The sequence below is a fragment of the Patella vulgata genome, chromosome 4 (assembly GCF_932274485.2).
Source record: "Patella vulgata chromosome 4, xgPatVulg1.2, whole genome shotgun sequence".
Classification (NCBI taxonomy): domain Eukaryota; kingdom Metazoa; phylum Mollusca; class Gastropoda; family Patellidae; genus Patella; species Patella vulgata.
Window position 1 is genome coordinate 28,704,522 of NC_065882.2, and position 72,089 is coordinate 28,776,610.

General features: G+C 36.2%; 1 protein-coding gene across 1 annotated transcript; it reads right to left on the bottom strand.

Moving 5' to 3' along the window:
* Nucleotides 1-8,152: 8,152 nt before the first annotated feature.
* LOC130012381 (zinc finger MYM-type protein 2-like) lies at nt 8,153-49,866 on the bottom strand. The gene is made up of 3 exons (XM_056100212.1): nt 48,725-49,866; nt 47,706-48,128; nt 8,153-8,160 (listed from the first exon to the last, which is right to left on the bottom strand). Exons 1-3 carry the CDS (start codon nt 49,755-49,757, stop codon nt 8,153-8,155), a joined length of 1,464 nt encoding a protein of 487 aa, XP_055956187.1. The 5' UTR covers nt 49,758-49,866.
* Between the last annotated feature and the right edge of the window lie 22,223 nt (nt 49,867-72,089).

Below are 72,089 nucleotides of genomic sequence, written 5' to 3' on the forward strand. Positions count from 1 at the left end.
CCCTAAAACTTTTAAGGTATTAAAAACGGCGAAAGTATTGTTCGTCTCCAAACAGTATTGTTTACATTGTAGCTGTTTTGATAGCCTGGTTTGTCACGGAATTAGTTTTTCTGCAATATTCTGCTATGCACTGGTCAATGGGCGTAATAAATTTCGTGAATCATGACGTAACGTTATGTAAACATATTTGGAGCTCTGTTTAAACCCGAATGATATTGTTACGCAGTTAGGTATTGTTTGTTAATCGGACTATTGACCAGTCATAATTTTGAATAGAAATTTGCTGCGGGGAGTATGCTACAACAGTGACCTTACGCTCATATACTATTTGTTTTTATCTTTTTGAAATATCGCTTGATGATTCGTTTGTCAAGTATAGACAGATGTACATGACTACTACACTATTTAGTTTTTACGATTTGCTGTTCAAAAATCCATAATCCCTCTACTAGATCATGAGATTATATTGACGAATTAATAAAATGTTGAAAAATAGTCTAGAGAGATTATTTGTATTTACCAAAAACAGCTCTTTTGACATTTACAGTAAATTTAGCTTTTCCAAATTTTAACGGTGTAATTGTGAGCTCAGTTTTCGTGATTAGATACTTATTAGACAGATATATAGATAGATAGATAGATAGATAATGGATAGATAGATAGATAGATGATTAGATAGATAGTAGATAATAAAGTATAGCGATATTTTTTAATTTGAAGTACTTATTGATAATAAGTATTTGTAGTTTTGATAATGGAACATTTTATAAACGTAAATTGTTTGATGAAAGTATATAATGCGTTTATATACTCAGCCAAATTAAAAACTTGACACTGATGAATTTCAACAAATTTTTTTTCCTGGTAAGTCAAATAAATTTTAAAGTGTTTCTAACGATAGTAAGTAGTAAGAAGCCTTTAATTTCATAAAATTGTAAAGTCACGTGGATCACGTGACTTTTCCACGTGACTTTTGAGCATATAAAGATGAAAAACCTGAAAAACACGTGCAAACACAAACTCGTGAGGTCAATCGATGTAAGTTTGCTTAAACTGAACATGCACACGTAACTTGAACTGGAAAAACAAATTAAAATTGTTATTTTCATCTTTGTTAGAAAATGCCGCGCCTTTCAAATGTAGAACGTCTACGTGCTATAGGTAGGCTCTATGCTGGTCAGTCTGTGGTCACTGTTGCAAGAGCCTTTAATTGTTCACGCCAGACAATAATTAATCTTAGAATGAGAGTGCTTCAAACTGGAACTATTGCCGACCGCCCAAGGGCGGGAGCGCCTTGTGTGACGTCACTCCAGGAAGGTCAAGCAATACGATTACGTCATCTTAGAAACAGATTTGTCACTGCAACCTCCACAAGTAGAGAGATGTTTGGTGGAAGGGTAACTGCACAAACTATTCGAAATCGCTTACAAGCTGCTGGTCTTCGAGCTCGGAGGCCCTATAATGGACCAATATTGACACCTCTTCATCGCCGTAACCGACTTGTGTGGGCCACAAGAAACATAAGATTTACTCAAAGACAGTGGAATTCGGTTGTCTTTAGTGACGAATCTCGATTCACTTTGAGATTTGCCGATGGCAGGACCCGAGTGTACCGCAGACGAGGTCAACGTTACGCTCAAGTATGCGTCAGAGAAGTTGACGATTTGGTGGCGGCAGCGTCATGGTTTGGGGTTCTTTTTGTGCACATGGACGTTCTCCTCTTGTTGTTGTCCAAGGGAACTTAAATGCTGTCCAGTGCAGAGATCAGATTTTGCAACCTGTTCTTCTTCCGTTTATGCAGAGAGATGGGCCTGGACTAACGTTTCAACAAGACAATGCTCGACCCCATACAGCAATTGCTACCCAGAATTTTTTAAGAAATGCCGGTGTCCAAGTCCTGGATTGGCCGTCGCTTAGCCCCGACCTTAATCCTATTGAACACATCTGGGACGAACTGGGTCGACGTGTTCGTCAGCAAGTGAATCCAAAACTGACGTTGCAGGACCTTCAACATGCTCTTGCTGAGCAGTGGCGACGTCTTCCTCGGGTAGTGTTTACTAATGTTCTGAGATCCATGAGAAGACGTTGTGTGGCAGTACGAGACGCTAGAGGAGGCCACAACCGTTACTAAACACTTTATTCCGATTGTTCTCCAAGTCTGTGAATTTCATTTTGGGGGGTACTGTGACATCACGAACGTTATCAATGTCAAGGACTTTCGGCGAGACGTATTCTTGCTTTCTGTTGATGTCAAGGTCGTCTGTGCACAACATAACACTAAAATAGTTGCCTTAAACCAAATATTAAAAATCTAGTCCCAAAAATCCCGAGTGTCAAGTTTTTAATTTGGCTGAGTATATTTATTTGTTTATTTCTATTTCTATTATGGCTCGTCTTAATGGAACTGGAAGCCACGTTACACTTTTCAGTGTGTAAAAAAAGCGGTTTATCTTTCGTCATTTTTGTTGAAAATCGTTATTTTGGGACAAAAATGGAAATTATTTACTACTTAACGGATTGAGTGCCACCCAATTTTTTTCTTGATCTTAATACTATAGATCATTGCTTTTCAGTCAGCATTCCAAAAACATACTTAAACCCGCAGTGGGTGAGATATAGATAGAATAAAATGACATACCTAAATTGAGCTATTTTGCATACCAAAAACCACTCAATGAAAGTCCATCAAACTTTCAGAATGTATATTCACTAACCATATCTGCTACCCTATAAAGTTTCATTAATCTACTCGCCGTAGTTTAGTTGTACGCCATAATTGAAAAGTGGCCTTAAAATGATGGGGTTTTTTTTTGGCTTTTTTCGGTCTTAAAATTTCAAACTTTTTTCTACACTCTAAAAATAGTTGGATTGATCTAAAATTGCGGCAGTGGGGTTTGGAAGGGTTACCCATCATGCATAAAAAAAATAAATGGTGAAAATCAGTCACCCACCATGTGCCGGTCCCTGCATGGTTCTCTCGCAAACGCATTCTTAATATGTAGTTTATCACCCTAAATAACAAAAAAATGTCATATCTTATCAACAAAAATTACAGTGCTAACTTAAAATAGTGTATTTTGGACTGACCAACGCCTTTAAGTCTGGCAAGTTGTAAGTCATGGTATTTCTATTACTTAGTAATAAGACAATGTTATCCCTATACTTCTTTATTCCGGCCAATAAAACGCCTTGTCTCATCAGTGCTGTTTTTAAAACTGACTAGATGAGGTGACTTGGTTATTAATGAAGAGAAAAAGGTTGAGCGATGAGACATTATCTACTGAAGTGTAATTTCGTTAAATGTAGACGAGACAGTCAATTCTACAAATTGCATTATTGGGATTTGCATTCTGACAGTAGGGTTGTGTGCTTGATTTGAGTGTTCTGCTTAAAAATAGAGAAATTAGCGTTTGTACCCGAAAGGGCAAACCAACAAGTAGATGAACTTGTTGAATATATAATAAGAGCAATGCTATGGCGGGTTTGTGCTTGCCGTTTACTGCAATCAGTTTTCAAGACAAAAAAGAGTCAATTTCTGTCCTCTAATAAAATCAAATCAGCTTCTCTAAAATAACATTACCAGTCACGCATTAAGCCTCCCACTCAACTGTTTAACCTTTTAATGCAGGAAATTAAATTACTAACCTTGCCTGTTGGGCAATGGCCCTGCCTAAAACATTTACGGAGCTGACCTTTTTAAGTGTTCTTCAGTCATTTCAGCTCGGATGTCAAACTTCTGGATTTATTTCAGTTTGTGTTTGGGATAAAGAATCGAAATCGTATTCATCTCTGTTCGTTAATCAAAGAATAAGGCGTTCGTTTTTAGATTAAGCTTGTTACAAACTTAGAACTAGATCATTTGTGTTTCTGTAAAAAGACACGTTCGCGCATAGGTAAAGCCGCATTACCACATCAGAAACTAGAAATCACATCAATTATAACGGAATGTAAATTTACTAAATCTATTTTATTAGCGAGCTAAATAGTGGACATAATGAAGCTAAAATAGGCCTATGAGTTCGTAAAAAAAGACATCTCAAAAAGGGCATATTACAGATAAACAACTTTCGGAGAAAATAAGTTATTACATTAAGACGAATGTCCTGCTATCGGTAAAGTCTAGTTCACAACCCGCCGTACAGGCTACTACGGGAAGTCTACGGGGGAATTTTTTTACTACACCCGTGCGTGAGATGGGAGTAAATAGAAACTTTTGGCAAGCGTAAATTCCTGGTCCGTATCGCGTATCCGTATCGATTTTGCGTGTGACGTCAGCAGTGTGTGGGTATTTCCCATATGTGATACGGCACACGGATACGGTAACACGTATCGAACAGTTTTCATACGGAAAAGGTCCGTATAACATCGTTGTCTTTTTACAGTCTTTTTTACTACTTTTAGACGCTGAAATTTTGTACCACAGAGTTTTTATGAATCTATGTATAACATAGAACACGAAGGTGTATATTTGATGTGATTTTTAACCATGATCATTAGCTGAAGTTTATGAATTATTTTTGATGAGTTTTTCTCGGAATTTTCATATTTTTCATGTCTGTCTGTCTGCATGCTCGTTGATCACGTACTAAATTTAGCGAGGTAAAGGGTATAAACTTTCTAAAATGATAATAAATGAAACCAAAAAATGCTGTCGAGGTCGAAGATTCTTAATAAGATTCGACATTATTTTTTTTAATAGCTCAGCGACTGTCGAGCTAATTTGTAGCCTAGGCACTTGACTAGTACTGATGGTGATCTTGGTAGATAACTGCCATCACGCTGTAATAGAACAAAGCACAGCTCAGCTACTCATGCGTACGCGGCGCGAAAATCTGCATTAAGATTTTGAATAACCCATTTCTCTAAAACTGTCTAAGCTGACGGACATAACAGTAAATATTTCGGACAAAATTGAGGGGGAATAACCGATTTGAACACTATTTGACAGCAAGTTTACAATTTGTTGTAAAAATACTATTTCAAATGGCATTTCTGTTAATATACAACTCACATAATGTAAACTGACAAATGGTTGTATTTCTACATTACGTTTAATGTAATCTTACATGTGGCAAAACAGGGAATAACCGATGTGGCCAATATTTGACAGTTAATTTACAATTTGCTGTAAAAATAATAATTCAAATGGCATTTCTGTTAATATACAGTAGCCCACATAATGTAAACTGACATATAGTTGTATTTCTACATTAAGTTTGATGTAATCGTACATAAGCTTTGTAAACATATGCATTTACATCGTTTTAAATGTAAGTTAACAAATGATGTGATATTTTAAGTATACGTATAACTGTGAATATACTGAATATACATATAATTTTAACAGTTTAATAGGGATCTTTTACGTGCAAACCAACATATACACGAGACCTCCGAACGACTAGACAGCTATCCTTGTCAGGCCCTCTTACCCACTAAAACACCGTGACCCCCTCAAAAGTGGACTATAGTATAGATGAAAAGTAATGAAGCCTTAAAAGGTCTATTAATGTTAAAATTCTAAATAGATGTACAATGTACAATTAATTATACGTGTCCTGTAAATTGTACAGAAATCCCGTATTTAAACATGTTTGAATAGTAGAATTACCTATAAAAACAGTTAAAGATTGGTTGCCAGGCAACGAAACATACGCCCACAGCAGCTATATCGTCCGGGCAGTCAACAAGAGTTGTCGCATATTTTTACTTTTTTCGGTAATGAAACATTTATAATACATTAAAATCTGATTAAGAGTAACAGCTCATTAAGTAATTATCAGAGAACCATTTAAATTTGTTTGGTTTTTATAAAGTTCTGCCCCATGCTAACGTTTAGTATACGAAACTTTTAACATCATGGATTTAGCTGTTCAAGTCATAATGATTCATTGAAAATCAATATACTTGTTCGTCTCAAGACCTTAAACTCTGTGTATATATCTGAAGTCAATCGGATATTAACTTTAGCCTCTAGAGCGTCACAAGATTTTTTTTAAGTGATCAAGGGCCATAACTCTGGTAGTAATTATCGGAAATCGCTGAAAATCAATAGGATTCTTCGTCTCATGACCTTAAACACTGTGTATTAACTCTGGCAGTAATTATCGGAAATCGCTGAAAATCAATAGACTTCTTCGTCTCATGACCTGAACACTGTGTATAAATTTAAAGTCAATTGGATATTAACTTTAGCCTCTAGAGCGTCCACAAGATTTTTCAAAGTGATCAAGGGTCATAACTCTGGCAAAATTTTTCGGAAATCGCTGAAAATCAATAGGATTCTTCGTCTTATGAACTTAAACACTGTGTATAAATTTAAGGTCAATCGAATATTAACTTTGACTTGTAGAGCGTCCACAAGATTTTTTGAAGTTATCAAGGACCATAACTCTGGCAGTAATTATCGAAAATCGCTGAAAATCAATAGGATTCTTCGTCTCATGATCTTAAACACTGTGTATAAATTTAAAGTCAATCGGATATTAACTTTAGCCTATAAAGCGTCCACAAGCAATTGTAAACGCCGGACGGACGGACGGACGGGGGAGACAACAATATACGACCACATTTCAATGTGGGCGTATAAAAATAGAACATACATGTACTTTTAACCAACATAGTTGTATCAATATAGATTACATGTAATAACCAGCGGCTGCCAGGCAGGATACGCCACATTTTCGAGAGATGGATAGAGAACAAGCTAAAAAGAAAGTGACTTTTACTACAATCAAGGGTCATAATTCAGGAAATTACAATTCGATATGCGCAAATATCGAAAGGAACTGAGATCTTTGTGTTATAAACTTCAATTCAAGTTTCAACAAAATTGGATAAAAATTGTGACCTCTATAGGGTCCACAACCTTTGATATATCATATTTTTAGGCTATTTGAGAACGAAGGGTGGCCATTTTGTCTGTCAGTTTTGGGCCGATTTTCACGAACTTCGAACTCAGCCGTCCTTAGGGTGTAACGGTGATATAATAATACGTTTTTTTTTTAAATCGGATAAAAATCATGACCTCTATAAAGTCAACAAGCTAAAAACGCGATTTTTCATAAAATCAGGGGCCATAATTCAGGAAGTTACGGTACCGAGATCTTTGGGTTATAAACTTACATTTTAAGTTTCAACAAAATCGGATAAAAATTGTGACCTCTATTGGGTCCACAACCTTGATATACCATATTTGTTACGCCATTTGAGAACGAACGGCGGAAATATTGTCTGTCAATTTTGGGCCGATTTTCACGAAATTCTAACTCAGTCGTCCTTAGGGTGTAACGGTGATATAATTATACGTTTTTTTTTAAATCGGATAAAAATTATGACCTCTATAGGGTCGACAAGCTAAAAACGCCATAATTCAGGATGTTACGCGAATATCGAAAGGAACCGAGATCTTTGGGTTATAAACTTCCATTTCAAGTTTCAACAAAATCGGATAAAAATTGTGACCTCTATAGGGTCCACAAGCTAAAACGTGATTTTTCGTACAAACAGGGGCAATAATCCATGAAGTTTCGATCCGATACATGCCAATATCGAAAGCAGCCGAGATCTTTTGGAGATAAACCTATATTTCAAGTTTCGTCAAAATCGGGTAAGAATTGTGACCTGTAGAGTGTCCACAAACAAATTGTGGACGGACGGACGGACGGGGGCGACAACAATATACGACCACATTTCAATGTGGGCGTATATTAATAGAACATACATGTACTTTTAACCAACATAGTTGTATCAATATAGATTACATGTAATAAAAATACAGTTCTAACTTGTAAAACTTCACTTTTATTGTTAGTTTACCAACTTTTTACCATGTTACCTCACTAATGCAGTAAATTTATAGTATAAAAACATACAGTGGTAATTTTACAGCGTTATGTTAAAGAAATTACATATTTTTCACTGTAATTTTACATTTACTTTTAACATTGTATTGTTTTTATAGCTAGCACGAACTGCTGCTGCTGTTGTGCAAATAAGACGGCCTAAAATGTATTTAATATAACGTAATTGGTCTTTGGCAATTCAATTGTTTCAGCACAGCTCTAAATGAAAAACGAAAGGCGGTACTACTGGGATAATTCCCATACGTCATGTTATAAAGAGTAAAATATGTCATTTTCTCTCACAACTGCTAGGGTGCTAATCATATAAATAAAATGTATAGTTTAATGTTTATTTCTTTTCTACGGGACCAACAGAAATATTGTCTGGGTTAGGTGTCATGCGATATAGGCATGGTGGAAGCGGACGTTAAATAAAATTATATCCAAACCGGACGTGCCAGTATCTTGTTGTCAAATCCATGATATGGGATTGGGTGATAAATAAAATCTTCTACTCGTCTTTTTTGATATAAAAAAATATCAACTTGTGTTTTGTGTTGATACTTACAATTGCTTAATACTAATTTAATTTAATTCTCGTTTATTTCTCGTACATCCTCACGTTTATTACAAAAAAGTAAAATCTATAGTTTACCAAGACTTCCTGTGTTTTTATATCGCCATATAAGCTGTATTATCACCCAATAATACATTCTACAGTAGATATCGCTTGTGTGATATATTTCATAATCTACTGCGATATCTCCTTAGGACTGGTCAGTTGAAAAGGAACTAACTTTTTTTTAATTAAAAATGAACTATTGTTATTCAATTGACCTTGATGGAAACACTGGGTCAATATAAAGGACTTTGCAATGGTTAAATTGCTGTCAAAAAATGATGTATCACTACGCCGTAATGTTCAGTAAAAGTGAAATCTACAGCAAAGAATTATATTTATCTATTTGTGCATGTAAGAAGGGATTGGGTGATAAATAAAATCTCCTACTCGTCTTTTTTGATATAAAAAAATATCAACTTGTGTTGCTATTTTTTGATATCAAAAAAGACTGGTAGGAGATTCTCTATTTCTCGCTATTCGTGTGTGAGTACTTCACACTATAGCTCAATATTTTCTAGGAGTTCAGTTCAAATATCTCATAGGTGTATAGACTACTTTTCATCCAAAGTAACAATAGAAATATATTCTTGGTTTTAAGCGACCAAGTGGATATAAGCTAAAAAGAATATTTAAAGAAGCAAGTGTATTGATTTCTTCAGGCTCAAGTATATCGGCACTGTCTCTAACGTAAATGACTTTATAGTTGTCAAATGCTTATCATTAGTACTTAAAGAGGTATTGTCCGATTTGAATATCTGCACATATTACACTTTTAATTTCAGGATGTATTGTACAATGAAAATAACAATACCTCTTTTCATTGTTAATACTATAATTCAAAAGAAATATGTATTGCCATAACAAATGCCTGTATCTTAAACATGCATTATGCAAGAGCTAAATCTGATTATTGCAAGTCTTAATTTAGGCTTCAGGTGTTATAGAAATTATAAATTAGATCTTTATTTAAACAACAAGCCCAAAATCAACTCTGTAGACCCACGGATGGCTCGACTACAGCTCGGATTTAAATAGGATTTCACTAATTGATTAAATCAAGTATGGGGCAACCTGATGAAAATATGTCAGTTAGATGGAGGCTAAATGATAGAGTGTACTTAGCGAGGCCGCTGTAAAGCGTTTCCGTATGCCATTGAAAACTTTACTTGGTAATCGAGATATGTAGGTGGAGTTAACGCCTGTCAATCAAACGGTCGGCCAAGGTGAAGACGCATTTCGCTACCATTTCTAGGCAAATATTACAACGATGATAACTATGTTCAGAATAAAGTAATTTGACTGAAATTTTCAATATATTCTTCTTTCATCATATACTTTTGAACTGTTATAGCAAGAATGGCCAACTCTCTATAAAAATCTCCCATAATGTATCTTTAAGCCTGCCATGATTTCCTGCATGCCACGAATAGTATGTAAGTTACCTCGATTATCTAGACAACTGGGTCCGTATTCAAAGTTAAGTAAAAATACTTAATTTTTCCACTTAACTGAGTGTGTTACCCTAAAACGGTATTTAAGGGCTGTATTTAACATATCCTTGCTATGTCAAAAACTTAACTGCACTCTTAAATTATGGAATACCCACATTCGCCATAAAGCATGAATTTTAATTTATGGATTAACCTCCACTGCCAAAAATCACGAATGTCTAACATCGCATGTAAGTTATGTCCCCTTAAGAGCACCACGATACATTAAAATCTTAGATGTCATTACTCGGAAAATGTTTGTTGAAATATTGTAACGCATGAAAACAAAATGACTATAATTCATGACAAATCCTTTGCGGAACAGCTGTTTTCGTAGATTGTTTTAAAAAATTCAATTTCAATAGATTTCAATTGCAGTTATGGTAGTATAATGATGGATATTATAGACTTTATTATTTTACCAATGTATAACGAATAGAAAACAACATATTAGCAATACGCAAGGCCCTTTGGCTTTTAAGTTAGACTGAACAAATCGTTCAGTGTTGTTTCTCAATCTGTCAGTTGAGAAATTCACAGAAATTGTGTCAGTGCCTACACTGTAGAAGCCTAAAGGCCTGGCGTTGAAGGTACGTGACGCCATTTTCTACCTGAAATAATACTATCGATTCCCACGATGGTATTTATTAGGTGGATATTTCGAATAAAAGTATGGCAAATTTGCTATATATGGAAAGCATAGACCCCCAATTGTCTGCCAGTTTGACTTAGGGGGCGGTGGTTATTTCTTGGGATCATTGAGGGGTGTAAATGTATAACAGACTCTGCAATTAAAGGCGGAAAAAAAAAGTGGCAGCAAATAATTCAAGAATTTACTTAGGCCTCAATATGTATGGTAAATGGACAATAAGTAATGACAAATACATTGTGAAAAATGGGCCCTCCCTCAGCCAAGTTAGATGACAAACATGGCTTCTAAAAATAGATTTTTATAGCTTGATTTATCTCTTTGCGAAGACAAAGTTTTGAGAGGGATTTGAAACAAATTGTTGATACATTAATTAATTAGTTTGAATATGTGTTTAGTCCAGATATATCATCACATCTCACAGTTTGTAACACAAGAAATTAATTGAAAATCATTTTTTAGAAGCCATGTTTGTCACCTAACTTGGTTGTGGGAGGGCCCATTTTTCACAATGTATTTGTCATTACTTACTGTCCATTTACCATACATATTGAGGCCTAAGTCATTTCGGGACTAACATATGGTTCCCTTTTATTTCAATAATTCGTTGCGCGTAGGGGTCTTTAGCAGTGGGAGGAAACCGGAGGACCAGGAGAAAAACCCACCTGGTTGGACAGGCGTCCCTACTCCTTGTCACGTACAACCGGAGAGTCGAAACCACGCCAGTTGACTCAATGACAGGCCTTATATGATACAGCGTGCACGTGCTAACCATTCGAACATCCCCCTCCCCCCGGCCCAAGCTACTCCGGTTAAAAGAAATTATAATGACTTCTTTTTTTACACTCTGGTTAAAAGAAGTCATTATAATCTCATTTAAACATATATCATGCAAGAGCTAAATATGTCTATTGCAGGTCTTTCTTTACGCCTAAAATGTTATCAAAATTATTAATTAGACATTAATTAACTTATCCAGACCATAATCAACTTTCGGTGCCATCGTTATCCTGTAATATATAGTGGATTTGAATACATTTTGTGATGTACAATTTAACGTAAAACTGGATAATCAAGACTTGCTTTATTATCGCACCAAAGTTAGTAATGACGTTCGGGGCTAAAATTGAATCAATTGAACAAATTTGACTAAAATTTTCAGCATATTCTGTTTTCATCATCCATTTTAACTATTATAGCGAGAACTGTCAGCTCTTTATCTAATCTTGTCTAATGCCCCTTTAACTCTACGGTACCTCCCATAGGTCACCTACAGTTAAGTGAATTTTTCTTACTTAAACTGGTATTTGAATACCTCTGAAAGACTAACACTTAAAACCGAAGTGAAGGCCGATTAACTTTAAGGGAAAATTTAATACTTAACATTGCCTTTGAATGCCACTTACCCATAACTTACAGGAAGTTACGTATATTTAAGTGAAATCTAGTAGTTAAGTGACTATCTTAGACTTAAGATGTCCTTTGAATACGGATCCTGGCCTATAATGACTGAGAAATCGTTCGCGAATAAATAGGCTGAGGACAAGGACATACAATTCTTACGTTTCGACGTGCTATTTTTTGTTACTGAAAATTCATAACGTGTTCTTATATCTCCAAATTAAATTACATGTATTAATTACGGCTGAATTATTTTAGGCTACTCCTTTAAAATATATAATTTCAAACTTAAGCATTTAATTACGTGTTCTTATATCTCCAAATTAAATTACATGTATTAATTACGGCTGAATTATTTTAGGCTACTCCTTTAAAATATATAATTTCAAACTTAAGCATTTAATTACGAGTCGATGAAAGTTCCCGAAGGGGTTCACGGCTAATGATTTACCGTCTGCCATCACCCTAACCTTAAAACATATTCAAAAGCATGTGTTTTGACAATGAAGAATCGGCTTTTGTTTTAAAAGATGGTATACATGTTTCGACATGTGGCTTATTGACGGCCCACAACGCCAATTCTTGTCTCCATCGCAAATTGATTGCATCGTTTAATACTGCTGTAATATTTGGCTATATGGCACCAATCTGTATTTTTATACTGTTAGTCGGTTTATATACAAAGACAAAAGTACTGAAAGTAGTTTGTCTCTCCGTGGAGATGGCAAGAAGTTATAATGCGCCTCCAGATACCGAAGTTTCGGTCTAGTAAGTTTGTTAGAAGGTTTTATCTCGACATAATGATGGCTATATTAGCTCATAGAAAGATGTTTAAATACTGCCATCTGTGTAAAGATATATTAAATGTTACCAAGTTCGCTGGGCGCACTTACATAACTGAAAGTTAATTCCTAATCAAAGTAGTAAAAAAGTTGCTTCTAAATCTATAGTTTCAAGCAGATTGTCTACGCTTCGACTACAACAAACATTAGTAAGGACAGAGTGGCATCCATTCTGTATTATGGTAACCTATTATGGTTATGGTTATGGAAATTGTGTCTTTTCACCAGTTAACAATGAATTCTATTTGTTTGAATATTTTTCCTCTCAACCTATTGTAAGACATGCGAGAACAACCAATATGACTTTTGACGGCGTATACAAATCCGGCTGCGGTTATCGAGACTACTAAATCTAAATTAATGCACTATATTATTAATTGAAATATGGAAGCTCTGACTGAAGGAGATTTTGCCGATAACTGTAAAACCGTCTGATTGAATGGGGTAACTTGGCCATCTCTTCAACATGTTATATGTTGGGTGTACATACACGAATCATCCAGCTGTAATCCATGTGAAGTAAAAACTAATTAATATTCTTGAAGAAAAAAGATTTGAAAGAGTTACTGTCTTGAAATCAAATTTACTAGGCAAGGTGATATACTTCACATTAGTTATATTGAAAACAATAGAAAATTATCTTAAAGTCACGAATTCGCCAAAGTCCGTTTAAATGAAGTGAACATCAATATCTTGTGACGTGTATTACCACTACTATTACTACTACTACTACTGCTGCAATGGCATCATATTGACGTCTCAAAGTTTTGAATTCAGGTTATTAAATACAATGTAAATATTACATGTTGGGACGGTTCATTGTGGATTCATGGCAAATAACAGTGTATATCATGTTCAATGCCTACATATATTTTTTGGCCAAGAACGTAATAGACATTGCACAATATTTTACACCAATTTGCATACGTTTTCTAAAGTAACTTTCTTTTTTCATGTTGGCTCTTATAACGGACACACATTTCTGAAAAGGCTTAACCTAATTACTTTTCTACCCGCCCGAACAGCTTGACATAAGCCTGTCTAACTCAAAATATGTTCTGAGTTTTAAATATTTAACAGATATTTCTGGTCAATGCCGTTACATAATACCGGTGAAATGTTTCTGTCGTTTTTAGATGGTTTTAGATAACACCTTCATCACTTGCAAGTTGTTCGCATTGCGTTTTTTCCCCTCTAATAAGTACACCCTATAGCCAATATGAAGCTGTAATTAGTAATAAACGTACATGTTTCGTATAATTAGCCAATTTATTGATGTTATCAAAATTATTGCACTCTATTATAAAATTGATATGAATTCAATAAGACTTGGTGATATGTATTTAAGCAGAATATATTTTTCCACACGAAATCAGAAACACAAAGCATATAAAGTATCGAAAAATTATTTATACTTTATTTGCTTGCTGTATTTTTCAAAAAATAAAATTTTAACAAAAAGGTTCAATGAAGGTCATATGGACAAATTATTGTAGAATTATTCATTTGCTTGCTGTATTTCACACGTTAAATTTTAACAAAAAGGGCCAATGAAGGTTATATGGAGAAACAAAGAAACAAAAGTACATGTAAAACTTTAGTAATAATTAAAGTATTCCTACCTGTCTTCCCGGAATATGGCTCTTAATATTTTACTTCTGGCACTTTCCTTTCTGTCCAATCTTGCTTGAATCAAACTAGGCATTACGACTAACAATATCTGTAACAAACAATATAACAACCCTGTGGGTCTACATCTCATTCTGGTATAATATACACATTGACGTTCATCGCACATATCATTTTACATTCTAATTTGTAATGATGTATTAGTACTATTTGAATAAAACAAATTTATGTTTTCACTTGTTTGTTCGTCCTCTCCGCCAGGATGAAAAAAAGGTCATAAGAGCGTAAATACGGACACGTCTCGATGAACAAGAATTCCACCTATCTCAGTTTTATCTTTACTGGAGTAACAATAACAGAGAATAATTAAAATTCACCACTTTGATTTCACAGAGCAATTTTCCTCCTTTATCTTTTCTTTTCTGTATATACGAAATATTCATATATTATTATCGCGAATAATAACTTATATCCCAACAGCAATAAAACTAGAAGGCCACAACGAACTATGTTAACAGCTTCGTTCTAGTTCTTTTCATGAAAAAATCATTTTAAATATACTATCATAAAACTTGATCATTAGATGATCTAAAAATACATAAATACAGCAAGTCGCAACGCTCATTCACATTTAACGTATTTCCCTTCTACAAAAATTATATACATGCTAGATATTTTAGGAACGCCGAACATCGAATATAAATACCATTTCAATGATTATCTCATGCAAAAAAAGCGAAACAAAAATCTCAATTTCTTAATAATTTGTTGTTACACCCATGCCATAACACCATATATCAAAATAAGTATGACGCTTCTCTAAATAAATGATTGATCTATTTCTGTTTATGCAGGTATTTGTATAATTATGTGTTACGACACTTTGTCTTAAATTAGCCAAGAAAAAAAACAGCATTGCTAGATGAATGAAATTCCAGGTCTTGTTTTTCTTCGCTTCATCGTCTTAGACCATACAGAAACAAGGCCGTTTGCATATAGTCATACAATAATAGACGTAACATTTAATTGTTCTTTTGAGTAGCGTTCTTAACATTCTTTTTTTCTATTTTAGAAATGAAAGTACTTGTCGAACTAAGTACCTTGTATGTACATGTAGTATATATACATGTAGTATAGACATCCATCGATGGTCGCTTTTTACAATCGTTTGTAACATAGGTAGATAAAAAAGAAGAAGATTTGTATAGGCAATTATAAACGTATTGATTTATATTACATTTACAAATACTACAGTTATCACAAAGCAGTAATTAATATTCAGTATTTAATATTCAACATGTATCTATTACCGGACATTATGCAGCAATATATTGACAATGCATGTATTGTGAACTACTAACCCTTACCGAAATGAAACCCAATGACCTTGAGGGGGGGAGGGGTGGGGGTGAGGGGTGGGGGGGGGGGGTGATTCTTTGGAGATGGGGCTTACGGTTAAATAAAGAATAGGTTATATATCACCCCAGTCTCTGTCTGTTTTTACTGTAAAGGCCAAATCGAGAAGTCGTCGTGCATCAGGTCAAATGATGACGACACTATTCTAATCTGGAAATAAAACTTGTAGAATTTGTTGTATAATTTTTTGAGTTTCGATGTTTAATGACCACAAATAATGACAGTTGAATGAAAAGCTACATCCGCTATATGTGACTTATTAACACCCACATCACTTCCATGCACAAATCTATATTGCTTTGGGTTTTTTATCCGATGGTGTCACCTTCAGGTTGTGAAGAAGCTATTTTTTCTTACAAAATAGTATTGAGAGCAGCAAAGACCCATTATTACTTTTCAGTTCAAAGGTGTCATATTTTGTTTGGTTTAAGATAACACACGACGAAGATTAAACATTACTAAACAATATACCCGAAATGTATAATACAGTGAAATGTCGTTAAAGGCAAATCCAATCTGAAGCAGATTTTTTATAAAAAAAAAAGTGTAACCTTCATTCACCATCATAAGGCAGTCCATAGTTATGTGAACAAATTTATATTGGTACTAAACTCCACTTACATACCTCAAGTGTTTTTGGGAATTCCAAAACATAACAGAGTATGACGAATTGCAAAGATCCTCCCACACAACATTGTCCTGCGAAGCATCATAACTTGAATGGCAGTAGAGCATCAAAAAGGTAGTGAAATATTTTTGAAGTTATTGAGAAATATTTCACTCTTGTATTCCCGTTTCACAATCCCAACCTGATTTGGTTATTCATGAGCATCAAAAAAGGTAGTGAAATATTTTTGAAATTATTGAGAAATAATTATTGTATTCCTGTTTTATAATCCCAACCTCATTTGGTTATTCATGAAATCGGGGAAGCAAAACGATTATGTGATCTTACAGGAGCCACGGTGGCTCAGTGATAAATCACTGGCTCACGATATTGGCTGAGAAAGTTCCCCTGTTAGTGAAAAAAGTGTCTAATTGTTCGGATGGGACTAAAAACGAGGTCCCATGTACATATTGGTTTTGGAATTCGACGAAGAGTCTCATTTCCCTGATAGAACACTGAATGGCGTTTGTCATTAACGAGGTTGGTGCAAAAAAGTAGGGCGTTAAACCCCGTTTCATACTAACAACAGAACTTGTATTATAATATTAATTTTTTTAAATATATGTAATCCACTCTTTAAAATTGTAACGTTAGCTCTATAATAATTATATTCATATATCTGTATTTTTCATACATGTACTTTCAAATAAAAATAATTTAGATAAGTTGCTATTAACCTGCAGGGGACATATCTCTTAGATCAAATTTTAGAAATTACAAGATCAAAACTAAAATCTTTATCATCAAATGGTTCTACTGCATCCCTTTTTCAATGGGCAGTGAACGTTGTGTGCGTTTTTGAAGAACTATTCAGTGTAATGTTTCTATCAACATGATACAGACACACTCTGAAAGAAGGTTCAAAGTGACAGTTTAGAGGAGGGGTTTATTTCTTAATTTGAGTAGTTTAACAACGTTTTAATTTTCCAAAACGAATATTGAAAATCGAAAAGTTCTGTAGACGAATATTAATTTTATAGAATGCGGCAACATCATAGATAGTATAGCATCCTAAAGAAACCTCTAAAACCAAGTACACACTATAGCAAATGGCTATAAAATATGTCTCCTTGGTTACTCCCTAAAATTAATAATGGTTGAAAGATTTGTTAATTCATCACATTCTAAAGACCTGGAGAATGAATATATCAGCAAAGATTTAGTAAACAGATCTGTAGAAATTAATTTGTACTTGATAATATGTAGAATCCAAACCGTTAAAAAAATTGTTAATTAATCATCATCGTTAAAATGCCAAATATTGTTTTCAGCATTTTTGACAGGTCAAAATATATATTTATGACTTGGGTGAAGACGACTCTTTCTATTTTATCATTATCTTATAGTAGAATAAGTGTTTCAGTCTCACATCTATTTTGAGCATGATCATAGACAGTTTCTAAAGAAACGGGTATTTTTATAAATACCCTGGCTTTGAAAAACCAGTAAGATAAGATCAATTAGAATTCACTTGAAAGACATGAACGTTAACACTTAACATATTGAACAAACGCTTAATACAATTATATATACTTTCGTCTTGCAACGGGTATTTAAATTTGTACTAGTCTACCTTATACATATGCAAATTTCATTTGAAAGACATGAATGTTTACACTTAACATATTGAACAAACGCTTAATACAATTATATATACTTTCCATTTGTAACGGGTATTAAGAATTTGTACTAGTCTAATACCCATATACATATGCAAATTTCACGAATGTTTACAAATAAAGGACAATATTGGCGCCAGTCATTATCACATATGTGATAGAACTAATTAAACACGTTCCAAATATAATTTTATCACAGAGATCATTGCTACGATAGCAATACAGGTTTCCTGAATCCGAAGTGACGAACGTCAAAGGAAAACACGAGCCATCCCTCTATATAACTGACTGATGTGACGAGTGATAACAGATACACGGCCGAATTTCGTCACTTCCAATTCAGGAAACCTGTATTACTCAGCTATCGTAGCAATGATCTCTGTGATAAAATTATATTTGGAACGCGTTTAATTAGTTCTATTACATGCATGCTCCTAATCAACCGTTCAATCACAATTTGGGGCAATCTGACCCACTCCTCTTGCAGTGTCACGGCCAATTCTTGCAGTATTGTCCGTTGACGTTGACGTCGACGAACACGTCTCCCGATCAAAGTAAACGTAAAAGATACGCTAAACAGTTAATCTTATGCAAGAACCGATAGGAAAGCAAACATGGATAGATAAACCAGCACGCGGCAGTTTTCATCAACCCTTCCTTGAAGTGTCAAATTTGACAATGAACCCCTCCCACGTGTATGGCACTATTGCGTGTTCGCATGTGCAGCTCAGTGGTTCTGTTGGGGCGATAAGTTCTTCATCTGTGAACATACTCTCTAAGCATGTCAAATGTCCATGGCTATTTATCATATCGCAACATGCATAGGTATTTTCATTTCAATATCCCCTACTTTTTTTTTGAAGAGTATATATTGACACATGTACATACCATCACCATGTGCATAATATATAATGTCATTCGAACGCATAGTAGACTTACACACGTGATGTATATAAATGTCCATAAGAAGGCCAGTTAAGACCCCACATATTTCATGGATGCTATCAAACAACGTGGTCTTACCGACAGTATAAAGGTTTGACATTGGCAGTGTTCTATACTCTGCGGTTGATGCTAGTCAGTAAATGATGATGTCAACCTTTGTAATACTATAAAGGTGATCAAATTCTTTGAATACAATTTCCGCTTAGTGTATCAGGGTCGACATAGATGGAATATTATTATTTCTCGGGTAGTTTCCTTTGTGCATTGTTGGTGGCGGGGAGGGGAGGGGGAGTGGCTGTTTGGCTTGACCATACGATTTTAATTTTATGATTAGGTGCCCTGCAAATAAACTGGGTCATTGACGTCAGAATGTCGAGTATTCCGGTTTTTCGTAGTTTTTGGTATTCAGCTTTAGTCAAATGACCAAGTGACCAATCAATCGCGAGGGTCAGTATTCAAAAGAGCTGGGCGTGATCCCAATTGTTCAGGCATCATATAGATATCGGGAAATCGTTTGGCGTTCGTAGAAAGACATCACACCGACAGGGGCCGACTGGGTAGCCCTTGGCCGTCAGACAAACTGGTTTCTTTGGGTCCCGATTGCGGTGAAGAATTGTTTTAGGATTAGAAAAGGAAACTACCTTGATTCACCTTTCCCCACTCATAGATCATTTTTCACCTCGGATTTAGGTCATAATATTTTTCAGTGGATTATAAGACGTTTTTATTAATTTTGAAAATAAATATATGTCAATTTTTCCCTGACCACCCTGGGGCCTTAGACCACGTCTGATGGTCCAAGGCCCGGTCCATCCTTCCATAAGATACCAGCGGGAGACCATGTAGCGTTTTAGAAGGAGGTCCGCGTTCTAGGCTGCGTATAACTAAGACAAGACTATAGATTACATCATATACATGTGAATTATGTAGTTTCTTGTATTTCTCAAATAAACAAGGATTTAGAACTATACGATGTTCAAAAGTTTTATTGACTATTTAAGTACACAGCGTGAATATTTTAGTCACATTGTTCTGGGTTGTGACCCACCGTATTGGTTCTCTGATCCTGTTTTTAATTGATTTTATATATTCCTTATTCGTTGTACAAATGTCATCAAACACGTTTCTGTTTACGATTAGTTATCGCTGACATGGTTGTACGTATTCTTCCACAAGGTTCATTTCGATTGGTGTATTTCGATTGGGTTTGTTACATAATTCCCATCCGTCGGCTTTTCGGGTAGAAATCGTGGAATAAGCATTATTTTGAAGATTTTGATGTTTAATGATGAAAAACCAATGTTGACATTTTTTCTGAGTAGGTCTTCATAATTTGGGAGGTCATTATTTGAGGGTAGCCATTTTGCGATAATATTCCAACTTACTTTTTTTAAATTTTTACCTTATTTATAATGTTATCGACATATCAACTTTGATTTGACAATGTATATATATTGACAGGGGTCATGACAATATTTCAGATTTTTTTCGATCACTTCATGAAGATATGTTCAAGATGGCGGCCATTTTTGGCGGGAAAATCGGACGATGTGCTTATTTCGATTAAGTAGTAGTTTTGGTGTCAATAAATATGTTTTCAGGCACAGATTCAATTTCTGCCAGTTACAACTGTGTAAAATGATCACATGTTCATCTATTTTGCATATTTCCAAGATGGTGGCCATTTTTGGCAGGAAAATGAGACGGTGTTCTGATATTGATTAAGTAGTCGTCTTTGGTGTAAACATATCTGCTTTCGGGTAGCAGATTCCATTTCTGCCGTTTACAACGGAGTAATATGATAACATGTACACATATTTAGCTTATTTCTAATATAGCTGCCATTTGTGGGGGGAAAATGGGACGATGTGCTGATTTTGAAACAGTTTCTGAATCCAATTCTGCTATGTATAAGCTTGTAGCATGTTCATGGAAGCCATTTTACCCATTAGGTATATTATCCAACGATGAAAATTTCTTATCCGATTGGACCACTGACTGAGCTAGTATCGATTTTCCAGGAAAAAAGTACATTTACTTGGTCGATCAGTCTGATTTTAAGACTTGGTGGCGTCATCGAGACTTTTAGTTTATGTTGTCTGTCAGTTATAGATACAAAATTAACGATGGTTAAAAATGTGAGACTTACAACTTTTGAAAAGGTAATCAATAAATTAAAAAGTAGAACAGAAATGCATGATATATTAAATATAAAGCGGTATACAAAGAAACAAAAACAAGGACTACAAATGAAATAATAACACTTGCATAGATTATATTATCAACTGACATAAAGCTGCGTGTGGAAGGAGTCATCCAATGGAATGCTGTGGCAAACAAACTATATCACCAATTAAACGACGACGTGACCCGCCATCTATGATATCACTACCATCACTATCGAAAGAACTGGTGGCAGTGATATAAAAGTAGCCGGCCACATCGTTGTGTAAATGGTGACATACGTTATGTTTCCAACGCAACAGCATTCCACATGCTCATTCCACATTCAGCTTGGAAGTCAGTTGGTAACATAACCTATTCACGAGGGTTTCTTAGTAAGCATTTCATTTACAGCCACGTCCCCACTACCTTTAACCACGTTGCCGCCAGGCTGGAACGAAGCTCTTAGCCACCACATGATTCATGCTTGCTACGCTGTTAAGATCTTTTTTGTATATATAGGGAAGGTACTGAACCTCGTCCATCAGTTTCAGTCTAGCATCCTAAGAGGAAACATCAAGAAACGAAAAAATGTTCTTGACTGCTTGGCATTTGGTTGTTCTCTGCTTTGAAAGTAAATGAGGACGGGGTGAGCATTGCGCAGGAATATGAACATTCCGATAAAAACCAATAAAAAAGAATGATTAAATTTCAGTCTTTATCATGGTTAAAATCACAGCAAATATACACCTTCGTGTTCTAGGATACACATTGATTGATAAAAACGCTATGATACAACATTTTGGGGTTTAAAAGTAGCAAAAAGGACGGTAAAAAGACAACAATGTTATACGGACCTTTGCCGTATGGAATCTGTTCGATAAGTGCTGTCGTATCCGTGTGCCGTATCACGTATGAGAAATACACACACATTGATGACGTCACACACAAAATCCAAATGGATACGCGATACGGACCAGAAATTTACGCTTGCCAAAAGTCTCTATTGTCATTTTGGCAAAAACTGTATTTTAGCCCCCAAAACAAATATTTTGTTGTAATGAGTTATATTTATTATTCATTTCAAATTATGATATTTGATCCCTATTGACAAATAGTATGAATCAATGCCATCATATTTATATATATAAAAAAAAGTTTCTAACATCTTCCCTTGTCGAAAAATAACCAACTTTGTCAGCATTTTAATTTAAGTTTATGGGCCGTGGGTTAAATAATTATTGCCTGATTTGTATAAAGCAAAAGCTCTGTGGTGCAAATTCTCAACTTTTTTCTACAGATAAACCTTTCTGTAGGTGACGTAATTTTGCCAAAAACTTTAATTTTGACCTGTCGAAAGATCTTCGCAAAGGAAAATATTAATTTGTACAAATCTAAAGATCAAGATGAATGCTCCTACTAAAGACGCAAAATATGTCAGGCTTAGTTATTTATTTCGGTTTTGAATTTACGCCATTTTGATATAAGGATGATAAACTAGGTGTATAAATGAGTTATTTACAATGCATTCAGGCTTTTCATATTTTAAAATATTTCTTGACAATTTTCATAAACCCGAAACATTAATCCTTACAAAGACAATGTATGTCAAAATAAGTTTGTTATATTTGCTGTTGACGAGAAATAGGCGATTTTGCATCAGTCACTTTTCACATTATTTTGCCTGTAAACGAGTTAATTATAGTCCGATTTTCGACTTTTCTTTATCATGTGATGCCTCGGGCGACTTTTGACGGGGTGGAACCAATTTCACATTTATGATATCACCAGACATGGCGCCATTTCGGAAAAAAACTGTATTTTTAGCCTTCAAAACAGATTTGATTTGTAATATTTATAAAATTATGATATTTGATTTAATTTAACACATATAATGAACCCATTCGATCATACAGATATCACCAAATGGTTTCTAACTTGTACTGCATGCTTGATTTTCCATAATAGCACCAACATGACTACATGAATGTCCTTGGCCAGCCATTCACGTACACCAGCCTTTAACTATTGTTCCATCTTGTTGACAAAGTACATACACTTAATTATTTCTTGTGATGTTCTGTGAAGCGCGAACATAAGTTTTCAGCATAATCTCCTTATTATCACACGTATGTTGTACAATCTGACCGACATTACCACTTTGAAAAAAGTTGTAGTTTTGTAAACTTTTAGAGTTTTTCATTTCTTGTCCATCGACTGTTTTTGATGAAATTAGATAATTATGGATATCTCAGTACATCAAATTAGGCCAATATCTCATGTCGTCAACCCAAGCAGCAATTTTGTCTAAATCAGCAGAGGTTGTCCTGTAAACAACTTATATCACATCCGGTAATACAAGATGGCCGAATGAGGTGGACGTGTCGAGGAAGCGAGTTAATCTCCTTCAGTTTAAACAGTGTTATATTTCAGATGATCTATCAAAACCTCCTGAGTAAATTAAGTATGTACTAAATTAACTTTTTATGTGTTAACTGTGACAAATATATGCAAAAAGGGAGACATTTCGTTGACTTATAAAATCGTCTATATAATATCTCGGAAAACAGTTCACCGGAGTTCACTCAGCTTATTTTTACAAGGCTAGACTGGTGGTGTATAAGTTGCATATAAAATATTAAGGCCGAAATCAAGACAATCAAAACCATCAAGAAGGGAGATGGCTTCCAATTCAAATCCGAATGATTCCAACAGTATAAACGATTTTCTAGATAATGTTCTAAAAGATGATGGGTCGTTACGGTCATTTATTGGTGAAGTATTTAAACGTGAAGTCATAATGAGCCATATTGTTCACTTAATCCAACCAAAACTAACTCAAGATTTAGTTAGTCGCATCGACCATGTAGAAAATAAAATTGATGACCTAGAACAATGTTCTAGACGAACATGCCTTAAATTCAGTGGTATCAGTAAGAGAGCTGGTGAAAATACAGATAACCCCATACTGGATATTATAAATAACCATATTTTAAATGATAGAGATGGCCGTTTAACAATTAACCAAATAGGTCGTACGCATAGAGTTGGATCTCGTAATAAAGATTACCACAGAGATATAATTGTTAGATTTATCAGCTACAGGGATCGTGCTGCAGTATATTGCAATGAAATGAGGCTAAAACAATTCAACATAACAAATAAAACAAAAATCTTTATTAATGAAGCCTGGACACATAGAAAATCACAGTTGTATAAAAAATACACGCGAACTCTTTAAACTGAATAAAATAAAAAAAAAACTGCTGGACATATGACTGTCGAATATATGTAAGAAATCTAGATGATGACAAAAACATATTAATTAATTGTGAAGATGACATAAATCAGTTTTATGACACGCCAAATGTTGAACAGCAAATGAACAGCAAATCAGCCCGATCACCTGACATTGTTAAACCAACTACTGTCTGAACCGTGGTAAATTATAAACGAATTTCGTCGATTGTGAACAAACTACTGAACAATTGTTGTTAAAAACGTGCCTATGTGTTTGAAATAACCTCCGGTTGAATAGAATCCAGTGCACAATTGAATATCCAAACGTTCTCTCTTGAAAAGTCAATGTTTTTGCTTGTAGTTTCGGCTAAGTTCATAATAACATTGTACATGTGACATGATGAGTTAAACCAACTTAATATGTTGAAGGGGTAAATTGGTTGACAAATTTTGACAATCACGTGTGCTGCAATCACAACAACGCGCGACCTTTCCGATCGTTTGAGTTTGGGCAATAAAAATGGCAACTGAAGACAATAAAATTAATTTGGAAACAATTGATTGTCAGTCTACTAAATTTTTATTCACAATGAATATATCACCGATTACACGAATACATGCAAATATTGCTTTTCACATCATCATCACCTCATAATTGTAAATACCCTGTGTTAGTGTGTATTATATATATTTTAATAAATTATATTAGATCCTACATCCCTGTCAATTATATGCAACTCTGTGGCTAACATTTATAAATAAACATACTTTATTTCATAATTTTAATTGATAATATTTCATAACGCGGGGTCTAATCTCAATGGTCTGTAGTTATTAGTCCATTTTCAAAGTTTTATGATTACCACAAAAACTATGAAAAAAGGGTCACCGCTTCTCAATAATTTCCATATTTATTTCACGTTCCGACTGTTCAAGTCCATAATATTCCTGATTAAATTACTTTTTTTTTCGTTTATTCGACAGATACTGAAATCGAAACATTGTTGATAAGAACAGTTCGGGATGTCCAAACATCGTTTATCGTCTTTATAAGAATGTATTTAAAACAAAAAATCACTTGTCAAAAGAGGTATCGCAGATTGCATGTATTTTTGGGTCTATTGTGTTAATTATGCAGACCGTGTTAAAAACTCGTGCAAGTTTCGCACTAAATTTAACCATTTTCACTGCACCTGTGTGGTATACAGTAACTCATATGGCATGGCACCTTTTACGGTAATAGAATTCAAAGCGTTGATTGGTTGAGGCATGATCGCGATCTACGAAATGTCATCCGAAAATTCCATTCCCTGTGGATTTCAAAATGGAGTTGTACTTGTGATTAATATAGGCCTATAGTTAATAACTGAGAGAACAATCGTATGGATACATTGCCCTGTGAATTTCAAAACGAAGCCGGGATTTCCGGAAATTAATTGTGTTACCAAGACGCAAAATTCTGAACAGTTTTTGCACAACAGAAATAATATTCGAAGATAAATAGAAAGACATGGAACTATATCTGCCGATAATTAAACCGATGTGCGCTATGATTTGTTGTTGATAATAATTTTTAGTATTTATATAAAAAAAAGAAATAATAACGTTATATACATATTCAATGATGCAATGGCCTCGGCTATTAATTTTGCCGAGGCAAATGTAAAATACATCGGTATTTACGGATTTACCTCGGCTACAGCCGATTGCCGAGGTTAATTGACAGGACTGCTTAAGTTCATCAGAAAATATTAAAGGAATGTCGTTCTTTTTGTTCAGCACCTGTGTTTAAAAGAAATATTCCCACCCAACTCTCTAACAAAATAATTAATACAAGACGGAAACAAAATAACGGACTACGGGTGTATTTATGTTTGTAAACGCCCAAACTCATTACTGGTCCTAGAGCAATAGCTTATTCATACACAAAATTTGAATTGTCGTAAAAGAGCTAAACACCGTTACGATAGACAAGTCTTGCTGAGACCCCCTTATACGGAATGATCTGTCCCGATAAGTGACGTAATTAGCTTCCATTTTTCATTTCTCGATGTCAAAGTTTGTGAGGAGTTCAATTTTACAAGAGAGAACTTTTTTATTCTCTGGGATATTTAGTTGTACAATGGATTTTATTTAACGGGAGGTAATTTCAAACACACAGGTAAGTTTATATTACCTAAAGTCAAGTAGTTTGTTCATAATCGAAGAAATCCGTTTAAAATTTACGATGGTTCAGACAGTAACAGCGAAACCAACTACATCTGTATCCACAGCTCAACCGGTTAATTTACCTGATTCAATTCAATCAAGAGCCTTGTTATGACAACAGTCGTTGTTAGACCTAGGTTAATGTAAGGGTTATCGACTGAGACAGAGGGGTTCAAGTTAGATGAACACCCGAGCTCGTGCAAGGTTGTACACTGAGAACGCGTCAGCGTTCGAAGTGTTCAATTGCGCGAGCTCGGGTGTTCATCTAACTTGATCCCGAGGATCGAAGGTCGATAACTGACTTACACACTGGATTCTTTGTAAGAAGTTAAATGAGTCAATGAAAATGGGCGGATACGAGAGAGACGCAAGTCTATCACAGGCCCTTTATCATACAAAATAATTTTACCAATTCGTCTATAAAAGGTATCAATACATTATTTTGCACGTCATAATTGTTTTTTACTCAGCAGATTGGGGAGTGGGTCAATATAGCCAGTGTATACCTGTTTATTTACGATGCATATAAATCAGATCATTCCAATGTCAGGTTTTTGAAATACAATTTTAAGTAATGTGGATTGGTATATGAATAATGTGTATTTTAAGCCTATTTGCTGATTTCCAGTTTTCGACATTTGTTTTATACGCCAACATGTCGTATATTGTCGTCGCTTCCGTCCGGTGTCCACGATGTGGAGGCTAAACAATTATGGTCATGAGACGAAGAATCCTATTGATTTTCAGTGATTTCCGATAATGACTTCCAGATTTATGGCCCTTGATATTTAATGTTTTGAGTACTCAACGTCAGTATAGGGCAGAATTAGAAGCCAAACAAGTATGACAATTACTTAATGGGTTTGTTATTCGTAATTATATTTTAGTGTGATGTAAATGTTTTCCTTACCGACAAGGGGGGTTCGATGGCCGAATGGTTAGCGCGTGTGCGTTGTATCATAAGGTCTGTCATTGAGTCAACTGGCGCGGTTTCGATTCCCCGGTTGTACATGACAAGGTGTAGGGTAGCCTGTCCAACCTCGTTGGTTTCTCCGGGTCCTCCGGTTTCCTCCCACTGCAAAAGGCCCCTACGCGCAAACGAATTTTTGAAATAAAATTGAACCATGTGAATCCCGAAATAACCTAGTTTTTGTCGAGTGGACGTTAAACTCCATTTCTATCTCCTTACCGACAAAAGAAATATATATGCGACACCCCTTATTGACTGCCCGGGCGACTTAGCTGCTGCGGGCGTATGTTTCGTTGCCTGGCAATCTATCTTTAAAATCCACAACAGGCCAATGAATAATGTAATATCAATTTGGTGTGAATGGGGTATGCTGCATTGACTGGAATACGTTTTACATACACGAATTGTCAGCTACAGAACAAACTAACCATGTGCGAAAGAAAATAGCATGTGCGATGATGTAGGGAAGGTATTTTACAAGATTACAATTATCTAAAACATGACAAAAACAGAAATTTATCCCATTTCGCTAGGTTTTCTGTATTTGTTCCTTATTCTATTGGATGCGTTTTCTCGTTAATAATACTATTTCACAATCTGTATTGAAAAAATATTTATTTATTGTTTTAACTACATGTATTTATCTTTTTAATTAAAACGGTGTTTCTTGTTATTTCGGACTATACTATATACCGGAAAACACCGGAAACACCGGAAAACTACCGGGAAAACACGGGCCATACTATATACCGGAAAACAACCGGAAAACACCATTTTATACTGAATACCGGAAAACACCGGAAAAACACTAAATACCTGAAAACATCCTAAATACTGGAAAACACCCTAAATAGGTAAACGGGAGCCTGGTCCTCTGTGTGCGGTTTTGGACCAAGTGAGCGCCGATGAAGGAAGGTCAAGGTCATTACGATATTCGTTTTACATATAGCCTCCCCCCCCCCCAAAAAAAAAAAAAAAATTCCGATTTTTTTTTCTCCAAAATTTTTTTGATGCCTATTATGCTTTGAATGTTTTAAAAGACGCAATCAGTCTACCTCCATCATTGACCATATTTCAGTAAATTTCAATAGATTTCAGTTTTTCAGTATTTCAGTAGATTAAACACAGCCCTCTGAGGGCCCCGTTATATGCCGGTTGCGCCGGTCTCCTGATTCTTACTAGTAACGCTGGCATCAGGGTTGTACGAATTAGTGGAAGGCACGATTAGGCCAACTCCTCCCTAGGTAACAAAAAATCGCATCATAAAACAGCAAGTATCATCAAAAGCGAGTTAATAAATCTCTGAATAGTTCGAGTTTAAGTTCCAGGTTTAACCGCTATGTGTCCTAATCACCAAACGAAATGGATGCCACGCAATTCTCGGACAGGCTGTAATCTGAAAAGTGTCTATCCTTTCCAAGAGCTATCCATCTCGTTGGAAGGGCTAAAAATCTACTTGTTTCTGAGCTTACTTTCATTCCAGGGTCAAATATAATCACTTGAACCATAATAATATTCAACATATTCCATCATATTCCGAGGGCCACACACAGGATTTTTTTCTGGATTACTTTTTGAGCTTTTTTCCCCAACTCGTTGACCAGTTTTCCTTGAGAAAACCCCAACTTTCGCCCAATTGTCCATGAGAAAACTACATATTCTATCTTACTGCATTGATGGGAAGTGGTAAGCTGGACGTCTGTGAAAAGGGTTGATCGATAAATTTTCAAGGAAGCAATTGTTGTTTTTGTTTGTGAAATAGAGGACTCTAGCCGAGGAAGCTACTTCCCCCCCCCCCCCCGAGAACCTCAGGCAACCAATTTGTTTTATGTACTACTATCGTAATAAAACATTACTATGTTAACCACTTCCTGGTGGCTGAAGACTTACACCGAATGCGTATTCGGAAAAAAAATGTCTCTGAGAAAATGTTTTTTCCGACAATCGATATTCGAGATGTCTTCTGTTGCACAAATTATGCTGCACTGTGTAAGAACTTGCATCCTTTGATCTGAAGATTGTAGATGGAAAAGTATCATTTTCACTATTTCAAAGTAAACCTGCATTTTCGTATATCATCCCGTAATTTGTGATTAATGACAATGACTGTGGAAATAATATGGGTTGAGGTACGGAAGATCTATGTTCGTCACGTGACTGGACAATTCCATCCCCGTCCCACCCTGACGATGATCCCTCCCGGAGCGGCTATTTGTAAAGCGAACATCGTAATGAACTTGACCTTCCTTCGTCGGCCAAGAAGTCCCACGGCAAGCGACTTCAGGATAGTGTGAAGACATAGTTCCATCGCCTCCTGTCCACGGTCTCTAAAACTGTTACACCCCCCCCCCCCCATCACCTTCTCCGGGACACACGAAACACACCAAACAAGAGAAAATTATCCCCTGGAGAAGGCACATGCATTAACACTCCCTCGAAGCGTGCATTTGTGTCTGGCTCACCTACTTCCTCGGGATCTATATCGCCACTGAACGCGCTTGTCAACTGTCTTCCACCAGGTCTTCCACCTATCCCTAAAAAGACCCCACAGCTACAAAGGTAAAGACGAGAAGGATTTATGGTACCTACTAGCAGTCAAGGCAAAGACACTGGTATTGGATCCTCAAACCTGGCTAGGATTGTATCCTTCCTCGGGGACTGGGAGATCCATAGCTATTCTGGAGCCAAGATCAGCCACATCAAACAGTTCCTCCAGAACTACATGGGACCTGCACCAGAAGAATTAGTGATACATGTCGGGCTCAACAACAGGGAGGAAAGTGAACCAAGCATACACGAGCAGATGCTAGATCTACTCAAAGTGACCAGAGCAGCTTTCCCACAAGAAAATCCGATCGCCTACCAAAACCTCACTAGGTACAACCAATTTGATCTCCACTGCACCTTCACCAAACGCAACCACACTACCAAACTTCACGGGCAAAATTGAACAGAAAGGTAACGACGCCATCCACTGGAGTCCGGACACGGCCAGAGCGATCATCAACTGCTGGATGAGAAATTTAAACTAGGATTAGGGAAAAGGAATGAGAAGCCGTCCTCAGGACAGACAGTTATCAATTTGAGCGACAGACGTTTCAGCCCCCTAGAAATGAACATTCTTGACAGAGGCTTTAAATTCATCCCAACCCCCACAATAGCATCCATAGACCCCATCATCCAGTCAACCGATCGCTTCCAAAGGACCCTTTCGCTAACTTATTTTTTTAGGAACAAACCCGGCAGAGGTAAAAAACTATTCACAGAAAAATCCACATGGAAACCACCTAAAAAGTCATTATCACCAACCATCTTAAAAACTTTCGACGAAATGAACACAGAAATATCATTACTTCAACCACAATCTCAGAAATAAAATCTCAATCGTACAACAAAAACAGCATTAAACACCCTCAAAAAAGACAAAAACATAATAATCAAGAAAAGCGACAAAGGCTCGTGTTGTGTCATAGTGAATCGCGCAGACTATATCTCTGAGGCAGAAGAACAATTAAATAATCCTAAACATTACACTAAATTAGACCAACCCATCTTTAAGGACACTGCAACCTTAATAAACAACATCTTACATGAATTGCAAGACAAGGAATACATAACAAAAAACAATATGATTATCTATCCGCTAAATCTGACTGTCGGCAACGACATCTCTATACGCTACCAAAAATACATAAAAATCCAGAAACGGAATAAATTACCCAAGGGGCGCCCAATAATATCAGACTGTGGCCACGAATCATACAACGTATCACAATACATAGACCATTTCTTATTACCCCTAGCATGCCAACACCCATCCTACCTTAAAGACACTAATGATTTTATTCATAAAATCAAACAGTTAAGAGTACCTGAGCACACCATTTTAATATCCATTGACGTACAGAGCATGTACACGAACATCGATAATACCACAGGAGTTGAAGCAGTTAGGAAAGCATTTCTTAGGAACCCGCAAGCATCCAGACCGGACGAAGAAATCCTCAAATTACTCGACATTTGTCTGAGGAGGAATGACTTCGCTTTCAACGACCAAGTATACCTCCATTCTTGCCCTGAGTTATGCAAATCTCTTCATGGCGGAGTGGGAAAGGGAAGTTCTGCCGCTCTGCCCATTAAAACCAGATTTCTATGTGCGTTTTCTAGATGACGTTTTTAGTCCATGTGGCAGACCTCGGATTTCGGAGTATCATTACCAATTTGATGATTAAATTCAACCATGATTTTCAGTTAGCCTGGTCTCCGAAGTGTTCAAATTTGGTTGATGGACTTCCGGGTCACTTTGCTAAATGCCATTTTGGCGGCCATCTTTAAAAATGGCCGCCGTTTTTTCATTGAAATTGAGCGCGTCAAGGAAACCTTCATAACTCTTTCACAGATTGACCTATTGATATGGAATATGGCTCAAAATGTTCGCAATAACATTCTACAGCTGCTGTTATATGACACATGTTGGTGAATGAATCATATATTTTCCAACTCAACAGATTATTCTGAAAAAAGCAAGGTTTTGGCATTTTTTTTCAAGATTTATTTTAAAAGTTTACTACCAAATCATGTTCAAGGTAAATTTAGCCAAATTTTGTGTCTGGTCTTCTTAAGTTATTCATTTGGCATAAATAAATACGGTCAGTGACCCAGTCTGTACAGCTGCGGTGGCCGCAAACTCAACAAAAGTCTTGAGTAGACTGTCAATTTTAAAATGTTGTGCCTCGGCGAGATAGGGTACTAACCATGTGAACGTTTATTTAGGGTTGTCGCAATCACACCGATATTTGGGGACCGGTTGTTTCTGAAGAAAAATTTGTCACTGAAGACGATTTTGATAGTGTGGCACTTCTGTGACGTCATTTTCGGTTGAATCCGTCTGATTTCCAAAATGGTCGCCAAAATTTGACGAAAAATGAATTTCTTGTTAGGATGGATGAGTATCACGCAAGGTAAAACTTGTGATATATCATATATAGGGTTTCCGTAGTCATTGTACTTACAATTGATCTATAAAATTAGTTTCCCAAAATCCAAGATGGCGAAAATTCAAAATGGCAGTCAAAATTTGCCTAAAATGATCGATGCCTCGGATAATCGTCATTTTACAGTTTGATATGCCCTGTAATGCCGCTTAAGGGGTTTTCGATGTCACAAAACTTAAATACAACATCTAAAAAAAGGATTTCCAAAATCCAAGATGGCTAAAATCCAAGAGTGCGGCAAGATTTTCCCTAAAATGAATGATTTTTCAGATAATCGTCATTTTTCTGTTTTGTACGGCTTGTAATATGCCATTTATGGGGTTTTCAGGATCACTAAACTTAAATATTACCTCAAAAAAAGATTTTGGATATCGTAGATTATTGCTTAAGAACAAAACGGGACAATTGTCAGTCTTTCTCTTGGCTTGGCTTATTATAAAAATGTGTAGTAGTTTTTTAGGGGAGGATGGAATTAATTATACCAGATCTCGTAAATCAGAAAACAAGATTTAATAATATTCGAGCAAAACTGTAAGGAATTTTAATATATCTTTGCAAATATATCTAGTTGTTAAGAATTTATCTATTCTGTTTGTTTATAAATTGGCCGAAATAGTGGCTCAGTGGGTAAGGCTCAACGAGGTCCGGAATTCGACCCCTGTGTCTGGACAAATTTTACCTCATTTCACACTGTATGACGAATAGCCATCTTCATTGACCAAGTTTAGAACAGTAGGACGTTAACCCACATTGCATTTCATTTCTGGTCCACAAATGGTAATATGATAGATTTTTACTTTGAAGAGTCTGGCAACCTTTTGTGGTATCATCTAGAATCTAGCCAGATGGTATCATGGATTCATATTTGTCAATTGTGAAAGTGTAAAGTGTAAAATGTATTTCACAACAAGTTCTAAGTTTAAAAATGATAATTACAGAGATAATTTGAAATACATTTACCCAAAAGCATGGCTCACGATTTCCTCTTTGTTAATGTCACAACCATCCACCTCATTGGAATTACTGTGACAATCGCAACTACTGTTTTTCTTCAGCAATGGACACTAGCCAAAGTACAAGAAGAAACAGGAGATCTGGACAGCGACAATGATGATATCCTTTTAATATCATAGGCCTGCCTAAGGCGAAAGAAGAAATTGGTCGACATTACTTTTGTGATGCCTAGTCGTTAATGCATTTCAAATTATCTTCGCAACGATTCTTTTTAAACTTTCAACTTGTTGTGAAATGGATCTGTGGATACGTTATCTAGACTATACCACAAAAGTTGCCAGGCATAGAGTCTTTGATGAAAAACCGGTTCGGTTGTACCATATAACGAAAAAATGCGAAAAGTACCGAGATAAAAATCTAAAAAGTACCGAAAAATGCAGACAAAATACCGAAAAAACTTTTTTGATATTAATTACCGAAAAACCCCAAATATCGAAAAATCAATAAATAACGAAAAAAACGACACAAAAATTGCTAGGTGGGTCAGACTAGACCATGCATTAAAATTGTTGGGAACTGTAGGTTACGCATTAAAATTGTTGACACTCTAGCTAGGTGGGTAATGGGTCAAGCAAGATCAGGGATAAATATAGTGGTACACTTTCAGTCAGGGGCGGATTGGGGCCGGGAACCGGTCCGGGCTCCCTTGTCGGAGCTACCCCTTTTAATGAACCCCAAATATGCGATTTGGTGGCATATCTGATTATAATCTTTGTCAAATAATATATCTCATAAATCGATTAATTTAGGCCAAAACCCCGATCTACAAGTAATTTACAACCATCAACCTGTGAAATTATCATATCGTCATATTATTAATTAACGTATTATCATTGTATCGTCAAGAGTCAAGAGAATTTAACTGGTTTAAAAATGGGACTAGTTGAGAAAATTTTGACCATTTGGTTAACCAGTTAGGAATATTGAATAAGTAGGAATATTTTCATTTTAAAATGTCCCATTTTTGTTGCCGGGAGCGCTAGTTGATTCCTCCTGTGATGGAATTCGGAATCCCCATTGCAGGATTCCGAATTCCGGCCCACACCCAGCACACCCGGCCCAGAAAGTCTATTTTACCAGCCCATTCCAGACTCCAGTGATGGCGTCGCGGCCCGTTAAAGACACTGGCCACATCATCGTAGTTCCATGGCCGGTCCAATACCCCCCCCCCACCATATAATGTTCAGCAGAAAAAGGTTTTTTAGACGAATTGGACAAAATTATATTTTTCATTTTTTTGTCTGATCGGGCGATCGCCCGATGGCCCTATCCGCCACTGCTATCAGTTGGCCATTGATCACAATATGTCCCGCATAAGACTAGTTGGGCATTGTAGGTGAGTCATGGGGTCAGGCATTTAGTAATTGAAGCATAATCAAATAACACACTATTTATGGATAACAAATTCTATAGTTTAATTCACTGCGACGTTTCAACAAGATTTCACAAGTCCTTACCAAGCATATAACATTAATAAACAAGCCAACAGTGAGGCTGATGACCCCGTCGAAATACCTAAATAAATAGATGACCCATATTAATTAATCGCACATTTATTTTTTTCAAAAGTATCGAGCAATCAAACTGATTATCAACTATACACTAAGTTTCATCACTGTCTATCAGATAGAATCAAAGTTATCTTGTCCCAAAGCATCGATCATTGAAATTGCTTAGCTCTGCGTAGCTTTAGCCCGAAATGTTAATTACTGAACTGAGTCAAGACATTCAGCTAAATCAAGTTTCAGCATTCTACCTTAATTAAAAGCAGAGTTATTGCGTTCCAAAGTCCTGACCAATCAAATTGCTTATCGCTCTTTAGCCTAAGCAGAAAATTCTCACGATCGAACTTAGTCATGCTAATATCGCCCTCACTTCATTATAACCAAAGTTATCATGCCCCAAAGCATCAACCAATCAGATAGCTTATCTCTGCTTACCCTAAACAGACAATGTTCATCATCGGACTCCATCAAGGCATTCATTAAATGAACGCCTACACCCAGTTTGAACATTCTACCTCAATTAGAATGAGAGTTATTGTGTTCTAAAGTCTCGGCCAATCAAATTGCTTATCGTTCTGCTTACCCTGAGCAGAAAACTCTCATTATCGAACTTAGTCAAGGTATTGATGTAATGAAACTATACACCAAGTTTTATCACTCTCACTTAATTAGAACTAAAGTACTATCGTGTCCCAAAGCATCAACCAATCAAATTGCTTATCTCTGCTTACCCTAAGCAAAAATTCTCATCTTCGAACTCCATCAAGGCATTGACCTAATAAACACCTACACCAAGTTTGAACATTCTTGCTCAATTAGAAAGAGACTTATTGTGTCCCAAAAAGTGTGACGGACGGACAGACGAACCCATTTTAATAGTCATCTGCTTTCTTCGAAGGAAAGTCAGCTGGTATGGGCATTGTAGTGTCCCAAGCCGTTAGATAATCAAATGCACATATACAGGTATAAACTGTAATTGGTATAGATAAGCACAAGAACAAAAGATCAAACAATTATTCAAGCGGTATAATGAACCACGAGCAATAGGCCATAACAGTAAAAACATGATAACGACATGTAAAATCTTGTTGAAACGTCACAGTGAAATAAACTTTAGTAATTGTTATCCACAAATAGTGTGTCATTTGCTTAAAAAGACATATTACAAGCTACATTACAAGCTACATTAAACAGAAAATCGATCATTTTACGGAAATTCTGGCCTCCATTATGAATATTCACCATCTTGGATTTTTTTAAACACTCTGTGTTTTGGTTAATTTTAAGGTCAGTAATCCCTTTCAATTGGATATTACATGTAATATCAAACTGTGAAATAACTATTATCTGACAAATTGGCCATTTGAGCAACTTTTGGCCGCCATTTTGAATTTATGCCATCTTGGATTTTGGACACTCATATTAGAGATTATTTTTTTATGATCAATGTTTCTGATATCTAGTAAATCACTTTAGTTGACCAAATAGATAATTTGGCTTATATGGGTCTGAACAAGATTTTTTTAGTAAACTTATGAACAGACATCATGAAAAAAAACCCGAAAATATTGCTGTTTTCAGATCAGTCTTTTATTTTGAAACCGAAAGCATTTCTTAAACAACATGAGTCATATACCAGCAGATTTAGAATTGTATTATGAACATTTTGAGCCATTTTACATATCCATAGGTGAACCTGTTGAGGAGTTGTGGAGGTTTCCCTGACTTGCACTATTTCAAATAAAAAAAATGGCGGCCATTTTTAAAGATGGCCGCCAAACTCACATTTGGCAAAGTGACCCGGATGTCCATCAACCAATTTTGGACACTTTAGACCTAAGGCTAACTGAAAATCATGGTTAAATTTATTCATCAAATTGGTAATGAAAATCTGTCTGTCACATGGACTATTTCATAGTCTGGACGTACACGTCAGACGAATTTTGGACGTTTTTCAACATTTTGAACAATCATCATCCATCTGTCAAGTTAACCGCAAATGTAAGTCATTACAGCATAGATTTCCTTGACACTACCGTTTTTAAAAGTAGCAACACCAAAATCACATGCCAACTGGAAACTAAAGTATTTTTCAAAGAAACCGACACACATCAATCATTGTCCAAAAGCTCCTTTCACCCAAAACATACGTTCTCTGGCATCATAAAATCTCAGATTCTCCGTTTTCATAGGATATGTACTCAGAAGACCGACTTTGAGTCAGCGTGTACATTGGTATTTAGCAAACTAAGGGAAAGGGGATACTCCAAACGATATCTCCGACGTATAAAAAACAACACTCTAGCTGAACTTGCCGCCAAAGAAACAAATAATATGCAATCAGCAGTCAAAACCAAAACTTGTGGCCACCCAAGATGTCAAACATGCAAAATCATAAATATATCCGACCATTTCCATAATAAAACATCTAGCACAAAATTCCCAATATTAGATCACCTTTCATGCAGTAGTTCAAACATAATCTATCTAATTTTATGCAGACAGTGTGACAAGCAATACGTAGGTGAGACCCAAAATGCACTTCGGGAAAGAATTAACGGTCACCGGTCAGACATAGTCATTCAATAAGACAAACCGGTCTCAATTCACTTCAACCAACCATATCATGACATTTCTGATATCATTGTCACACCGATAGAAAAGGCCAAGAGCGATTTTGAAACTACAGGAGAAATTAAAACGTTTTAGTCCATGAGCTGGAGGGGCTCACCTTGCAATTCAGGTACAGATCATAGCCACATAAACAACCATTGCACACTGCTTGACATTCATCATTATTGTAGTGTAGGAGTTTATGGTAGGCTACATTTATACTACACCTGGCTTAATCTAGGGTGTAGCATAAGCGCACACAAGCATGCATGCCTGCTTGGTCTAGATATGATTTATAACATACACTTTCACTGAAAGTGACATTTGGATGTTTGCTTTTAGATCAATCTTACCTTGGTTACACAGAAAATACCACTTTCATGTCACAAAACTGAAACATCATCTGAAATTGGCGAGAATCCCGGATAAAATATATCATACATCATATCTACATGGCAATTCTTTTAAATTAGTAGGCCTACTGACTCAGTTTATGGAAAGGCCTGATAGATGGCAGCACAATCTTACTCAGAGGGCTTCAATACAAAAATTTTGAGTGGTCACACTTCAGAATTGATGAACAAAAACTTTGTTGGGGCAGTTTTAGAGAATATTGTACGATAAGCAGTCGTTTTGGTGACTTCGTAAATAAGCCCTTTTTCTCTTTTTCTCAAAATGATTTTGTACTAAAATAATTAAGCATGGGTGACTTGTAATTGTCAAATCCTATATTAAAGAATTCCAAGTATTATAATGAGAAATTGCATGTTATCATCTGTTTTTAGTGGGATTCACAAACCTCGTGGGTTTTCTCCGGGTCCTCCGGTTTCCTCCCACTGCTAAAGACCCCTACGCGCAAGCGAATTCTTGAAATAAAATTAAACCATATGTTAGTCCCGAAATGACTTAGGCCTCAATATGTATGGTAAATGGACAGTAAGTAATGACAAATACATTGTGAAAAATGGGCCCTCCCACAACCAAGTGACCTAGTAGTGCCCAATTTCAAGCAACCTCCGAAATTGGTGACCTTTTGACCTCTGGTGACCTACTAAGTAATCTCATTTACATAAAACCAAATGCAAAGTGTAGGGGGGACCCAAAGACGCATTTTGAGGGGTCAAATATTTATTATACACCTATTCTACTGACAGCCAATTCTTTTTTTGAATTGTCAGATATCCTCTCATCGTCTCATATAACAACTTTTCATCTTCAACGGAATTATCAGTGAAATGAAATTCGATCGTTTGTCTGTTACCGCTCGTTACTTCAGTCAGTTATATAGAAGGACAACTCATGTTTGTCATGTTTGACGTCACTTCCCGTTTCTTTACGTGCTTGTTACAAGTCTCCCGTAGCAATGATCTCTGTGTTAAAATTATATTTGGGATGTATTTAACGAGCTCTATCACAAATTTTATAATGACTGACACCAATATTGTCCTTTAACCTCTCCCCCAAATTCTTAAACGTAACCCAGGGACACAGAGGACCAGGCTCCGGGTTACCTATTTAGGGTGCCAGTCTCCGGGTTACCTATTTAGGGTATTTTCCGGTATTTCGTGTGTTTTCCGGTATTTTGTGTTTTTTCGGTGTTTTCCGGTATTCAGTATAAAATGGTGTTTTCCGGTAGTTTTCCGGTTGTTTTCGGCGTTTTCCGGTGTTTTCCCGTATATAGTATTGCCGGTTATTTCATATACAGTCACGCACGAAAATGCGTGGTCTGTTTTGACAATCACCGGGTTAGTATGTTGGGGTGTTCATTTATATGAACACCTATTTTTCCCCAAATGATCACCTGTGCACGTGCAAAAACAACACATTACAGATTGGTCAGTAACTTGAACACCCGAGTCAGAACAAAGGGTCCAGTGTGTAATTACTTTTACACTCAATCCCAAGCCGAATGAAAATCATAAATAAGGTCGATTATAAATGAAAATATATGTAAATATTTAACCCCAGCACTTTATGTGCGCTATGTTATTGCAAAATGTATATTAAATACAAAATGCTGGTTGTTTACTGTTTACATTTTACCCACAAACTTTTGTAGTTCTAACTTGATTATTACCAATAAAAAATATCATTCGATTTGCCAAAATGACATGGAAATTTACAAGGCTATGAACGAAATGATATGTAATAATGCTATATCCTGATGAAAGTTCACTAGCTTAAATTATTAAATTAAACAACGTTATTCTATTTTACTAATACAAAGATGATATTGTAGTTATTAATTCAATCTATTATATGTATATTGAATATCTTATCCAATACTAGAATCAAATAAATTACACTGAAATATCGTTCTCAACATTGAAAACATTTGTGATAAAACTTAAGTATTACTTGAATAGCACACTTTCATTCATGTGTCCCTATTACTGTAGACCTAAGTTCCATCTGAGTGCAAAAAAGATTACTTAAATTTCTATCTACGAGCTCTACCTCCTTGCATATATAAATATAAATCCCCATGCCCATGAAATCTCATTTCAGTTATAAGAAAGTAATCTAACTGTTAGAGATGTTGACTCATACCTCTATATATTTATGAATTGGTTCGTAACTGTGATTGTAAATATTTTTTGATGTTTTGTTTATTGTTATGTAATATATTGTATATTTGTTTATCACCTTTTCAGTATTCCATTTATCAAACCTCTTGGGGTGTAAAATGTAACAATTTCATATTCAAAGTAACTTTTAGTTTAAAGCCATCTCTCTCTATGGATATATACCTTCTTCTCCTAACATTTTAAATAATTCAAGTAATTGTGTTAAATTTTAAAAAAAACTATTACAAAGATTAAATCTTGAATATCTGATAAAAGAATCGACTTCACAACGCTACCCGGGTCATGTATATTAATGTTAATGCTCCTATATGCAGTACACATTCACCAATAATATTATCTTTAAAACTAAAAACATACAAACAATTAAAATACAAAAGGACTATTAGAAATTATAAACTGGCAGATTATGAAGGTCTAAATAACGAATTATTAACTGTCGATTGGACAAATCATGTCTTTAATAATGATGATAGCAATAATGTCTATGCAAGTTTTTTTTTAGCTGTTTTAAATAAAACATTAATACAGTATATCCCAACAAAAGTAGTAACTATAAGACCGAATCATAAGCCGATTATGAATAACGCCCTACGTATACTGTGGACTGTTTATTCTGTAAATGGTATCGTCTATGATTAGTCGCCGATAAATGGTATCGTCGATGTATGGTCTTGCCGGTGGGTGGACTGTTTGTTCTGTGAATGGTATCATCTATGATTAGTCGCCGATAAATGGTATCGTCGATGTATGGTCTTGCCCATGGGTGGACTGTTTGTTCTGTGAATGGTATCGTCTATGATTAGTCGCCGATTAATGGTATCGTCTATGTATGGTCTTGTCGATGGGTGGACTGTTTGTTCTGTGAATGGTATCGTCTATGAGTAGTCGCCTGTAAATGGTATCGTCGATGTATGGTCTTGCCGATGGGTGGACTGTATGTTCCGTGAATGGTATAGTCTTTGAGTAGTCGCCGATAAATGGTATCGTCGATGTATGGTCTTGCCGATGAGTGGACTGTTTGTTCCGTGAATGGTATAGTCTATGAGTAGTCGCCGATAAATGGTATCGTCGATGTATGGTCTTGCCGATGGGTGGACACTGTGTTATGGGAATGGTATCGTCATAGTGGTCGCTGAACAATGGTATCGTCGATGTATGGTATTTGCTAAATGGTGTCGATATATGGTGATGCTGACGGGTGGACATTTCCCTAGCTGCAGAATTTATCTTGTGCGCGCACTTAAAGAAATTGTTCATTGTTATATTGTATTTTGAGTTATATATAAAATGAATTCTTTTGTATTTAGTTTCTTTATTCCCCAAAACGGTCACGCCTCGTCCATCCTGTGACACCATTACTTAGACCACCATTATATTATAATACTGGAAATAGGAAAGAAAATATTATCCATTGTCAATTAAGAAATAAAGCTAGTAATTTAAATAACCACTTATTCTACCATTTTATTAGTGAAACAAAGGTGTGCCCTAGATGTAATTACGAAGATAACTAGACTTGCTTGCAAGACTGAAGGCTTTCACCGTGCCAAGGCGTCACACGATCGCCAGATGCATGACAAAAGACTTTCCTCACCACTCCCCCACACCCCACCCCCACCCCCCAAAAAAACAACCCAATACACTAACATAACTCAGATATTGACACGTTCTTTGTATTCGCATTGCGATAGAGAAGGTAATTGAAAAATAGAGTTGAACAATTCACATCATGATAATCCTAGATCGGTAGAATCGAACAGACGCCGCCAATCCAAATATGTAAGCGAAAACTCAAAATTCCAAGAAATAACAATTTTAGTAAATTTTCAAATTTTGAAGAAAAAATGAGAACGACATCGCATCCGCAATATCCCAAGCTGTACAAAAATATAATTTTTTTGAAAATCGGTTGGGAATTCACATAATTAGGGCCGGTTTTCAATTTTCGTGCACGTTAAAGATTTACACAACTTACGGTCTGTCCATAACTTTCGCAATAGTTATAAGTAATAATTGTTAAAAACAAGGGAAAAATCAATATTCAGAACACTATCTGTTAGTTTCAGAGATCTACACGAATTGTAAATGGAATAAAAAAAACAACAAAAAACAGTTTTCCGAATGGTACAAAAACAGTCTTTTAGTTTCAGATAACAAAACCCAAAATCATAATTATCAACCCAAACTTTCCTTTATACTAAGAAAGGGGCGACTTTCTTATAAATAGCTGCAGCAGGGAGCTTTATTTTAAATGGTATAAAGAGATGACGTCATGTACACAAAAAAACTGGGATATTAATTTCAGGAGCAACTGTTTTTTACTGATATGAAATATTTTCACTCTAGAATCACCAGTGCCAGATATTGGTTAACAGTAGAACACCCTTAGTTCAAATATTGCCACTTAGAAAAATAGCTCTCCATATTATACGTATGCAGAACGTTCCGATTATGACCCTATCGGACTTTTGTCGATATACAGTGCCATTTGTTTGGCCACTCTTGATACTTTTGACCGATGTACGGTGGTTTCATACCGGGGGGGGGGGGGGGGTAACACGCTCGCGCGCTGTATCATAAAGTCTGTCATTGAGTCGACTGGCGTGGTTTCGAATTCCCGGTTGTACGTGACAAGGAGTAGGGTCGCCTGTCCAACCTCGTGGTTTTCTCCGGGTCCTCCGGTTTCCTCCCACCAACAAAGACCCCTACGCGCAAGGGAATTATTGAAATAAAATTAAACCATATGTTAGTCCCGAAATGACCTTGTTTATGTCAAGTGGACGTTAAACCACATTTCTCTCTCTCTCTCTCTAATTGTTCATACCTTTCTAACCAGGGTGGGGGGTTGGATGGCTGAGTGGTTAGCGTGAGCGCATTGTATCATAAAGTCTGTCATTGAGTCGACTGGCGTGGTTTCGAATCCCCGGTTGTACGTGACAAGGAGTAGGGTCGCCTGTCCAACCTCGTGGGTTTATCTCCGGGTCCTCCGGTTTCCTCCCACTGCTAAAGACCCCTACGCGGAAGCGAATTATAGAAATAAAATTAAACCATATGTTAGTCCCGAAATGACCTAGTTTGTGTCGAGTGGACGTTAAACCCCATTTCTCTCTCTCTCTCTCTAACCAGGGTAATTATATAACTGTTAAATTAAACAATGGATAACTCCTACCTCTTAAATGATTTATATAATTAGTAAATAATTATTATTATCTAATGATTGTTGTTTTGTGACATATATAGTATAACCAATATATACATTATACTTTTATAATCAATATGATACTGTGCATTAGTCGTGTTTATGTTCTTATGATTTGAATTTCTTCATGCAATATTTGTAAATCGCCAGTAGGAATAAATGTTTCTTATATCGATACATTATGCTGGCTGGAATTTGCACGGTAGGCTACAGCCCTTGGTACTGCGCTGTATAATACGGTCTGTCATTGAGTCAACTGGCTAGGTTTCGATTCCCCGGTTGAAAGTGACAAGCCTGTCCAACCCCGTGGGTTATCTCCGGTTTCCTCCAACTGCTAAAGACCCCTACGCGCAAGCGAAGTATTGAAATAAAAAAAGTAAACCATATGTTAGTCCCGAAATGATCTCTAAACATGCTCGTACAGCGGCGCTAGTCTTCTTTTATATAGAATTCCAACCGCCAAGGGATCTTTTACGGTCACACCAATGTGTACACGAGACTTTGGAATCGCGTTCATGTCAGCTACTCAAATATGTAACTGGTTCAAAAATTGATTGAATATTTTCTTGTTTCGTGCACGTTAAAGATTTGACGTCACTAATTAAAATTCAGTATTAATTACAGATAGAGTCCATGCTCAAACAACGTCATGCCTTTTATCACAGGTGCAATATTCGATACTACTGCAAACGCTTAATAAATTGGACTTTCTTATAAACAGCGCGAGTCGTCGATTTCTGTCCAGATGATTACCGGTATAAGATAATTTTGACACAGAAGCAACAATATTAATTCAAAGCCTAATTATTACACACAGCAATCAACTATTTCTGTTACAGGGTCACTAAACCCGTATTTTGGAAAGAAGAAAACACTCATAGTTGAAATAATTTCAGTTCAAATATACTATTCCAAAAAAGTAGGGGATATTTGATTTTTAAGTGTTATTAAAGTCACCTAATGAAACTGACGAAGAAACAAATGACAAAATGAAATGAAGTTCACATTCATCGATTTATTCCAAATGATCGTTAGACTAAGTAAGGCACAGACTGACCATTATAAGGGTAAAATGATACCCGGGGTCAAACAGCAAAGTTACCACAGCATCACAACCAAGTCAGTAACGGGTAAATCCTCCTCTGTTTGCCAAACAAGCATTGATCCGACGTGGCATACTCCTAATGAGACGTCTAAGGTCATTTTGGTCCAGATTGTCCCATTCCTGTTGCAACGCAGCAGCAAGTTCTTGGACATTGGCAGGACGTTGTTGACGTTGACGTAACCTCTGTCCAAGCATGTCCCAGACATGCTCGATGGGGGAGAGGTCGGGACTCAGTGCTTTCCAAGGTAATGTGGTGATGTTCTGTTGTTGGAGGTAACCTGTAACGATCCTGGCCCTGTGACATCTTGCGATCATCCTGGAAGATGAAACGGCGGCCATGACGTCGTGCGAACGGCACAACATGGACTGCCAAGATGTTGTCCCGGTAGTACTGGCCTGTAACACGCCCTGCAACAACATGTAAAGCCGTTCTTCCAGCAACAGTGATGCCTCCCCACACCATAACAGAACCACCCCCAAATCGATCATGTCTGATGACGTTAACGTCTTGGAAGCGCTCGTTTCGACGACGCCACACCCTCCTACGTCTGTCCAAAAAATCAACAGTGAACCTTGACTCATCTGAAAACATCACATTGCTCCAGCGTCGATTATCCCAGTGTTGACGATCCCTACACCAACGACGTCTTGCCTGAATGTGATGATCTCTCAAACAAGGGATCACGCGAGGACGTCGGGCGCGAAGGTGACCCCTATGCAGTCGATTCCGAATCGTCTGGCCACTCACTCTCACACCAGTGTCTGTTTGAAGACGAGCGCTGATCTGATTTGCTGTGATGACACGATTTCTCAAGGCCAAGGTACGGATAAATCGATCCTGGGCTTGAGTTGTCGCCCTTGGTCGACCTGAGCGTGGTCTGTCCTGTACAGATTGTGTATCACGGTATCTGGACCATAGCCTGCTTATGACAGACTGTGAAACATTCATCGTCCGCGCCACAACCGCCTGTGTTGTGCCGATCTGTAGCATGCCAAGGGCACGTAACCTTTCATTTTGGGTAAGCCGACGCATATCAAAATTTGTTTTCTGGTCACTAAAACCATTAAACCGATGTTTCCACCCTGGAATTCAATTCCACAATGACTATAACATTCAAAGTCAGAGTCGTGCAAATCTTGGGTTGGACCCCCATGATGATCCCAAGCATCACCTGCATTCCATGCGGTAGCTATTGGTGCGTTTGGGCGTCACATGTAACTGGAAATGTTTCTTCTGTTAGGTTCTATAGTGACTTTTTTCGTAGTCATTTGCATATTTTAGTATTATGCCCCCAAAGTCTCTCTATAGAAGGAGTTGCCCAAAAAATATTAGATTGCCTTTTTGAAAAAAAGACCTCTAAACATGCTCGTACAGCGGCGCTAGTCTTCTTTTATACTATTCAAAAAAAGTAGGGGATATTTTTTGATTTTGGGGGCATAATACTAAAATATGCAAATGACTACGAAAAAAGTCACCATAGAACCTAACAGAAGAAACATTTCCAGTTACATGTTACGCCCAAACGCACCAATAGCTACCGCATGGAATGCAGGTGATGCTTGGGATCATCATGGGGGTCCAACCCAAGATTTGCACGACTCTGACTTTGAATGTTACAGTCATTGTGGCATTGAATTCCAGGGTGGAAACATCAGTTTAATTGTTTTAGTGACCAGAAAACAAATTTTGATATGCGTCGGCTTACCCAAAATGAAAGGTTACGTGCCCTTGGCATGCTACAGATCGGCACAACACAGGCGGTTGTGGCGCGGACGATAATGTTTCTCAGTCTGTCATAAGCAGGCTATGGTCCAGATACCGTGATACACAATCTGTACAGGACAGACCACGCTCAGGTCGACCAAGGGCGACAACTCAAGCCCAGGATAATAATAATAATAATAATGAAGTTTTATATAGCGTCTTCTCCATGTTGACACATGCTCAAAACGCTTTTTGTAATGGCTCTACTAGTAAAACTGTTGAAACAGGAAAGTCTTTAGTGCGGATTTAAATTGATTAAAAGTTTGTTGATTCTTGATCTGTTGTGGAAGTTCGTTCCATAATCTAGGACCAGCTGAACTGAAAGACCTATACCCATATGACTTCAAATTATATCTTGGAACAACTAGTGACTGTTTATTTTGAGAGCGAAGTGATCTAATAGGGTTGTAGTCATATAAGAGTTCAGATAAGTATTGAGGAGCTGCATTATTGCGACATTTATACACTAATGTTAGTATTTTGTATTTGACTCGCGCCTCAGCAGGTAACCAATGTAAAGAAGCCAGCACATTCTGGATGTGATCAAACTTATGTGTCCTTGTTACTATTCGGGCTGCAGTATTAAGAACCTTTTGGATCTTGGCTAGAAATGCTTGTGGGATTCCATAGAGTAAACTATTACAATCATCAATCCTTGATAAAATAAGTGATCTCACAAGTAGTTTACAAGCGTCAGCAGTGAGATAGTTTCTGATGTTGCATATACAGCGTAGATGATAGTAGCATGTACGGCATACCATATCAACCTGAGCGTCCATTGTCAGAGAAGGATCAAATATCACTCCAAGGTTTCGAACATTTTTGGAGAAATTTATTTCTGAATTACCAATGGTGATTTTAAGATCAGGTAGTAACTTGAGTTGTAACATATACAGTAGATTTTTTCTTATTCATACCCATGCTACAATCATTAGTTTTCATGGGGAGGGGCTTAGGTGTGCTACAACTTCGAAATTTCACTAGTTGTTGCACGGTGGCCATTTTTTGGGAGTGTCTTGGCAAAGCATCAAGGTCCCGCCCAGTTTTACTTGGCTTGAAGTCAAACCTTGTTAACTCAAGGTGACAACTTTTCAAAATAAATGAACTCCAAAACAGTGTTTTTTTCAACACCTCATAAACAGTATTTTATTACATAAAAGTAAATTTACAATTATTGAAATGTACTGGTCCGCAAGTGTTGATAATTTCGTTAAAACGTGTGTCCTTCAGTGGGGGTGAGGAAGCCGAAATTTTCGCTTTTTTAGAAACAGGTTCGCTATTTTCTTTAGCACTTATTGGCGCCTCTAAGACACTTGAAATCTGTTTCTGCATTTCGTCGGATTTAATTTTGTAAACCCTACACGCCTCGACAGATCTATGACCTGTGCGTTCCATGATGGATTGTTCATCTTGTCCATTGCGGTACATTTCAGTGGCACAGGTCTTCTTACCGGAGTGGTTAGTGTAATATCCGACTAAACCAGCTTGTTGACACATTTCTTTCATGAAATTACCTAATTTATTTATCCCAACAGGCTGCTTTCCGTATCTTATGCCATTCTGTAATGGCTTTCTATAAAAAATTCCAGATTCTATCGCGTCTAAATAGGTTTTAAATACTGTATACAAACATCTTTGACCTAAAATACACAAATATAAGAAATAAATGAAATGAAATGAAATGGAGTTTAACGTCCCATTTTTATGCACTGTAAGGCTAATTAGAGACGGGCATATGCCAAGTGTGTACAATGAGGGTGAATTTTGCCAAGGCAGCGGCACATGGCCTACTCTTACAACCGATTTTTAACTGCCGAGGTGTCTTTAACGTGCTCGATCGAATGAACACGGGACTCCGTTTATCGTCGTCTCAGATGAACTAGAACGCTTTTCCATGTCAGCCCTCACCTGACAAGGAGGAACCCAGTCGGAAAAATCCACAAGGTTGACCTCGGCCTCGCCGGGATGCGAACCCGGGACCCCCCAGCATGAGCGACAAGCGTCCTAACCACTCGGCCACACCGGGCCCCCATATAAGAAAGGATACCAATTGTCAGACAGCATACAAATTTCATAATGTGACTAAAAAGGCCATAAAAGTCAGAATGAGTAATTTTGTCAAAAATCTCGCATATTATCCCTTTAACATTTCTACAGGCTACACTTTGATAAGGATACATAACCTTGTGGTGTATGATTACTTTGATTATTTTATTATACAGATTTTAGAACTCACCTCCGTAATTAGTGCAATAGTGCTTTATATCTTTGTTCTTTAACTTCAAATGGGCTAGACCACCAGTAAATGTTTTGTTGTTTCTTCCTATGTATCGTATGTAGTAACCATTTTTATCATTACCCAATTCAAACTGGTCAGCTTCTAAATGGCGGTGCTCATCTCTTCCTCGTAGTCCAAACAGTTTACATGCGTAAAAAAATACTGTGTACTGTAAACTCGTTGAGTTGGTAAAACCAAAGACACCAGAATTCCACAACTTATCCTCATCTTCGTTTGATACGGGGTCAGCGGTTTTCGGTTTACAACCGACTCCTTTGCTTACTAATTCCTTCATCTTGGCATCTAACACCTTTCTGGTTAACACAAAACGTTTATCAGCTTCCTCTAGAATGTTAATGTAAATATTATGGTCCTTCAAGTGTCTCATAAGCCTACAAATGATATAATAAACTGATTTAGGGGAATACTCATCTCCGTTCATTTTACGCAATTCTACAAGAAATCGCTGTAACCAATAATCTAATTCTTCTGCTGTCATATCTTGCAATTCAGGTATATCATTATCGCCCTTCGATCGACATTTCCGCCATTCATTGAATATATTTAGTGACCATTTAGTATTCTTTCTGGTATTAGCGTTTGTTTGTGAATGTATTAAAGTGTCTATTTCAACCTGAGATACTGGCGTTTGAAACCTTTCAACCACAACCGATTTCACTTCCTCTTTAACGTGTTCCTCGGCTGTAGAAATTAGGTTAAATTCACCATAATCAGATTCTTTCTCCATCTCTGCTTTAACAAATTCCTCTGCAGTAGAAATAAGGTTCAATTCGCCGTAATCCACATCTTTCTCAATATTATTTTTCTCTGCTAATTCCTTTTCTATATTGTCTAAAATTTGTGAAAGAATAATATCATCATCGTCGTTCTCAATATTATTTATCACTGCTAATTCCTTTTCTATATCGTCTAAATTTTGTGAAAGAATAATATCTTCATCGTCGTTATCACTAAATAAACAATGCGACATTGCGTCTGTACGTCGCGAATTGAAATATATCAACTGATGTATACAGGTGTTGATGACCTATTTTAATATGTTCGCCGCTCGTTATGCACGTGTAGTTTTTAAGAACAACTCACTTGTCAATCAATATGTTACAAGTATTTTATAGCACGTTTATTCGTTAAATTATTGAAGACACTCGGGGGCTACGCCCCCTCGTGACTCCAATAATTTAATTCATAAAACTTGTGCTATAAATTATACTTGTTGTGATGAACCTACTAAAAGAGCCTCTGTTTTATCGTCGTTCAATTTTAGTTTGTTCACTTTCATCCATTGTTTATCCGTACCTTGGCCTTGAGAAATCGTGTCAACACTGGGATAATCGACGCTGGAGCAATGTGATGTTTTCAGATGAGTCAAGGTTCACTGTTGATTTTTTGGACAGACGTAGGAGGGTGTGGCGTCGTCGAAACGAGCGCTTCCAAGACGTTAACGTCATCAGACATGATCGATTTGGGGGTGGTTCTGTTATGGTGTGGGGAGGCATCACTGTTGCTGGAAGAACGGCTTTACATGTTGTTGCGGGGCGTGTTACAGGCCAGTACTACCGGGACAACATCTTGGCAGTCCATGTTGTGCCGTTCGCACGACGTCATGGCCGCCGTTTCATCTTCCAGGATGACAACGCAAGATGTCACAGGGCCAGGATCGTTACAGGTTACCTCCAACAACAGAACATCACCACATTACCTTGGCCAGCACTGAGTCCCGACCTCTCCCCCATCGAGCATGTCTGGGACATGCTTGGACAGAGGTTACGTCAACGTCAACAACGTCCTGCCAATGTCCAAGAACTTGCTGCTGCGTTGCAACAGGAATGGGACAATCTGGACCAAAATGACCTTAGACGTCTCATTAGGAGTATGCCACGTCGGATCAATGCGTGTTTGGCAAACAGAGGAGGATTTACCCGTTACTGACTTGGTTGTGATGCTGTGGTAACTTTGCTGTTTGACCCCGGGTATCATTTTACCCTTATAATGGTCAGTCTGTGCCTTACTTAGTCTAACGATCATTTGGAATAAATCGATGAATGTGAACTTCATTTCATTTTGTCATTTGTTTCTTCGTCAGTTTCATTAGGTGACTTTAATAACACTTAAAAATCAAATATCCCCTACTTTTTTTGAATAGTATATATAGAATTCCAACCACCAAGGGATCTTTTACGGTCACACCAATGTGTACACAGGACTTCGGAATCGCGTTCATGTCAGCGACTCAAATATGTAACTGGTTCAAAAAATGATTGAATATTCAATGAAATATCGCCAATTTTCTGGTTTCGTGTACGTTAAAGATTTGACGTCACTAACAAAAATTTAATATTAGTTACAGATAGAGTCAACGCTCAAACAGCGTCACGCCTTTTATCACAGGTGCAATATTCGATACTACTGTACGATACTTATGCAACCGCAAAACAAATTGGACTTTCTTATAAACAGCGCGAGCTGTCGATTTCTATCCAGATGATTACCGGTATAAGATAATTTTGACAAAGAAGCAACAATATTAATTCGAAGACTAATTATTACACACAGCTATCAACTATTTCTGTTACAGGGTCACTAAACCCATATTTTGGATAGATGAAAACACTCATAGTTGAAATAATTTTAGTTCAAATATCATCACTGATAAAAGCACTCTTGAATTGGCTCTATACGTTGACAAAACGTACAGATTGTATCCCCTCTTACGTTTCGCTTAACAATGAAAGGTGCTGTGTTCAATATTCGATCCCTTTGTTCCGCTACTCCTGAAATTTGGAACTGTTGTACAATGGTTTTATATATAACACTACTGATCGGCCTCTCTGTAGAAGTTCCAAAAAAATATTATGTTGACTTTTCGAGAAATAGACCTCTAAAAATGCTCCAAATCGTAAAAATACCACGTTTTCGATTTTCGATCTCTGTTTTCGGCTACCCCTGACATTTCAAAAAATTATACAGTGGTTTCACACAACAGAGTACCCATTAGTCTCTCAATTGACAAAGTTTTAAAAAAATCGTTGGGGGCGTTTCCGAGAAACATGCGTCTAAAGTTGCTCGAAATCGCAAAATACCTTACTTTTCAAAGTCACATAACTTTTTTATTTTTTGATAGAAACTTGTCGCTGAAGTACCATCTGATAGACAATTCAGTTAGCTATTAAACGATAGAATACTTTTACTAATCAGCAAAAACACAATTGATACATCGCAATTTCCGCACAGGCACCCATTTTTCAAAATTTTGTCAAAGTTCAGATACATTTCGTGACTATTTCCGGGGTTTCAATTGTTTTCATTTATAATTTAAGGACTGGATTAGACATTCGACTTCATATTCCTGAGGTTTCCGAAAAATCGTTGGAGCCGTTTTAAAAAAATAAGAACTGTACGATTTGACCAAAATGCGAAAAAAAGTGAAAAATAAAAGTTAACATTTCAGATATTTTTTTATATCGTTGGAATCAGATCGACGCTAGCTATCTAAAAATGTAATCATAATTTAAAAATTCCAAAAAAGAAAATTTTTACCAAAATTTAGAAATTTTTTCAATTTTCACCAAATAAATGAAAGCGACAAAGTTTCTAAATTCGTCGGTTTTGAACTGCTATCTGCCCAGATATGTCACCAGCTATCCAAAAATGTAATTATCGGAAATATCGGTTGAGAATTCCCACAGTTATGACCAGTTTTCGTTTTTCGTATTTAACGTCACTTCCGGTATGCGAACAAATTTCAAAATAGCTTTAAACAGTAGCTGCACACCACTTTTCCAACAGAAAATCAAATTTCAAACCTCTTTCTCTTATAGTTGCTGAGATCTAGCTTCCCCCAATAAAAAAAGAATAATATTAATCTTAGTAATAACAATAATATTAATCTTAGTAAAAACAATAGTCTTTCACCGAAGGTGAAAGCCTAGTAATATTAATCTTAGTAATAACAATAGTCTTTCACCGAAGGTGAAAGCCTAATAATATTAATCTTAGTAATAACAATAGCCTTTCACCGAAGGTGAAAGCCTAATAATAAGAATAATCTTAGTAATAACAATAGTCTTTCACCGAAGGTGAAAGCCTAATTACTATAATTTTTTTCATATGTCCAGCCTACTCTGCCCAAAGAACAATTCTCCAAAGTAATTTACACCACCTCAAACAAAATGTTACAATTAACCTAATCTTATATGGCAACCTCGACCTTTCAGATGATACCAATTTTAACATATTTTTCATAGTGCAAAAATACATTAACGATAACAAGAGATTTTAGCACTTTAACATGTAATATTTTACTTGCAAAATGTAATACTTTTTATCTTATATAAATTTTATAATCTAAAATGAAAATGTAATACCCTACGATTAGCCTCCAAGAAATGTATATTTATTATGTTTGTAACTCACTGTCTATACATATGTCCACCATTGTCTATTGTAAACATAAGAAATCACTGTTTTATGTTTGGAGAGAACTTATATAGGCTTTTGCCTGTTCTTCAATAAAATATTGTTTAAACTACACTATACTAAACATCTGGTACCAATGAAACCGTTAAACAGATCTCCACATAAGCATTGCACACGTGTTAACTCAGAATCAACTAAATCCAACATGTGTTAGCTGACTTTCTAATGGGAATATCTCGACAAGGGAAGATTTCTCTGAAACCGTACAAGTTAGAAACCATTTGGTGATATCTGTATGATGGTATGGGTTCATTATATTTGTTAATTTAAATCAAATATCATAATTTTATAAACATTACAAATCAAACTCATGTGAATAAAATATCTGTTTTGAAGGTTAAAAATTCATATTTTTTCCGAAATGGTGCCATGTCTGGTGATATCAAAAATGTGAAATTTGTTCCGCTCAGTCAAAAGTGGCATGAGGAATCACATGATAAAGAAAAGTCGAAAGTCGGACTATAATTAACTCGTTTACAGGCAAAATAATGTGAAAAGTGACCGATGCAAAATCGCCCATTTCTCGGCAACTGATAATATAACAATAGTCTGTGCTGGGGGCTCAGTGCTGGGGGTCCATCAAATGGGCACAAAACCAGGCCCAACTTTTCTAGACTAAAACTTTGCGTAGAATACGATGCCGAGTGGTAATCAGTCCGCCGTTGTGGCGTTTTCGAGATATTCGGGGTCAAAGTAAAAGTTCGATGCTAAGACCCCCTAAAGATAAATTTTAAAGGTTCCTAATATTAATTAGAACAGGTTTCGCTTTAGTTTTTATACGCCCACATTTTTATGTGGACGTATATTGTCCGTCCGTCCACAATTGTTTGTGAACAGTCTACAGGTCACAATTTTTATCCGATTTCAATGAAACTTGAAATATAGGTTTATCACCCTAAGATCTCGGTTCCTTTCGATATTCGCGCCTATCGGACCGTAACTTCCTGAATTATGGCCCCTGATTGTACGAAAAATCGCGTTTTTAGCTTGTGGACCCTATAGAGGTCATAATTTTTATCCGATTTAAAAAAACCGTATTATTATATCACCGTTAAACCCTAAGGACGGCTGAGTTCGATTTTTGTGAAAATCGGCCCAAAACTGACAGACAAACTGGCGCCGTTCGTTCTCAAATAGCGTAAAATTATGGTATATCAAGGTTGTGGACCCAATAGAGGTCACAATTTTGATCCGATTTTGATTAAACTTGAAATGTAAGTTTATAACCCAAAGATCTCGGTTCCTTTCGATATTCGCGCCTATCGTACCGTAACTTCCTGAATTACGGCCCCTGATTGTACGAAAAATAACGTTTTTAGCTTGTGGACCCTATAGAGGTCATAATTTTTATCCGATTTAAAAAATCGTATTATTATATCACCGTTACACCCTAAGGACGGCCGAGATCGAATTTCGTGAAAATCGGCCCAAAACTGACAGATAAAATGGCCACCTTTCTTTCTCAAATAGCGTAAAAATATGGTATATCAAGGTTGTGGACCCTATAGAGGTCACAATTTTTATCCGATTTTGTTGAAACTTAAAATGTAAGTTTATAACCCAAAGGTCGTGGTTACTGTCGATATTCGCGCATATCGAATTGTAATTTCCTGAATTATGGCCCTTGATTTTAGGAAAAACCACTTTCGTTTTAGCTTGTTCTCTATCCATCTCTCGTAAATGTGGGCGTTTCCTGCCTGGTAGCCGCTGGTTACTTTTCTGGGAGAAGAAAATTATTTCATGATATTATTTACATATTTTATTTATTTGTTAGGTAAATCCGAACACGTGACCCGAATCCTGAAAAAATCTTCATTGGCTCCCAGTTCTACAACGAATCACGTTCAAAATATTACTGTTGACTTTCAAGGCGTTACATAGTTTAACAATATAATTCTTATCTTATTATCAATCACAAAAATATATCTAAGATCTGATTACCCCATATAAATCCACAAGAACTTTTAGATCCACAGATAAACAATTTCTGTATCAACCATCAGTGAATCTTGAAATTGCAAAAAAAAAAAAAAAAAAAAAAAAATCCTTCTTGTTCTATGCTCCTGTCTTATGGAATTCACTTCCTTGCAACATTAGAACCATTGACTCCCTAGATGCATTTAAAGCTCGGCTAAAGACGTTTCTGTTTACAGAAGCATTTCAGTGTGGGCATATAAAAATTATATTGTAGTATTATTAATGAATTGATTGCAAATTTGTGTTAATGACATTTATTTATTTTTGTAAATATATAGGTATTACATGTATATAATATGTACATATGGGGCATTCGACATAATTATTGAAATAAACATATTATTATTATATGGGAATTACTAGTGCTCAATACACTGCATCTTTGGTAATATCTCCATATTTCTGGGGGATCTCCAACCAGACTTACCTGTACATACCTGTAATTGATTGTGTAAATATGAACTAGAGGTGATAGTATAGATATTGTGGGATTACTTTTCCATAGTCTGCATTTAATCAGACATAACATTTTAAACCTACAAACATATTTAAAAATGGTGGCCGTCTATCTTGAAAAATGGTCGCCACTTGAAAATATTGTAGCCATCTTGGAAAATTGTTGCCGTCCTTAAAAAATGCTGTTCCGGGAACAAAAAATTAATGATACGGTAGGTCAAAATTTGGTAAAAAGTTCAAATTTACCAAAAATGGTTGCCATCTTGGAAGATGGTCGCCATTTTGGAAAATTGCCGAGCCAGGGCCAAAAAATTAATTATAGGTAAAAAATTGATTAGGTAATTAAGTGATAGATGTATTTATCATGTTATATCGTCTATACACCTACCTTGGCTGACTTAATCCTTTGTCAGACGATTCATCAATCCAATCCTGAACAGAAGTCATTGCTTCTCCTTTGTCGGACTATATATCAATCCAATAAGAGTGATTATAAACTTAATCTGCCTTGATTGGCTGACTTAATCCTTTGTTAGATAATTCATCAATCCAATCCTGAACAGCAGTCATTGCTTTTCCTTTGTCGGATAAACTTATTCTAAGTGATTAACCTGTGATTTCCTCATTGTCGGATGTTTCAATCTCCTTGATGTCGGCCGACAACACGCAGGAATTAGTCATATATGTCACATATCCCAATAGTATATAACACCCCAAATCATACTAAACAGCAAAAAAAAAACCCCAGCAAAATCAGAGAGGCACCATAATCAAATCATTCTAGAAAACGACTTACTAACTGGATCAAAGCAATTTTTTGTGAACAGTATGTTGACACATTAGTGATTAATTCATCACAATTACAAGACATTACGAGAAGGTTTAGAGCCTGTACACATCTGGTGTGTCCACCGCAAGTGTCAATAACAGCAGCGCAGCATCTGTACATGGAGTGGACCAGACGCCATTGGCACCTGTAACCACACTCTCAGAAAAGCCTGGCACAATCCATCAGCTGTGTTTGGGTCTCGATACGACGTTTTTGAGTCTCCCCTGAATTTCATCCCAAAGATGTTCAATCGAGTTTAAGTCCGGACTGCTGTAGAAAGTCCGGAGTAACTTTGGCGGTGTGGGCACGGGCGTTGTCATGCAGGAAAATGTTGTTTCAATGACGAGCGAAATTTGGTATGACTAGGGGTCTGAGAGCTTGATCAATGTAGCGTACTGCTGTGTTGCCGCCTCCTCTCCCTGGACCAAATTTTAGAACACCACAGGACCCACTCTCTGGTTCAGGCCGATTCCACCCTAAACCATTATGTTTGGACCTCCCCATGAATCTCGTTGGTCAGAATAACGCTGGCCACGTCGACGCCATATTCTGGTTCTGCCATCAGCAGTTGATACGCAATACCAACTCTCATCTGTGAACAGAACAGTTCTCTATTGCCAGTTCTGGTGTTTTTGGTCACACTGTAGACGTTCACGTAGATGGCGAGGGGTGAGGATCGGTCCGCACTGTAATTGTATCGGTACTGATGGTCGTCCGTGTGTTCCCACTGTCTGACGTGCTGTCTCAGATGCCTGTGTGAAGGGATTCTGCACGCGCTGTTGCACAACATGGCAATCTTGTCGCCTTGTGGTAACCCTTGGTCTACCAGTTCGGGGGCGATCATCTGTGGTGTTGGTAGCCCGAAAGCGGTGCTGAAGCCTGTAGATGGTCCGAACACTGAACTGGAAGTGATTGGCAACGGCTTGGGCAGTGTGGCCAGTGTCGATTCTTTGAGAACGATTCCTGGGTTCAATTCTGTGTTTGGGAAGGAGCTTAATAGCTCAGGTAAAGTTGGAGATGTGGTCACAAGTATACAATAAAACATTTGGCAAGTTTTATGCAATGCGTCTATTCAGAGTAACATACCAACCCTAAGTTTCTTTTGCTGCTTAGTATATATTGTATCCGATAACTTGTCTGTGATATTTCTTCGGTGGAAGCCGAAGTTAAATAAAGCTATTTTATACACACGCATGGGGGTTATACATTCGACACACCTCGGCGGATTCCGATACTCTACATCTATCCTCGGCTGTATGACGGTAAGTGATATGTACTTACGCCTATACAATTGCGATGATTATTTAGCAGTTGGTACCACTTGCTTGTTGTGGTAGACCGACGCCACATAAATTTCGGGATGTCATTTTTTTACCTTCCGTATATAAATCAACACGGAGTATAAGACGAATGCCGGACTTCTGAAAAATGTATGGGTAATTTTGGAGGAATTTGAAACTGGTACAGATCGGCAGTAGTCAGCACACTTTCATTCTATGGTATTACGATGTCATGTAATTTTGTAGGAATATTATTGACATAAATTTCAATACCGTACGGGAAGTAAACATGAAAAGTAACGAGGTGCACCTATTTTTTTTATTACGTATGAATTTGAATATTTTGTTGACACGTGATTCTTAATTGTGGTTTGAACATGCCTGCTTAAATAACGATAAGAGTTATGCCCCTTTATTTTCGGGAAAAAATGTCGGACAAGAACATTTTTAATATCGCATCACTGTGCTTGAGATCGAATTTCGTGAAAATCGGACCAATATTGCCGGACATAATGGCCACCCCTCATACGCAAATAGTGTAAATATATGGTATATCAAGGTTGTGGACGTTCACAATTTTGATCCAATTTTGATGAAACTTGAAATACATATTTATTACCCAAAGACTTTGGTTCCGTTCAAAATTCGCGCATATCGGACCATAACTTCCTGAATTATGGCCCTGATTTAACGAAAAATCTCGTTTTTAGCTTGTGGTTCTCTAGAGATCACAATTTTTATTCGATTTAAAAAAAACTGTTGAATATATCACCGTTACAACCTAATGATACTTTCGTGAAAATTGGAGCAAAACTGCCGGACAAAATGGCCACCCCTCGTACGCAAATAGTGTATATATGGTATATCAAGTTTGTAGACACTCTAAGGGGCCACAGTTTTGATTTGATTTTGATGAAACTTGAAATACATGTTTATAACCCAAAGATTTTGGTTCCTTTTGATATTCGTGCATATCAGATTGTGACTTCCTGAATTATGACCCTTGATTGTACGAAAAATCGCTTTTTGTTTAGCTTGTTCTCTATCCATCTCTTGCAAAATGTGGGCCCTATAGAGGTCACAATTTTTATCCGATTTAACAAAACGTTCGAATATATCACCCCCCGTGCGCTGAGCCTCCGGTCTACAAACTTATTTTGACATATACTGTCTCTGTAAGGAATTTAAAATTAAAATGCTTCAGGTTTATGAAAATTTTCAAGAAATAATTTAAAATATGAAAAGCCTGAATGCATTGTAAATAACTCATTTATACACCTATTACCCTTAAATCAAAATGGCGCAAATTCAAAACTGAAATAAATAACTAAGCCTGACATTTTTGCGTCTTTAGTAGAAGCATTCATCTTGATCTTTTACATTTGTACAAATTAATATTTTCCTTTGCGAAGATCTTTCGACACGTCAAAATTGAAGTTTTGGGCAAAATTACGTCACCTACAGAGAAGTTCATCTGTAGAAAAAAGTTGAGAATTTGCACCACAGAACATATGAGCTTTTGTTTTATACAAATCAGGCAATAATTATTTACCCCACAGCCCATAAACTTAAATTAAAATGCTGACAAAATTGGTTATTTCTCGGCAAGGAAAGATGTTAGAAACGATTTTTTGATATCAATATGATGGCATTGATTCATACTATTTGTCAATACGAATCAAATATCAGAATTTGAAATGAATAATAAATATAACTCATTATATTTGTTTTGAGGGCTAAAAATACAGTCTTTGCCAAAATTAGTTTTATTAGTTTTATGGCATCGTCAATGACATTAGGCTCACTTGATGATGATGAAAATTTTATGAAAATCGAATAATAATTGACACTTTTATGGACCAAACACCTTGAAAAGTGACTTGTGAAAACCGTCTATTTCTCTGCAAGCGAACAAGTTAGAAACAATTTTGTGATATCTATATGACCGTATGAATTTTATTAATATGTGAATTTAAACCAAAAGGTAAAATTATCAATACATATTAAATAATTCTTGGTTGAAAAAAAATATTGATTTTAAAAGTTAAAAATGCAGTTTTTGACAAAATGGCGTCACTTCCGGTGTTAATTTTAAATTGTAATTAATTTGATATGACGCATATTTTCGTTTTGGATCAAATGGTGTCACTTTTATGAAAATCCAATAATAATTGACTATTTTACGAGCAAAATAACGAAAACAGTGACTTATGCAAAATTGTTTTATACAAATCAAACAATAAATAATTAATCTCGGACTGAAAAACTGAATTAGCAAATGGCGGCCAAGGAAAATTACTGAGACAACTTTTTTTACATTTTTGCTCAAGTCAGGCGACTCTTTAATTCTGTGTAAACACGATCAAAAAATATTCATAAATAAAAAAGGTTTCTGTAAAAATTTAAATTTTCTAAATTTGGCGCCTAATATCTGCGAAGATTTGCCGAAAATCAAAAATCAAAAGTAGCAATAGTGTTTCACAAAAGCTAAGTGTGAAACCCTAATAATAATAAAAATAATAATCCGAACAAAAACAATTGTGTTTCACACAAGCTACGCAGTGTAAAACCCTAACTAGCACCTGACTGTTCAGGGGCTTAAGATTGCTGTAGTGTGTTCTGTTACTGTTATCTTCGTCACCCGGCAAGATTAAAATAAGATTTATATCACTTACGTTAGAATTGAATATTACCGCTAAACTATCCAGTCACAATTTAGTAATCCATAACAATTCTTCTGCCTTACATGGTGTTTGCTTATTTGTAGCTTATGTGATAATTAGTTTAGTTTGAATGTTAACTGAAACGCCAATACACATTAGTGTATATCGTATGTGTAGTACATGTTATGTCGCGCGTCAATCAACCGGTTTAAGGTTGTAATCGAAAAAAGGGTATTTTAGAGGGTTTGACACATAAACGGTAATATATCGATAATTTTAATCAGATCAGTGTGCAATTGTTGGAAACACTAGCTTTGAGTACATATTATTTTGTTTGGTCACTTTATGTGCTCTTCAACTTTCCGTCGTTAGGATCGTAAGCATTAAAGATCATGAATGTGATTGTGTTGAATGGTGTATCGAATGCAAGTTAATGTTACATATCCTGCTATTATTTAAAGAAATTTATAAAACTAGAAGTAAATATCTGACATTTCCAACACGTTTTATTTGTCAAAAAGATAACTCATTGAACACAAAATAAACTGCTAATCTAGATATTATACATATATATATATTTAGGTTATTGAAAAGATAAAAATAAAGAAAACCAAAAATAAAAGAAATCGCCCAAAACCTGTGTAACGATAAGTAACGAACAGTGTTGAAAATAATAAGTTACCTACTTACAGAAGTGTATTGTACCTATAACGAACTATATTTATAGAAATTGGTTAACACGTATTTCCTTTTGAGCACGTTTATAACATTTACAATTGATATCCACGGTATTTCTTTACATCCTAATGATGATTTAACAATAACGGAATCACGATTGCACACGATTTGGTTTCTAATATATTATATTTTGATATTTTAAACATCACAGATAAACAACAGATAAAAATATAATTGAATGTTTTAAGAACGTAAAACCGCTCAGATTTGAAATTGAATTGTGTAATCGCATAGTTTAAACCAATCAGTGAAAATCGAGAATGGCATTACGCGAATAAATTTACATATTGCCATATAATAATAATAAGGAATCTTGTATTGCGCTAAATTCCACACCACAAAAGGGGTATGCTCAAAGCGCCTACCACACAACGAACACACACTATCACTCAACAACGCAATTTCACTGATTATAACGTTTGAAGAGATAGGTTTTGAGGTTTGATTTAAGCGAACTTAATGTTTTAGCACTCTTGAGTTTTAGTGGCAAATTATTCCAAAGTGTTGCAGAGGCGTAGGAAAATGACCGAGCACCAAATGTCTTTATATTGTAGCACGGAGTCTCAAGTAGAAATTGATCAGAAGAGCGAGCGCAAACATCGTGAAGGAACATATGGGTGTACAAGTTCTTGTAGATATGTTGGAGCCATTTTGGACACTGATTGGTAGGTTAGACACAAGATTTTGAATTCGATTCTTTCTGAAATCCTAAGCCAGTGGAGGGAATTAAGAACAGGAGATATGTGACATCTTTGTTTGGTTCTCGTTACGATTCTGGGGCATTTATTCTGGATTTGCTGAAGTCGTTGAATTTGTTGCTTGGGGGTTCCTATAAAAAGACTGTTGCCGTAGTCCAGTTTAGAAATCACCATACACCGAACAAGTGTGGCAGCTACATCCCTGGTGATAAGATGTCTAATGGATCCAATATTTCGAAGGTGATAATGAGCTATTTTACACAAGTAACTGACATGTGTTTCCATTGTTAACAAAGAGTCAATGTGAATTCCGAGATTCTTAACAGATGAAGCAAAACGAATGATAGATTCATTTATATTTAGGGACTGTACTTTACATTTTTTAAGTCGAGATTGAGGACCAATAAGAATTGCTTCAGAATTTTTTTTTAACATTTTATCGTCCATCCATTTCTGAACATCTTTTATACAATTTTCCAATTGGTGACAGGCAGCGACTTGACTTGTAGGTGATGGAAGGAAGCTGTTAAACAGTTGAGTATCATCAGCATAACAGTGATGTGTGATCAAGTGCCGATTTAACAACTCTACGAGAGGTTTGGTGTAAAGGCAAAATAGGATTGGTCCAAGAACAGATCCCTGGGGTACACCACATGTTAGAGTTACGGGAGTTGACACAGATTGTCTAACAACAACAGCTTGTGATCTTTGAGACAAGTATGATGAACACCAGTTTAAAACAGTGGAACTAATTCCATATTCAAACTAGAGACGCTGTAGAAGTTTCCTATGGTCTATCGTATCAAAGGCAGCTGACAGATCAAGTAGTAACAAAATTGACACCTCACCTCTGTCGACAGATTCCTTAGCTGCATTTAAAACACAATTTAGGGCAGTTTCTGTACTGTGTGCAGTCCGATATGCAGATTGAAATTTGTTGAGTATCATCAGCATAACAGTGATGTGTGATCAAGTGCCGATTTAACAACTCTACGAGAGGTTTGGTGTAAAGGCAAAATAGGATTGGTCCAAGAACAGATCCCTGGGGTACACCACATGTTAGAGTTACGGGAGTTGACAAAGATTGTCTAAAAACAACAGCTTGTGATCTTTGAGACAAGTATGATGAACACCAGTTTAAAACAGTGGAACTAATTCCATATTCAAACTCGAGACGCTGTAGAAGTTTCCTATGGTCTATCGTATCAAAGGCAGCTGACAGATCAAGTAGTACCAAAATTGACACCTCACCATCTGATTCAGGCCGATTCCACCCTAAACCATTATGTTTGGACCTCCCCATGAATCTCGTTGGTCAGAATAACGCTGGCCACGTCGACGCCATATTCTGGTTCTGCCATCAGCAGTTGATACGCAATACCAACTCTCATCTGTGAACAGAACAGTTCTCTATTGCCAGTTCTGGTGTTTTTGGTCACACTGTAGACGTTCACGTAGATGGCGAGGGGTGAGGATCGGTCCGCACTGTAATTGTATCGGTACTGATGGTCGTCCGTGTGTTCCCACTGTCTGACGTGCTGTCTCAGATGCCTGTGTGAAGGGATTCTGCACGCGCTGTTGCACAACATGGCAATCTTGTCGCCTTGTGGTAACCCTTGGTCTACCAGTTCGGGGGCGATCATCTGTGGTGTTGGTAGCCCGAAAGCGGTGCTGAAGCCTGTAGATGGTCCGAACACTGAACTGGAAGTGATTGGCAACGGCTTGGGCAGTGTGGCCAGTGTCGATTCTTTGAGAACGATTCCTGGGTTCAATTCTGTGTTTGGGAAGGAGCTTAATAGCTCAGGTAAAGTTGGAGATGTGGTCACAAGTATACAATAAAACATTTGGCAAGTTTTATGCAATGCGTCTATTCAGAGTAACATACCAACCCTAAGTTTCTTTTGCTGCTTAGTATATATTGTATCCGATAACTTGTCTGTGATATTTCTTCGGTGGAAGCCGAAGTTAAATAAAGCTATTTTATACACACGCATGGGGGTTATACATTCGACACACCTCGGCGGATTCCGATACTCTACATCTATCCTCGGCTGTATGACGGTAAGTGATATGTACTTACGCCTATACAATTGCGATGATTATTTAGCAGTTGGTGCCACTTGCTTGTTGTGGTAGACCGACGCCACATAAATTTCGGGATGTCATTTTTTTACCTTCCGTATATAAATCAACACGGAGTATAAGACGAATGCCGGACTTCTGAAAAATGTATGGGTAATTTTGGAGGAATTTGAAACTGGTACAGATCGGCAGTAGTCAGCACACTTTCATTCTATGGTATTACGATGTCATGTAATTTTGTAGGAATATTATTGACATAAATTTTAATACCGTACGGGAAGTAAACATGAAAAGTAACGAGGTGCACCTATTTTTTTTATTACGTATGAATTTGAATATTTTGTTGACACGTGATTCTTAATTGTGGTTTGAACATGCCTGCTTAAATAACGATAAGAGTTATGCCCCTTTATTTTCGGGAAAAAATGTCGGACAAGAACATTTTTAATATCGCATCACTGTGCTTGAGATCGAATTTCGTGAAAATCGGACCAATATTGCCGGACATAATGGCCACCCCTCATACGCAAATAGTGTAAATATATGGTATATCAAGGTTGTGGACGTTCACAATTTTGATCCAATTTTGATGAAACTTGAAATACATATTTATTACCCAAAGACTTTGGTTCCGTTCAAAATTCGCGCATATCGGACCATAACTTCCTGAATTATGGCCCTGATTTAACGAAAAATCTCGTTTTTAGCTTGTGGTTCTCTAGAGATCACAATTTTTATTCAATTTAAAAAAAACTGTTGAATATATCACCGTTACAACCTAATGATACTTTCGTGAAAATTGGAGCAAAACTGCCGGACAAAATGGCCACCCCTCGTACGCAAATAGTGTATATATGGTATATCAAGTTTGTAGACACTCTAAGGGGCCACAGTTTTGATTTGATTTTGATGAAACTTGAAATACATGTTTATAACCCAAAGATTTTGGTTCCTTTTGATATTCGTGCATATCAGATTGTGACTTCCTGAATTATGACCCTTGATTGTACGAAAAATCGCTTTTTGTTTAGCTTGTTCTCTATCCATCTCTTGCAAAATGTGGGCCCTATAGAGGTCACAATTTTTATCCGATTTAACAAAACGTTCGAATATATCACCCCCCGTGCGCTGAGCCTCCGGTCTACAAACTTATTTTGACATATACTGTCTCTGTAAGGAATTTAAAATTAAAATGCTTCAGGTTTATGAAAATTTTCAAGAAATAATTTAAAATATGAAAAGCCTGAATGCATTGTAAATAACTCATTTATACACCTATTGTATTACCCTTAAATCAAAATGGCGCAAATTCAAAACTGAAATAAATAACTAAGCCTGACATTTTTGCGTCTTTAGTAGAAGCATTCATCTTGATCTTTTACATTTGTACAAATTAATATTTTCCTTTGCGAAGATCTTTCGACACGTCAAAATTGAAGTTTTGGGCAAAATTACGTCACCTACAGAGAAGTTCATCTGTAGAAAAAAGTTGAGAATTTGCACCACAGAACATATGAGCTTTTGTTTTATACAAATCAGGCAATAATTATTTACCCCACAGCCCATAAACTTAAATTAAAATGCTGACAAAATTGGTTATTTCTCGGCAAGGAAAGATGTTAGAAACGATTTTTTGATATCAATATGATGGCATTGATTCATACTATTTGTCAATACGAATCAAATATCAGAATTTGAAATGAATAATAAATATAACTCATTATATTTGTTTTGAGGGCTAAAAATACAGTCTTTGCCAAAATTAGTTTTATTAGTTTTATGGCATCGTCAATGACATTAGGCTCACTTGATGATGATGAAAATTTTATGAAAATCGAATAATAATTGACACTTTTATGGACCAAACACCTTGAAAAGTGACTTGTGAAAACCGTCTATTTCTCTGCAAGCGAACCAGTTAGAAACAATTTTGTGATATCTATATGACCGTATGAATTTTATTAATATGTGAATTTAAACCAAAAGGTAAAATTATCAATACATATTAAATAATTCTTGGTTGAAAAAAAATATTGATTTTAAAAGTTAAAAATGCAGTTTTTGACAAAATGGCGTCACTTCCGGTGTTAATTTTAAATTAAATATTTTCGTTTTGGATCAAATGGTGTCACTTTTATGAAAATCCAATAATAATTGACTATTTTACGAGCAAAATAACGAAAACAGTGACTTATGCAAAATTGTTTTATACAAATCAAACAATAAATAATTAATCTCGGACTGAAAAACTGAATTAGCAAATGGCGGCCAAGGAAAATTACTGAGACAACTTTTTTTACATTTTTGCTCAAGTCAGGCGACTCTTTAATTCTGTGTAAACACGATCAAAAAATATTCATAAATAAAAAAGGTTTCTGTAAAAATTTAAATTTTCTAAATTTGGCGCCTAATATCTGCGAAGATTTGCCGAAAATCAAAAATAGCAATAGTGTTTCACAAAAGCTAAGTGTGAAACCCTAATAATAATAAAAATAATAATCCGAACAAAAACAATTGTGTTTCACACAAGCTACGCAGTGTAAAACCCTAACTAGCACCTGACTGTTCAGGGGCTTAAGATTGCTGTAGTGTGTTCTGTTACTGTTATCTTCGTCACCCGGCAAGATTAAAATAAGATTAATATCACTTACGTTAGAATTGAATATTACCGTTAAACTATCCAGTCACAATTTAGTAATCCATAACAATTCTTCTGCCTTACATGGTGTTTGCTTATTTGTAGCTTATGTGATAATTAGTTTAGTTTGAATGTTAACTGAAACGCCAATACACATTAGTGTATATCGTATGTGTAGTACATGTTATGTCGCGCGTCAATCAACCGGTTTAAGGTTGTAATCGAAATCTCGGACTGAAAAACTGAATTAGCAAATGGCGGCCAAGGAAAATTACTGAGACAACTTTTTTTACATTTTTGCTCAAGTCAGGCGACTCTTTAATTCTGTGTAAACACGATCAAAAAATATTCATAAATAAAAAAGGTTTCTGTAAAAATTTAAATTTTCTAAATTTGGCGCCTAATATCTGCGAAGATTTGCCGAAAATCAAAAATCAAAAGTAGCAATAGTGTTTCACAAAAGCTAAGTGTGAAACCCTAATAATAATAAAAATAATAATCCGAACAAAAACAATTGTGTTTCACACAAGCTACGCAGTGTAAAACCCTAACTAGCACCTGACTGTTCAGGGGCTTAAGATTGCTGTAGTGTGTTCTGTTACTGTTATCTTCGTCACCCGGCAAGATTAAAATAAGATTAATATCACTTACGTTAGAATTGAATATTACCGTTAAACTATCCAGTCACAATTTAGTAATCCATAACAATTCTTCTGCCTTACATGGTGTTTGCTTATTTGTAGCTTATGTGATAATTAGTTTAGTTTGAATGTTAACTGAAACGCCAATACACATTAGTGTATATCGTATGTGTAGTACATGTTATGTCGCGCGTCAATCAACCGGTTTAAGGTTGTAATCGAAAAAAGGGTATTTTAGAGGGTTTGACACATAAACGGTAATATATCGATAATTTTAATCAGATCAGTGTGCAATTGTTGGAAACACTAGCTTTGAGTACATATTATTTTGTTTGGTCACTTTATGTGCTCTTCAACTTTCCGTCGTTAGGATCGTAAGCATTAAAGATCATGAATGTGATTGTGTTGAATGGTGTATCGAATGCAAGTTAATGTTACATATCCTGCTATTATTTAAAGAAATTTATAAAACTAGAAGTAAATATCTGACATTTCCAACACGTTTTATTTGTCAAAAAGATAACTCATTGAACACAAAATAAACTGCTAATCTAGATATTATACATATATATATATTTAGGTTATTGAAAAGATAAAAATAAAGAAAACCAAAAATAAAAGAAATCGCCCAAAACCTGTGTAACGATAAGTAACGAACAGTGTTGAAAATAATAAGTTACCTACTTACAGAAGTGTATTGTACCTATAACGAACTATATTTATAGAAATTGGTTAACACGTATTTCCTTTTGAGCACGTTTATAACATTTACAATTGATATCCACGGTATTTCTTTACATCCTAATGATGATTTAACAATAACGGAATCACGATTGCACACGATTTGGTTTCTATTATATTATATTTTGATATTTTAAACATCACAGATAAACAACAGATAAAAATATAATTGAATGTTTTAAGAACGTAAAACCGCTCAGATTTGAAATTGAATTGTGTAATCGCATAGTTTAAACCAATCAGTGAAAATCGAGAATGACATTACGCGAATAAATTTACATATTGCCATATAATAATAATAAGGAATCTTGTATTGCGCTAAATTCCACACCACAAAAGGGGTATGCTCAAAGCGCCTACCACACAACGAACACACACTATCACTCAACAACGCAATTTCACTGATTATAACGTTTGAAGAGATAGGTTTTGAGGTTTGATTTAAGCGAACTTAATGTTTTAGCACTCTTGAGTTTTAGTGGCAAATTATTCCAAAGTGTTGCAGAGGCGTAGGAAAATGACCGAGCACCAAATGTCTTTAAATTGTAGCACGGAGTCTCAAGTAGAAATTGATCAGAAGAGCGAGCGCAAACATCGTGAAGGAACATATGGGTGTACAAGTTCTTGTAGATATGTTGGAGCCATTTTGGACACTGATTGGTAGGTTAGACACAAGATTTTGAATTCGATTCTTTCTGAAATCCTAAGCCAGTGGAGGGAATTAAGAACAGGAGATATGTGACATCTTTGTTTGGTTCTCGTTACGATTCTGGCGCATTTATTCTGGATTTGCTGAAGTCGTTGAATTTGTTGCTTGGGGGTTCCTATAAAAAGACTGTTGCCGTAGTCCAGTTTAGAAATCACCATACACCGAACAAGTGTGGCAGCTACATCCCTGGTGATAAGATGTCTAATGGATCCAATATTTCGAAGGTGATAATGAGCTATTTTACACAAGTAACTGACATGTGTTTCCATTGTTAACAAAGAGTCAATGTGAATTCCGAGATTCTTAACAGATGAAGCAAAACGAATGATAGATTCATTTATATTTAGGGACTGTACTTTACATTTTTTAAGTCGAGATTGAGGACCAATAAGAATTGCTTCAGAATTTTTTTTTAACATGTTATCGTCCATCCATTTCTGAACATCTTTTATACAATTTTCCAATTGGTGACAGGCAGCGACTTGACTTGTAGGTGATGGAAGGAAGCTGTTAAACAGTTGAGTATCATCAGCATAACAGTGATGTGTGATCAAGTGCCGATTTAACAACTCTACGAGAGGTTTGGTGTAAAGGCAAAATAGGATTGGTCCAAGAACAGATCCCTGGGGTACACCACATGTTAGAGTTACGGGAGTTGACACAGATTGTCTAACAACAACAGCTTGTGATCTTTGAGACAAGTATGATGAACACCAGTTTAAAACAGTGGAACTAATTCCATATTCAAACTCGAGACGCTGTAGAAGTTTCCTATGGTCTATCGTATCAAAGGCAGCTGACAGATCAAGTAGTACCAAAATTGACACCTCACCTCTGTCGACAGATTCCTTAGCTGCATTTAAAACACAATTTAGGGCAGTTTCTGTACTGTGTGCAGTCCGATATGCAGATTGAAATTTGTCCCACATATTACTTCTATCCAAATAGCTAATCAATTGCATTTTGATGACCTTTTCAAGAATTTTTGAAATGAAAGGTAGGTTTGAAACTGGACGATAGTTTTTTAATAGCTCCGGGTCCAATGATGGCTTTTTGAGAAGAGGTTTTATAATTGCATGTTTAAACGACTGAGGCACAATTCCAAGCTGCATGCTGGTTTTGACTATTTTGGTTAATACTGGAAGGAGAACATCTAAGACTTGAATGAAAAGACTGGTTGGAATGGGATCTAATGCACATGATGTCGGTTTTGATTGCATAAAATTTTTTTTAATTTCATCTTTTCTGACAGGATTAAAATATTGAAAGCTTTCACAAAGTTGCGCATGATCTACTGCACGAGTATCAGATACTCATTAACTACGTTAAAACCAGTTCGGATTTTAGCAATCTTATCAATGAAATAGGTGTTAAAATTTGTGACATTATTAACATCATCTTCTGTGGGATATATCACATCTTGAGACTTACCAAGTAGGTAGTTTAAGGTTCCAAACAGTGCTTTTGGGTTATGTACATTATCTTCTATCACTTTGATATAATATTCATCTTTTGATTTTTTCACAAGATTCGTAGCGATGTTGCGGCACCCATTATACAACTGTCGATCGATTTCTAGCCTTGTTTTTCTCCACTTTCGCCCAGTTTTGCGTCTACGCTTTCGAAATTCAAGTATAGAAGGAGTTATCCACGGTGCTTGTTTGTTGATTCGCACAGACTTGGTTTTGAGTGGCGCATGTTTGTCCAGTAGTTCTGACAGCGTAGTATTATATAAATCCACAATTTCATCCAAGTCACCAGGAGGATTACAGATGAGATTTGATTTAATAATATCATTTTGAAAATTCATCAATGTTAATCTTTTTGATATTGCGGATCTGGATGATCCGTTTACTTAGTAGCGGTTTTGCAAAGTTAAGGTGAAATGATATTATAAAATGATCTGACAATTGTTTGTCTTCAACTTCAATTTGCTGAATAATTGAATCGTCTCTAGTGACAACCCAGCCAATCATATGGCCTGATTTATGGGTGGGTAGTGACACAAGTTGTTTTAGGTCATGATTGTCCAAGATCGTGCATAATTTCTTAGTCAGACTTTTGTCAGGAACATCAAAATGTGCATTAAAATCTCCTAGAATAACTGTTGTTTCTTGTTTCTGGTCGAGGATATCTGTTAGAGCCGAAAATTCATCAATAAATAACTTATCTGTTGATTTGTTTTTCTTGGAGGGCGGTGGTTTGTAAATACATAAAAACCTCAAGGACTTGCCACCAACACTTATTACAGTTCCAAATAATTCGAATGATAAAAAAGTCTGAGCTGGCTTAAAAGGTTGTAGTTTAAGGCTGTCTTTAAATATCATTGCTATGCCCCCTCCCATTCCACTGGTCCTGGGGATGTGCTTAATCTGATAGCATAAAGGAATCATATCCCTAACTTTTGCATCATCACCATTTGGTCTTAACCATGTTTCAGTAAGAAAGAGGACATCATAATCATTTTCAAAAATTAGTTCTTTAATATCTGTTGTTTTATTTTGGGCTGATTGGGCATTCCATAATGCAAACTTGAGAAGTGAAATCTGTTTCATAGGACTGTGGTCACAGTGAAGTGAGTTAGTTTTAAACTGATTAACAGACTGAAATTTTTTCCTTCTACCACTACCACCTCTCTTTCCACGCTTGGTTGGTTTGTCTATCTTTAGACCAAGTTGTTTGATCAAATTGAAAACTTGATTATCCAGTCTGGAGTGACTTAGTTTTGAACAAGATATTTGAGTTAACTCATTAGACTGATATTGAACAATGTGTTTACCTGTGTTCATCTTTAAATCTAAACTGATGTTTGTGTTGTCCATCAAACATATAAGTGATAACCACTCACCACTGGACACATGATAAAGAATTACAAATATGCACAGAAAGTGCATAATTTAAAGTCAAAACAATTTCAAAAGTATCCAAATACAATCCTGGGTACAGTAATAATCCACATGCACAATTATCCTTAAGCCCTGTTCGCATGCACAACATTTATGCATCTATGCAAATTAAGGTGTGCAATTATCAAGGGGTACTTTGAAGTGTTGTCCCAAATATGTCCATTCTGTTTTGGATACCGCAATGGACAGTCTAATATAATACCGTCGAATGATAAAACCATTATTCCCTCATCAGCTAATTCTTGGGCTCATGGCTACTAGTCCGATCCTTAATGTAAATCCGTCGGCTTTTCCGGTAGAAATCGTGGAATAAGCTTTATTTTGAAGGTTTCGATGTTTACTGACAAAAAAACAATGTTGACATTTTTTCTGAGTAGGTCTTCATGGTATGGGAGGCCATTATCTGAGGGTAGCCATTTTCGATAATATTTCAACTTATTTTTATTTTATTTTCATCCTATTTATAAT

Excerpts from the sequence above, each read along its gene's own strand:
- LOC130012381 (XM_056100212.1), bottom strand. The coding sequence starts at position 49,757 with ATGTCGCATTGTTTATTTAGTGATAACGACGATGAAGATATTATTCTT. Across the intron at positions 48,129-48,724 it reads CTATTGCACTAATTACGGAG|GTCAAAGATGTTTGTATACA; the intron begins GTGAGTTCTAAA and ends TGTGTATTTTAG.